This window comes from Sebastes umbrosus, chromosome 9, assembly GCF_015220745.1.
Source record: "Sebastes umbrosus isolate fSebUmb1 chromosome 9, fSebUmb1.pri, whole genome shotgun sequence".
Classification (NCBI taxonomy): domain Eukaryota; kingdom Metazoa; phylum Chordata; class Actinopteri; order Perciformes; family Sebastidae; genus Sebastes; species Sebastes umbrosus.
In genome coordinates, this window is record NC_051277.1 from 20,857,497 (window position 1) to 20,926,810 (window position 69,314).

The 69,314-nt window shown below is 39.7% G+C and overlaps 3 protein-coding genes across 3 annotated transcripts; 2 read left to right on the top strand and 1 right to left on the bottom strand.

Moving 5' to 3' along the window:
• The first annotated feature begins 13,766 nt into the window (after positions 1 to 13,766).
• Positions 13,767 to 22,279, top strand: zdhhc15b (zinc finger DHHC-type palmitoyltransferase 15b). The gene is made up of 11 exons (XM_037780293.1): positions 13,767 to 13,940; positions 15,737 to 15,763; positions 15,884 to 15,978; positions 16,089 to 16,209; positions 16,544 to 16,613; positions 16,924 to 16,956; positions 17,042 to 17,162; positions 17,341 to 17,473; positions 17,604 to 17,730; positions 18,082 to 18,200; positions 18,923 to 22,279. The coding sequence occupies exons 1-11, from the start codon at positions 13,796 to 13,798 to the stop codon at positions 18,964 to 18,966; spliced, it is 1,035 nt and encodes a 344-aa protein (XP_037636221.1). The 5' UTR covers positions 13,767 to 13,795; the 3' UTR covers positions 18,967 to 22,279.
• On the bottom strand, positions 22,199 to 29,425 carry uprt (uracil phosphoribosyltransferase (FUR1) homolog (S. cerevisiae)). Its single transcript, XM_037780294.1, has 7 exons — positions 28,855 to 29,425; positions 26,969 to 27,011; positions 26,815 to 26,884; positions 26,544 to 26,606; positions 24,466 to 24,627; positions 23,753 to 23,851; positions 22,199 to 22,614 (listed from the first exon to the last, which is right to left on the bottom strand). Exons 1-7 carry the CDS (start codon positions 29,094 to 29,096, stop codon positions 22,508 to 22,510), a joined length of 786 nt encoding a protein of 261 aa, XP_037636222.1. The 5' UTR covers positions 29,097 to 29,425; the 3' UTR covers positions 22,199 to 22,507.
• Positions 29,426 to 31,358: 1,933 nt separating this feature from the next.
• abcb7 (ATP-binding cassette, sub-family B (MDR/TAP), member 7) lies at positions 31,359 to 58,282 on the top strand. Its single transcript, XM_037780356.1, has 16 exons — positions 31,359 to 31,561; positions 34,498 to 34,581; positions 34,665 to 34,742; positions 36,551 to 36,670; positions 40,279 to 40,411; positions 42,926 to 43,194; positions 43,887 to 43,975; positions 44,180 to 44,267; positions 47,165 to 47,339; positions 47,874 to 48,031; positions 50,293 to 50,456; positions 50,616 to 50,745; positions 51,179 to 51,350; positions 53,826 to 53,929; positions 54,605 to 54,712; positions 56,799 to 58,282. The coding sequence occupies exons 1-16, from the start codon at positions 31,409 to 31,411 to the stop codon at positions 57,015 to 57,017; spliced, it is 2,244 nt and encodes a 747-aa protein (XP_037636284.1). The 5' UTR covers positions 31,359 to 31,408; the 3' UTR covers positions 57,018 to 58,282.
• The last annotated feature ends 11,032 nt before the right edge of the window (positions 58,283 to 69,314 follow it).

Consider the following 69,314-nt stretch of genomic DNA (forward strand, 5'->3'; position numbering starts at 1 on the left):
AGAGGGTGTACTTGTATCAGGTGGGTCCAGTGGCTCAGTAGGTATTTGTGTAAGTGTTTGTGGTTCGTTGGTCAGTCTTTTCCTGGTTCAGACACTGATTGTTTCCTCGTGCCCTTTTGGTGCTGCATCTGTAGATCCCCTGTTGAATGACATTTGCTTTTTGAATGACATTTCCTCATGAGGGATTTAATTATGAAAAGATTTCCATTTTAATCTCTCCAGCCATGTGATAATGTCTCCCAATCAATCATAGCACATTTGAATTTGCGTAATAAAAGGTGATTTGTGAGGACACCTCTGTGCCTCTGCATCAGGGAGATCTCTGCTATCTCAACCCCCTGGTGGCTATTTATGGCAGATTTTAGTCCTTGTAACCATTTATGCAAGCAGACGTAAAAGCATAGCTGAAATAGCTGACATTTTCCTTAAGTCTTGTTTGATTACGTGAGAAAGGTTCTAATGAGAGACATCAGGCTTGTTTTCCAGTCCTTCTTGTGCATGTCGAACACTCAGCCCAGGACCCATCAGGCCCGCTCTCCCAGCCGGTCTTTGATGCCAGCGCAGAGCAATCAGACTAATTGGCCATGGCAACACTGATGAAACATTTCAGAAGGAGAGAAGGAGAAAAACACAGGCTTGGAAAACTGAATCAATATCATTAATCACAGGCAGGAATCTGCTATTAATGGTGTCTGTTTTCTATTAGGGGCCGAACACAGACGTTAGCCATGCACAGGGATGGGGATGGGGATTATCTGGCCTGTGCCGTGACCCCAGCTGTCCTCGGCACGACCAGACACAAAAGTTCACAGCAGAATGTTCAGCAGAGTTCACATTTGTCATCCCCCTGAAAACAAAGCACAACAACACAGCCACATCTCTATCTGTCAAGGTTACAGTGGATGGTATAACACACACTTGCAGGTGCAACTGCAAAACTGAGGACGTCAGTAAGAGAACTTGCATAACAGGGATAATAATATCATAGCTGTATTATATGTATCAGGAGGAGGAGGAGCAGGTGTGTGTGTGTCCTTATATGCTTTAGACACAGCAGAAGTCTTTGAAGGGCAGACGATATGAGTGTCTGTCAGATTAAAACAGGCGTAATCATCCTTCCTTTGAGCAAGGCTGTCTGGGCAGCTGTGAGTGTTGCTCTTCTGTCTTTCTTTGTCAACCAGGTCATTATAAGTTGTGATATTTAGTCGCAACACTAAGTTGCACTTCACTTAAACCTGCAATACTATCTTTGGCCACTAGGGGGCACCAGAAACAAGTTTAAATACCAACACTGACTTATTATTATCTTTTAGTTGATATGGCAACAGTTGTCTATTTAAACATCCAGCAAATCGTAGAAACATTAGCATTCATTTGGAGCTCTGTTTTTGGTCCCCACTAATGCCTGTGGGAAATATCGCTGCAATAATTATGTTTTTCTGTGGCCGGGAGTCGTGTTCATGCGTTTCAGGCAGGAAAAGATTCTTTGTAACAGAGGTCAACGTGTCACAGGTGTCACAGGTGTCACAGGATCTGTTTACTGATTGGCTGCGGGTACTCTCTGGCCGCACTTCGCCGATAAAAGTTAAACTTTTCCCAACTTTAATTTGGCCGCACTTCGCCGCTGAATCAAACAGCCACAGCCAGCTGAGCTCATGATCGCCCGCTGCAGCTTTTCATAGACATTACACGGTGTGAATTCGGCATTAGCTACTAAATGCTCCACTATGTTCACCAGCTAGTTGCTAACTTTGTCTGTTTGATGTTGGTTCTGGGCAGGTAGTGAAGAGGGTGTTTATCATTGAAAACAGCCTCCTGCTGCGGCCGTAAACTATGCTATTACAGGGTGAGAGTGAACCAAAACAGTAAAGTTGCGGAGCGGAAAACCGCTGAAAGGCGCTAAAAAGCTTTGTAGAGCTGAGGGGAACTACAGACTCACTGTGGTTCTGTCACTATGAGCAACCCCTTTCACATACAAGAATTCATATGATCCATTGCAAACATAAAAAATATTGATCATAGCAGCTTTAATATCATTTTACTACACTCACATTAAAAGTAATGATTTATGATTAGATACGATTCTAAATGAATAAGTACCAGGTCTTGTATTAGAGCATGGCAAGGTTATGGAAAAAGCAAGCCTCATGAACATGAAAGATCCACTGAGAACTGGTCTGAGCCAGGTAACATGAAACATGAAAGGCCCTTCACAAGCTGGTTGGGACTTTATGAGAGCCCTACAGACCAGTAAGGCACCCTGGCCTCCAGTGACACATACGGACCGTAGCGGCTGTCCCATCAGTGGCCGCCCATCCGCCAGAAACAGACATTCCTCAAAGCCCCTGCTTAACCAAAGAGAACTGTGAGAGAACTACCTCAAGTGGAAAGTTTGTTATGCTAATGTGTTGAGGGACTGCAGGGAGAAGTGTCAAGCGTGAAGGGTGTATGGCTGCGGAGGCTAAATAGTTCGGCTGCCGTCCCAGCTCACAGCTTCAGCGCTGGTGCACTGAGGCAGTGCGTGCCTGTTACTTGCCAGAGGGCGGGGAGAGGGAGTGGGGTACACAGGAGCAGTATGAACTGTACCCCTCCTCCTTCTCAGTCGCTTTCTCTTTCCCCTCTCTCCTCCCTTTGCAACCCCTGACTTTGATGTAGCGCTGCTGGTTATGCCATATTTTTCTTGGCTATTGAATCCGAATGGAAAATACAATGTAACAAAGTCTGCGTTGCTGCCCAAGTGCATAGATTTAACTTTTTATGTGACTTTAAAAGATGGAGGAACTATTTGGAGGTGACACTGGCACTCTAATTCCCCCCTAATCCCTAACTCAACACAGAGCTCTTTTGCGAATGAGAAGTCTCTTCCACACTCTATTTAACGCCGGAGCTTGCCTTTGTATGGAGGCAGTGACATCATCACTACAAGACGTGTCCATTATCAGCCACCTGATGACATGTGGGCAAGTTGAATTTGTTGTCATGGAGACGGAAACACTGCTGTATATACAACGCATATCTCTGTCTGCGGGGCAACAGCATCCGCCGGCAGTGTGATTCTACATTAGTACGACTCTCGTGGCGTGAATTTTGCACAAATGCGTATATTCTATTATTCTATAACTGATGACAAAAATCTGCTGAAGATTAGCTGAAGCAAAACAACAAGTAGTACCATTCTTATTCGCCTGAATTCGATCCAAGCCAGAAGTACAACAGTCGCTCATAATATTAAGAGAAACATGTTTCTACTCGTTATGTTACTGTTTCCCATCAATGAATCACACACACACATTAACAAGTATTTGTGTTTGCACTCTTTCGACAGTGATTACTTATGTTGTCAAATTTATAATAAGGCTCAGGAATGGCATGCCATAGTAGGCGTTGGGGTCATTGTAGGTGTAGTCTGTGGGAGTAAATGTATCTGTGTGCACCGGGAACATCGCAGACTGGATGAGGATTTACAGTCAGGACTCTGACTAAGGTTCTGTTTGGACCCACGAGAGTCTCTTTCCAGGCAGCTGTCGGTCTGGCCGGTGGCTCCTGACAGCAGTGGGACTGTAACACTGGAACCAATGCAGGGGAGACAAAGTCAGCTGCCAGGGTTTACATGACATTGCCAATGGAAAGATGGAGCGTTTAAAATACATCAGTGGAAAGACCTTCAATGAAACCAGCTTTCTCCCTACTGATAAAAGAAGCTAAAGCTCTTTGCACGTACTGTACTGACAAATATCGGATGAACTACCTTGCTCATTAATTTATAGCTTTCCTGTGGTGATGTTATTCAAAGTGATGGAAGGTTTTCATTCAGAATAATTTAAAATTCATTATAACATTCAACAGTCTTACTTAATAAACCCCTTTGCCTTAACATATTTTTACACCGAATGTCAGTCATTCAGTCCACCACTTTGATCCAGACTGAAATATATCAACAACTGTTGGATGGATTGTCGTGATATTTTGTACACATATTCATGGTCCCCAGAGGATGAATCCTTCGACTTTGGTGATCCTCTGAGTTTTCCTCTAGCGCCACCATGAGGTTGAATGTTTTTTTTTTCTAGTGAAATTTCTTGACAACTTTTGGTTAGATTGCCATGATATCTGGGACAGACATTCATGTTCCCCACTGGATTTAAATTATATTAACTTTGGTGATTCCGTTAATGTTCCCATAGCGCCACCATCAGAAAATCTCAATTTGTCCATTACTTTGGTTTATGACCTTATTGGACCAAATACCTGCTAAACCAATTCCCATCAGCCTTTGTGTTTAGTGCACAGACTATAGATTAGAAGTCGACTTGGTCACCGTGACGTCTCCCCTTTCGTTTGTGGACTACCGTTTGGAAGCCTCGAGTTCGTCATTTGAGTGTCGCCATCTTGGTTTTTGACTGTCGCCATCGTTTTTTTTGCAACCAGTAGTGACACAAGAGGGTGAAGCTAAGTACAACTGAATGCTGAAGAAGACATTTTTAGATGACCAAAATGTTACAATTGCATTCATTTCATGAACTGAAAACACACTGAAAGGGTTAAAGATGTAACACTAAAACACGGACAACTCCCAGACCGGACAACGCCGTGGTAGCGACCTGTCAATCACAAGCTAGCCATACCCTAAAGCATACCCTGCTTTATGGTCTATTTGACTCTAAATGGGACCAAATGAACTAAATGAACATCATGCTGTATTGAAGAAGACTTGAAACTAGAGATTGAGACCATAAACTCATGTTTACAATGTTTGTAGAAGAAGTTGGATCATTTTCTCATAGACTTCTATACAATCAGACTTTTTGCAACCAGAGGAGTCGCCCCCTGCTGGCTGTTAGAGAGAATGCAAGTTTAAGGCACTTTTCAAACCCGGAGGTTGCCCATTGGTTTAATGCTAATTAGCAAATGTTAGCATGCAAACTCACTAACCTAAGAAGGTGAACATGGTAAACATTATACCTGCTAAACATCAGAACGTGTGCATTGTCACTGTGAGCATGTTAGCATGTTGACGTTTAGCTCAACGCACCGCTGTGCCAGAGCCACTAGTATGGCTGTCTTGTTTAATTTCACCACCTCTTTCTATTTGTGACAGACCCTACTTGAATCTACCTGAATGCACTCTTTGTTTCCAGGGGGAAAAAAGTCACAAAATTCAGAAACGGCACAAAATGGAACAATAATTGCTGTTTATAATGGCAACAGACAGGTTTTCGTTGGTATTCATTTCTATCATCACAACTGATTACACAGTGAGAACCCTCGGGCGCGATGCGGAGTCGTACAAATTGGGAGGAAATTTCTTAACAGTATGAGTAACAACTTGCAAGACACATGGTTTATGTATTATTTTCTATTTTTATAAGCAGTGTCAGCTAATGAAGTGTTCCTGCTGGCATGGGCAGAGATTTGAATGGATTTTTTCGGCTGCCTGTCTGTCTATGTGTCTGTCTGTGATTCTGTCTGCACTTCAAAGGCATGTATGTATCAGATACAGCGCCCGGTCCAGGTTTCTTGGGGGTGCAGACAAGGTCAACAACATGTGCTATGACTACCAACCAGCCCCCTGCGGCTCCAGACTGCATCTGTTACATTCCTCGCAAAACAGAACAAAACACGGTCACCCCGTTTGTTTTGGTAACCCCGAGCATGAAAACACATTAGTGCCTACATCAGGGGCTTTAAATGCGAAGGTTGAGTTTCTTTAATGTGGTTTACAACTCTGTGCCACCTTTGGCTGCCTTCTCTCACACTGCTGGGCCTGCAATTACTAACTCAATAAGCCCCTTTCCACACCCATACACTTTCTATTTGCTTCTTATACCTGGATCTTTCTTTGTCAGCACCCCCCACAGTCCTGTATCTTCTTAATCTCTTCTACCTATGCTTTGTTTACCCTCCTGTCTGCTCCTCGCTCTCATTTCTCCTCAGCCATCTCGTCTTTTTCCTCCATCTCCTCCCACATTCATCTCTCTCTCTCTCTGTTCTATTTATTCCACTCTCGCCGTCTGTCTCTCTGCCCCTGTGTGTTAGATCGGAGCATGGAAACAGATTCCCTTAAGTACCTGCTCTGGAATCTCCTCCGCGATGATAACTCCAGACCCTTTCCATGCAGAACTGGGAAAATAGTCAACCCAAACTCACATTTTCAGACGGGGGGAAAGAAAAAAAAAAACAAGCCATTAAAGTGTTTTTGCAACCTTTTGAAATGTAAATTATTGTCACTGATGGGGTCACCTCTTTGCTCGACGCCTTCGTCAGAATATTTATGAGCATGTAATCTTGGAAAGCATTCATTTGTGTGTGGTTCAAATGGGGGTGCTCATAAATTACTGTAAGCTACCATAGCAGGAGACAGATGAGCTGTTGTCGCCCAGATTTTCTTTATGCCACATTACTGCTCTGTCGGAGCTCGGCTCTTTGCGTAAACTGGCTCTGATAGAGTAGCGCACATCTGGTACCAGATTGCTGAGTTAACCTCTGTCCTCTCACCAACCAGGGCCATGTCCTCAGGTGAGTGTGAGACGACCATCAAAGGAAGGATAGGTAGAAAATAAGATGATTATTGCCACCTGGACTTTTCATTATGGCCGTTCATACAGTAGGCAATAAGTCTTGAAAGTGTATGTATGCTTAAATAGTTCCATATGATTAATCCTGAGAGCGACTGACTGATACATGGCGGCCATTCTGTGTGTGTACATAGGCACAGAGGATGAGTGACGGACACCCATGGTGGAAGAAGACTGATTTGGTCCCATGTGAACCTGACGTGGTTGCGTCAGTCCGACTGGATCATCAGAACCCAATGAGGCCTTCCACTGTCTACTCCCTGCTGCACCATCAGTGAGTAATCTGTTTTCTGAGGCGGTATGGGGAAAAAGGGATGTCCACATATTCGTGTTCTGGTTATTGCTGTTCTCACCGCCTGATCTGTCTCGACAGAGTTTGATACAAGAAATTCATATCCTGCAGCAAAACATCCAAAGGGGGGTGGGGCGGTTTGCACTCGTCAGTAAGATTTTCCTTGTGTGTGGTATTGTGTATGTTGTGACTGTGTCTCATGGAAAGATCAGCGTCCTTGGGGGGACGCTGGAGGCTGGCGTACAATACAAGGCAAACAGCATCTAAACCTGTGAGATGATAGACTTTCCAGCTGCCCTCTGTGTCCAGTTGCTGCGCTCTTTCTTTTCCCCCCAGCCTCTGTTTGTATCTCACCAATAGTACTTAACAACCACTTCCTTTTCACTCCTCCAAATAACACATATTGATACAACCAATCATATTTATGGAAAGTCAGCCTGAGGTGATGAAAACTAGTCTAAGTGAAAGCACTGCCTTTTGTTCTCAGTATCTCCGAGGAGAAAGGGGTTATCTCCAGATCAGATTTTCCATGAGGTGTTTCAGTGGCGAGGAGGTGGTTAAGTTTAGACAGAGCACAGGCGGTGTTTTAGCTTTCAAACGGGCTCTTGAAAGCGACAAAGCTGCTACAATTGCCCTTTGATGTTCCACTCCAAATATTATCATGTGGTTAGACACAATGTATTATTTTATCACTTGGCAAAAGGCAATTAATCTGTTTGATGACAAGCGCAGAGATCGAGAACAATGATCCTGATGAAATACGTTTTCAGTTTAGATCCTGTCAGCATCAAGGCAATGAAAAGAGCTCCATGGCAGCGTGTGATACAGAAATCGCCCATGAGTGCGTGACAAGCACACAGCGTAACGAAATGCCTTTATTAAAACGCGTGTAGCCCTGGCCATTGAAATTTCCATGATTGTTGAAGACACACAGGTCTCCACCCTTGAGCAGATTTATTTTCACACATGCTGGGTGAGGTGTCTGCAATTCCTCCCCGCCCTGTCATTGTTTGTTCTGCTGTTAAGTGTGAATATGAGCAGAGGCCAGGCAGAAATACAGCCTCGTTTAAGGGCTTCTCCTGCTCCGCTGAGTGCCGTTTGCTGATGTCACACTAGCCCAACAGCTTTCCAGACGTCTGTGGTCCGCCGTGTCCATCAGTGAGAACCAGACCTTGAGGCTCTGCAGTCGTCCTCAGAGTCAGAACATTTGGCTGTATGACGTAAAAAAGGCATGCATTATTCTCCCTGATTCCAACATGACTTATTCATACTTGCATAATGCACCAAAACAAGTTTCTAGACAGCTCTCAGGGTAACACATCAGTGTTAATAGGTTAATGGTAGAATGCATTAAGTCTTTTTCTGCGTTGTGTTAAGCTAAATTGCAAATGACGTGTGTGGCCATGTTCTGTGAAGTCATAGCTGTGTTTTCTTGTACTGGTCTGTCTCTGTAATTACTCCTGTACTCACGTCTGATTTTTGCACACATACCTTTTGTCTAAATGTGGGCAACTCAGAACAGCAGCGACTGTTTGATCACCTGGACGCACACCAATGACAATACGTCGAGATGAATGCAGACTTTCCAATATGCGCTCCATATTGACTTCAAACGGATGCACACATGATGAATTCCCCCTCCAGACACTGAAGCATGCAGGGAATGAAATTTGAAATCCTATCAAAACTCAACACTACATCATCTTTCTGTGTTGCAAAAACAACAACAAACATACAGTCTGCGAAACAAATAATACCTCCGTTCGTCTTCCACACACACACACCTCCCAAATGAATCACCCTCCCAAGTGCTTAGCATCATCAGCATTCCCTGAACCAGCCGTGACTGCAGAGCACAACCGCATGACATGAGAGTCTCAGGGGTCAAATGAAATGCACACGCTAAGTGCCACTTCATCTTCAAGGCATAACAGCGAGCAGCAGCTCAACAGCAAACTTAAATAACACCGCTTTGTGTCGGCCATTGTGCTCCTCCCGCCTGCTAATATGCCTACATGGTGGTACATTGTGAACCGAAGTCCTTGCGCACTTTCCTGCCGCCACGCATGACTTCTCCCCAAACGGGCTCTCTTCCAGCCCCTACTGTCTGTTTATGTAGACTACCACCGGGGCGGCGTGGAATGCACCTCCGCCACGCTCCGCTCACGCACACCTCCGAGACGAGGAGTCTGCCTCAACCTGCTGATATGAGCTGTTTGTGTTTTACTTTTTACACGGGGGTAAATGTTTTGATTAAAAGGCCGTTACTATTTTGCTAGTCACAATGGCTTTGTAGTGGAGGGGTTTTGCTGCCGTGCTGACGGATGGACGGCCGCTCCCTGCCTCCAGTGAGCGGTTGAATGAGAGAGGAGCTGTCATCGCCCAGCTGCCGACACTGTTGCCTGAAGAGAGAGGAAGACCGAGGGGGGGTCAAAGAGAGCAGGAATTGGATGGAGAGCCAGCGACAGACGACGTGTTGAAGTGGGAGAAGATGTCAGGGAAAGGAGCGGGCCTAGAGACTGAGAGGAGAGAACATGTGTGATGGAAGAGAGGAGGTCAGTATTGGGTGCAGCTCACCTCACACCCCTATCCCAGAAGGCGCTGCAGAGAGGGAGTCTGCATTACGTAAAGGGGGGAGAGCAGGTGGTACCGCGAAGCACACAAAGCCTCTACGACGCCTGCGATCAACAGTCCTGCTGGGCTGTTAGAATCCACGGTTAAATGCTCCAGTGAGTCTAGGGTCCCATGTAAAAAAGTGAGAAGTTTCACAGCATTCAGTAATGGGGAGACTATTACACTGGTTGTTACGCATTGTGTCGGACGGCCACGTCAGAGGATGACGGCATGTCATAAATCCTCAGAACAAAAGGAAGCAGCATCTCTCTGAAGGGATGGAGGAGGAATTAATGGGGTATATTAAAGATGAGAGTCGCACACTCATAAACAGATCAGTGCTGATAGTGACATCAGCTGCGTTGGTGTTCCCGCTGTTTCTTTTAATTTTTGTCAAACAAAGACAACTGTGAGCCATAAAACACATGTTCAAACAGGTCTAATTACCAGTCTAATTGGACACCTTGATGTTGACACAAACTCTCAATTCTCAATCTGCTTTGATGCAGATTTCATAACTTGCATAGTGGGATGAGCGCTGCTAATGCGTTTACACACATTTAACTGTAAGATTATTTATGTTCAAACTTGAGATTCTCTAAAGGGCAATGGTAAAAGGTGTGTGTGTGTGTGTGTGTATTGTAAAGTTGCTCGGATGATATCTGTGGCTGCAAGTTATTGGTCTCACAGTGCCTCCCATTGGTGACTGCTGCAAAGTGCATGTGGTGTTGATGTTGTTTTACCCCAAAATGTGTTAAAGTTCATTTAAACTGAACACAGACATAAAGTAAGGCATTAAATGGCATACTTAAGTGCTTGTAATTCCCCCCTGTAGTGAGCATAGTGTTTGAAAACAAAGTGTAATCTGATTCTTGGTTTGCCACTATATTGAATTCCTTTAACACACTATTGGGAGCCTATAACAGCAGAGACGATAATAAAATGAAAATGTTTTATTTTACTATTTAGATATTTGTTTTCATGTCTTTAAAAGTAGTGTGACAGAGTTGTGGAGTCGGATGATAGTTTGGGATCACAAACCAGTTCCCCTGAACCCACAGTGAGACAAGACGACCTAACTTTGGCTGCAGTTTCTCTGCCTCCAGACCAAAGACTGTATATATAGATGGACGACTTGTCTTCTCTTCCACCCACTGGATAGACAGACACAACAAGTAACCATAATATCTCTATAACTACATTTATGATCAAATTGACACATGTTCTATTACACAGACTCATGATTGTTATGGAAAGTTAAAGTTACATCTCCTCTCTCGTACAATTCAGAGCCTCCGGCTGCGTGACTACTTCACTCAGAGCAGCAGTCAATCACAGCTGTCAATCATGACGTTTCACCCTCTTTTTATAGCATCGAAAAACTAATTAAAACCAAATTTATCACAAAATAAACACTTGAACATATGTGTACATCAGTGGGATAAGAACTACCTAAAATTACAGAAAACATTTTTGAGAAACATTAATATGACGTGTACTTTGACTTTTTAGTTTGGTCCATGTCCCATCTGCTAACATGGAGGGGACAGGCTTTATGACCTATACTGCAGCCAACCACCAGGGGGCGATCCAGATGTTTTGGCTTCACTTTTGTGGAGCTGTCATGTCGTCCATCTTTACGGTATATACACTTAGACAGTCTATGCTCCAGAGCAGTTCTCCTCCCTCAAATTCAGACTCAATTGTGAGTTGTGTGACCTTTAGGTTTTCGGATTGCTCCTCTGTTTTGGGGTGATTGCAAAAGCCTGGCAGAGACTTTCAACTAGTGAAAGGAGAATAATCTGCTGCTCAGCCTCAGTTAGATGAAGAAGCTGTTAGTAAATTTCCAACAGAGCGAGAGAACTGACATCTGTATCCAGAGTGAGCAGCTAGTTCTCAACCTCAAATGGCACTGAGCAGAAGCAACGCCAACTCTTCGTCTTGATGAGTTTCAGACTTTTCAGCATTACATGTAATCAATCGTTCCTTGAGCATTATATTAGCTTTGGTATTCAGGGGAGGCAGACAGAATTAACAGAGTAGTGTAAAGGCTGGCTGTCCTGAACCTGACAACCTGGAGAAAGTAACACACAATCCTTTTTACCTCCTACATTGAAACACCTCATACCTCAAACATGTGACAGGAAGCCAAATATCAATCACATCTCCCAGAACGTTCTGATATTCTGATAACCTTTAAATGTGAAAATATTGCACTTGTAGATATTTCCACATATTCTTTCTCATAAATAGATGCTAAACAACTCTCTCACTGCATTTGTTGTTACATGCGTGCATTTGGTGCCACTTATACTATTACTTTTGTTTTACACGTCTTTACTGGAATCCAGATTATTCCCATAATATAAACAACATGTGCAATTACTGTGTTTGTAAGCACACATTTGCGCTTTTCTTTCTTTAAATTAATTTTCCTCTTATGCATCTTGTTACTGCTTGTTGCTGCAATGCATAAAACGACCCCCCATTCATTATCATTAAAGTTTAATTTAATCCAGTCAAATGTGTATAAATTGTGGATGGTAGAGATGAAAGTAACTCAATGCAGAATTATCACATTAAAATCAAATAAGAAATGATCCAAGGTGATGTAATTCACAGAGCATCTTAATGGAGAAGGTGAACATCAGTCGTTATGTTAAAAATAAATGAACTGCAGCAGCATTCATAGCTCATACTCAAAGAATGTTGATCCAATTTTGCTCTTGGGAGGGCAAAACAATTAGGTGATTTCTTGTGTGTGTGTGTGCGTGCGTGCGTGTGTGTGTGGCCTGCAGATATTTTGACAAGAACCCAACGGGTTGTATAACCTACAAATGAAGCACGCAGGAGTAAACAAGAGCACTTAATTGAAAAATGTACTGTTAAAGTTAAATCAATTCCTCATTCAGGTCCAGCTGAGGACCTGTGTTTTGTGTCATCCCCAATCTCTCTCTCCCCTCATTTCTTGTCAGCTCTCTGTTGTCCTCTATCTAATAAACTAGATGTAGTGGCATAAACCGTCCTCACCACTTCTAGCAGGATGTAAAGGTTTCTGACTCCCGTAGACTACCATGTCCAACTTCCACTTGCCCTCTGCAGACACTCACTCCTTGGTCAGCTTCAATGATGAGGCTCGTATTGTGAGTGAAAAGAAGTTTATTCCACGAAAATGAAAATAAACAAAAATATATCCATGATGAAATATCAAAAACTAACCAATTCCGCTGAAAATAGCTGAAATACAGTCTACAATCTGCGGTCAGAAAAATTGTTGCTCCCCATCCTGCTCCATTGAAGCCTAACTTGCACTAATCCCACTTAAAGGGACACACAAATTGTCCAATAGCAGGACAGACTAGAGAAGCACGTCTTAATAGGGCGAAACACACATCAGAGTCTAAATGGATCAAAACCCATTCTACAACATGACTAAATATCTTAATTCTAATGCATATCAAACATTAATAACACAATGTAATTTTGCTATGAGAATCAAATACAAAAAAATGTAAATGATACAACATGGCTCTTACACTAGAAAACAAAGTGGTAAGAGTTGTGGTTTGTTCATGCTCCTGTGTGTTGGACCATGTAGGACTCATGTGAAAACGCTGCACTTGGCTGGCTGGAGTGTTGCTGGTAGAGCAAGTTGTCCATTAATTGTGGATGTAGGTGTTGTGGGTTCAATCCCCAGCTCCTCCTGGCCACATGGCAAAGTATTCCTGAGCAAGTCACTGAACCCTAAATTACTCCCAATGTACAGCAAAAAAAAGTTTTGATATTATAAAGTAGTAATTTTACGTGTTATTTTCTTCTTTTCTTGTAAAGTTATGACTTTATTCTATTAATATCATGACTTTTTCTTGTAAAGTTATGACTTTATTCTCGTAATATTATGACTTTTTTTCTCGTAAAGTTATCACTTTATTCTCGTAAAATTACGTCTTTTTTTCTCCTAATATTATGACTTTATTCTGGAAATCTCTGATTTTTTCCCCCCTCAATGTAGCCCTAGTACTCCGTAGTACATTTGCACTTGGGCCCTCACTGCATCACTCACTTATATACTATATATATATATATATATAGACTATATACTTAGATTATAAACTGTGTTGCCTTCATCACAATGCTCAAATGTTTTGCTCCAGACAGATTTTTTTTGCCTGAAGTGTCTCTTTTGACAGTAAAGGTTAACCCCTGCTTTAGACAATCAAACTGACTGAGGATGCTGCTCTGGCTCCTTCAGTGCGGTGAATCGCTCGCCGATCTCACTGATGGGATAAATCCCAGGCCTGGTAGTGGAGCGCCGATGAGAGCAGAGAGGTTAGATGTGAACATGGCTCTCTCCAGAGGTTTGAGATGCTGTCAGAGGGTTTTCTCCTGGATACCTGTTCTTATCATCACCTCCGTGGTGCTGTGGTCCTACTACGCCTACGTCTTTGAGCTGTGTCTCTGTGAGTATGAGGAACTAGAGGCTGTGTGTTGTGATTTTCGCAGATTGCCGCACAGCAGTGTTGACAACATGAACCTGATAACAGACAGCAGCTAGGCGGAAGTGGATCAGGGTGTGTGTGCTTTTAATAGCTTAACGTGACATTTAGCTTTAAATACACCTAGTTAAATGTCTCATTGTCATTATTGGTTAGTGTTAACTCTGTGTTCAAACACAGACTGGCTGCTGTTGTTCCTCCTAGCTGCAACCTGTCAGTCTACTGAAGCTAGTCAGTGTTAGCAGGTCATGTTGTTCCTCTTTTCTACAGTCTGACATAGATTTACTGCATCGTTCATTATTTTAATTATAAATATATCGGTAACTAAATTGCCAAGGGTATTATATAATCCATTATGCTTCAGTTCTGATGGACATGAGTTCAGTACCAGGCATGACACTGAAGGCAGATTCACACTTCCTAAGGTGAAAACTAACATGTTGAGAAAGTGTTAGCTGTTGTTCCTCTTTTGCATAGTCTTAGATAGATTTACTGCATCGTTGCTTAATTTTTTGTTGTTGTTGTAATTATCATTATAATTTTGAACTTATTTATCTTTCATTATTATTATTATCATTATTATTATTATCATTATTATTATTATTATTATTATTATCATTATTATTATTATTATTATTATTATCATTATTATTATTATTGTTATTATTATTATTATTATTATTATTATTATTATTATTATTATTATTATCTTTTTCTATTTCTTTTATTTCTAACGTTTATCTCTTTATTTATTTATTTTCTTTCTATGTCTGTATTGTACCCTTTATGCTGCATTATATCCCTTTTATTTCTAACATCCATCACGAGGAAAAGTAAAAGACAGATTTAATGCCTTGTTGCTTAATTTATTTATTTTTTAATTATCATTATAATTTTGAACTTATTTATCTTTTTTATTATTATTATTATTATTATTATCATTATTATCATTATTGTTATTATTATTATTATTATTATTGTTATCTTTTTCTATTTCTTTTATTTCTAACGTTTATCTCTATATTTATCTCTTTATTTATTTATTTTCTTTCTATGTCTGTATTGTACCCTTTATGCTGCATTATATCCCCTTTTTATTTCTAACATCCATCACGATGAAAAGTAAAAGACAGATTTACTGCCTTGTTGCTTAATTTCACAGGAAATATATCAGTAACTAAATTGCCCTGGGTATTATATAAACAATTATGCTTCAGTTCAGATGGACATGAGTTCAGTATCAGGCATGCCACTGAAGGCAGATTCACACTTCCGAAGGTGAAAACTAACATGTTGAAAAGTACTGTAGTGTACAGAGCCATGGTGACATGGTGAACACTCTGCCTGGGTATATCATTCAAGAAAAAACATCTCCTTGCTGAACAGCTCTTTGTGTCTGCTGATATTTAGCTAACATCAAATCATAAAAAGTTTAATGTTGGATAAATACAAAGTCCTGTTAATATTTATGGTAAAAGAAGTTGTTGCTTGTTCTGTTTTTGTATGTTTTTGTATTTTGACATAATATGCTATGGTCCAACCACTAATGAATCATATTTACCTCTATACTCTGTGAATAGTATTAACTTGAACCTAGGTCCTGTGTTGTGTGTTGAGTTGTGTCTTGAATATTGCTGTGTTTTGTTGCTGTCACTTTTGATGTTGTGGTCATTGTTTGTAAAGATTGTAAAGTGACAGTTAGCTACACTGTCTAGCACCCGGCTTGTGTTTTTTATAATGCCATATTCCTGTTTTTACAGTTACACTCATCAGCACACTGGAAAAAGGTGAGTTACCCTCACATTTTTTGTGCTTTTGCACAAGCAGGGTGCGCTTCTATACAATACATTACGTTTATTTTATGGGTGTTTTGTAAATAATTGTGCCTATTGTTTTTGTGCTTTCAGTGGTATATCTACTGGTGTTTCATGTTTGCTTTGTGATGTTCTCCTGGACATACTGGAAGTCCATATTTACCCCCCCTGCATCACCATGCAAAAAGGTAATCCTGAACTGTTTATAGATGACAGGGTGAACATCATGTTGCTGATCTATTGTACTATACATACTATACTGTAATACAGATTTGATGTTTGTTGTGTGTCGCTCTAGTTTCAGCTGTCATACTCGGACAAGCAAAGATACGAGTTTGAAGAGAGGCCAGATGCTCAGAAACAAATCCTGGTTGAGATTGCAAAGAAGCTGCCTATCTTTAGTCGAGCTCAATCTGGAGGTAAATTGTCCTGTCAAGTAATTTATATTTTACTCACTGCAATGATATCATTTCATATGGAATTATTCACTTATTTGCCACCGGAGTAACAAGGCAGGTTCATTAACCACAGTCCGTCATCTCGCACATAATCTGTGTGCGTTGAAAAGAAGAAGGCTAGGACAATTAGCTTTGTGTGTGTGTGCTCCTGAGCATCCCCATCCAGAGTAATCAGCCAATGCATCTCTTTCATTAGTGCTGATTGCTAAGACTAAGATCTAGGCTACAGGAAGTAAGTGAAGGGTAAGCTCAGCTCAAATGTCTTTCGTTCACCTGGCCATCCTGTTGTCTCTAGCTATCAGGTTCTGCGACCGCTGCCAGGTACTGAAGCCTGACCGCTGTCACCACTGCTCGGTTTGTGAAACGTAAGTCACTCTTTCCTCCTAAATCCATTCATCTAGAGAGATTGCCCTAGGCAAGGAGATCCTTGTTGGCCTGGGACTGTTGTGATAATTAGAAGGTGTTGTTTTGCTGGCACACTATCTCTCCGAGAGAATATCCTAATGATCAATCAGAGCAGAGGTTTACCACAAGGAATCAGAGTGCTGTCAGAAGATGAGAAGGTTGTTTTGAAAGTTGGAGTTTTATGATATCATGAGTGGTATTAACTGCTTTAACATAACTGCCATACTGTCAAAATGAAATGCAGAAACAAAATGTGTTTTTCTTTTAAAGATGTGTCCTGAAGATGGACCATCACTGTCCCTGGTAAGTAGTAACTAAGCCTGTATTTCCCTGTTTGGAGGAATTTATGCAGAAATTTTGCTCTGACACCAGAATGTCTTTTTTTCAGGGTGAACAACTGTGTGGGCTTTGCCAACTACAAGTTTTTCCTGCTTTTTCTCTCCTACTCCATGGTGTACTGTGTATTCATTGGAGCAACAGTCTTTCAGTATTTCCTCAAATTCTGGGTGGTGAGTGTCGTCTAAATTATCACTCATGCTCAACATCATAATGGAGTTATATAACATTAGTTGCACATAGTCGGCACTATTCCTCGAGAACAGAGAGCTAAACCCAGTGGCGTGAGTTATACCCTTTTAAAGCCCAACATTTTCTCAAGTTTCTCGTTCTCCTGTTTCTCTCTCCCAGGGGGACTTGCCAAATGGGCCCGCAAAGTTCCATGTCCTCTTCCTCATGTTTGTGGCGCTCATGTTCTTCGTCAGTCTCATGTTCCTCTTCGGCTACCACTGTTGGTTGGTGGCCAAGAACCGATCCACTTTAGGTGAGGATTTACATATTTATCGGATAACCCCTTATATTCTGCTCATGAAGCTGCTCTCTCATGTATGTCCTTTTTAAGAGTTGATTTGCAGAATTGAAAACATATTCTGATTGTTTTTTTCTTTTTCTAGAGGCCTTCTCGGCTCCAGTTTTTGTCGGTGGTCCAGACAGAAATGGCTTCAATGTCGGCATACGCAGAAACCTGCAGCAGGTATTTGGGGAAGATCGGAGGCTGTGGTTCATCCCTGTTTTCTCAAGGTGAGTTTGTTGTCAAGAGGCAGCAAGTTAAAGATGCATAATGATAATGATTAAAGTTTCGAATTTGCTATACAAAAGAAATTTGGTTTGCAGTATACACAGAATTAAAATACTGAACCAGAGGAAAAATGGCATACAACATATATATATATATATATGATAAGCTACAGGGGATATGGATAGTTGATAGAATGGACCATATTGAGTTGAATATAGAATTGTTTTACATGTAGCGGCGTCAAAGCTAATGAACAAAATGTAGAATGAGGGACCGGATCAGTGGATGGAATGAGGTAATGGCCACGGTTCCTTAACTAGCTCCCATTTTCTTTTGTGCGCTGGACACGTCAGCCAAGGGAATGGCCACTACTTCCCCTTGAAGAATCGTAATTCTGAGTCCCACAACCCCTTATTAGCTAATGAGGACATGTGGGAGGAGTCGGATGACGGCTCTGAGGAGGGAAGCTTGGGTGAGTCACTTTCCTTTTGGTTCATATGCATATTTACACTTCCACATGTTCTTTGTCGTTCCTAGAATACAAACGGCTTTTAAATATCTTAAAACTGATATCAGTAACCTTCTGCATTGTGTGTAAATGTATTTTTTTAATTCAAGTTTAAAAAAAAAAAAAAAGACGGCATTTGCAACAATGTCACTTGATGAACTAGATCAATATTTCTCCGTAGCAAAGTCTGAAGAATGTGTCTAACCTCAGTAAATGTGCTATTTGTAGTGTTTCACTACAATAAATATACCGCCTAATCCATAAAAAATATGGATTGATAAACTACTATGGGTTTGATTGGTACAACCAGAAAAATGAATTTGAATATGTGCTCTGAATTTGTTGTTTTTAAATTGTTTTCGTTTTGCCGCTCAGTGCTTCAATAGACACTGGAGTTGTTTTTGCAAGCAAATGCTTTTCCCAAGTACCAAAAAAGGATCCAGGATGTGATTGTGACAGTGAAACAAACCAAAAACACAAATGTGTTTAAATTCAAATTCAATAATCTGGAGGTACCAATCTCCCATTGTACAACAGTCTGCTGTGTTTGGATTCTAACCTTACTATTCTGCTACCACCTGGTGGTGATATGCAACACAATGTTAACTACCGTATGAACTGCATCAGTTTCAACACACACTAATAAAATAATGCATGCTGAAATTTCTTTTTTTCTTTCGTTCCAGTTGAGGACCATGATCCGTCTGTTACCATAGAGATGGAGGAATAGTAAGTTAATGTAAAGACAATCTACACTGGAACAGAGGATGTAGATTTAATATCGCACACACTGTGTACCACGAGGCAAACGCATTCCAAACCATGTGGATGTTCAGACACAAAAAATTCTGAAGGGGGCCAAACGTGTGGATTAAAACCTGCATTTGGATTGTCATTGCCACTTTAACCTGTGTGTTTTACAGAATGATGAATACAGGAACTCAATGGACAACCAGTAGCATCACCTCTCCTCTCATGGACGACAGTATCAGTTTGATTCGGATAAAAAAAACTTGTCAAATATTACCTCGCATACAAAACAACTGCTATTAATACCATGGCTCGTATTTATTTCCCTCTGGTTGTTCATCTCAAGGCACTGGCCTCTGTGGGATTATACATTACTGTTAATTGGGAAGCTTCTGTCTGGCACTGTACTACTTTATAGGCCTCTGTTTCATTGTTGGGCTGTGAGTTTACGGTGTTGCACCTTCGAGCTCGATCTGTGTAGGCTGGTATCTAAATTGACACCCATAATGCTCCAGAGGTATCTTGTAGTGATTCAGTCGTCGGGCCTCTACCAGTTTGGGTCTTGCAGCATATTAACATAAGATTTTACTTTATTCAATGAACATAAGCATATTATAATACCTGACTTAACCTCCGCCTTATTAACATATTTATTCTTGTGTTTTGGGAGTCCATTTCTCCTAAGAATGTATCCAGCAAAAATAGATGTGAATAGACTGTGCCAACATTTTGGGCACTTATTTATGAAAGAACTTCTCATATTGTGCTTTAATAGAGTACTTCAGCATTAATATGGAGTTAAAATGCCATTACCAATGTCTGATCAGACTAGTGACGGTAATAAAAACAGAACTAACATATATTTGTAGCTTTGGTTCACAGCTACAGCTCGATATGTATGAGAATTAATCCTGGAATCTCAACAAGAGTATTATGGCAAACTTCGAGGTATACTATGCAGGAATTTCCTAAAAAAACAATGTATAGACTCACACAAAAATAATCCTTCTCAATAATTACTGGTGACTAGAAGTGTGTGGTGGTGTCTGTATCTGCAGAGACCCTGCCCTCTGCCTGTATTTTCTCTTTTCTTTTTCTTTTTTGCTGTGTTCAGACCATTTCTGGGCGTCAGCCTTTGGGCAGTTGGTGTGTAGCCCCCAGTCAATAACAGCATACAGGTGAGGCTGTGACTTTATAGAAAGGTAGTGACCAGGTTACATCTGTCTCCGTCTCTCTCCTCTGCTAGGGATGTCATGGTGAGGAAATGTTCTCACCGGTTATTAATTTGTGACAACACCGGTGTTACCTCATTAACATTATTAGGTTCCCTATTAGCATTGGTTTTGAATCCGAAATATTGCCAAATTAGGCGCTTTTGCTTTTCGCTTTGACACCAAATCCTCCGCCATCATCTTGTCTGTCAACTCTCGTTCTGTGTGTGTGAAATCTGACTTCTGCTACTCTGTGCTGCAGCTCTGTACAGAGCAGAGTCTTTTGCTTTTAGTTTGTAGTGTCCGTCGTCCGACTATGTATTGATGACACGGCGCTGATGCGCGAAAATGAACTAAATAAACTAAATGGGTTTTATTTCTATAAAAAAAACACGAAGCAAAACGACGGTAGGCAAGTCATGTAATTGGTGTATGCCCGAACACTGAGTAAACACTGGTGACAGACTATCGCAGCAAGCCTACTCTCTCTGTGTCATGGATGTGTAAAGAGCTGCAGGTTTGTGTGTCTGTTTGACCGAGGGTGGGGTTGTGCCACACACACACATGCAGAGCAGAGAGGCCACAGCGGACATGATGAAGCGTGCGCTTTGGCTGCATTCACATAAATTGCGGCACCTTCCTGCAGGGTTGTGCGGAGGTGTGGATGTGTTTATTTGTGCTTTGGAACGTAACCGCCATGAAACAATCAGAAAATAACATTTCATTTTTCTGATTCACTGCTTTTTCTCGTTAACGCCGCTCCCTCTCTTCATTCACTCTCTAGCTCCTCTCTCTTGCTCGTTGAGCTGGGGAGGAGGGGCCAACAAATGTTGTGTGTTCAAACAGTAAGCGAGAATTGCTGCATAGTATACCTTTTAAATATAACGTTTAGCACATATCCTGAATATACTGTATATCATGATATCATTAAATTATTTATATTTAAAACAAATGCAGTAATCAGTTTGATTTTAAGGTCTGGGATGAGCATAGGAGACATACTGTGATAGACGTAGTTTTAAAAATATACTTGTCACGACCTATCAGCCATCCCTAGGCTAGCACGATAACACTTCTGTGTGGATGCAAAGCGAAATTAGTTTTCATCATAGCCACAATACCACTCATGGAGAGGACATAGGCTCCTCTACTGTATGTCTGTTTTCACTTTTGATCTTTTTAAACTTGCAGATAACTGTACATATACGTATATATTATGACTGATCCTCATCCACTGGTTGGTACAGGTCAGCAATCTTCTGCAATATGATAGTCTACGTTTTTTTTCTACCTGTGTTTATGCATTTTGAAATTTTGAATACCAGTGAAACAGATTCTCCTCATCGAGACTGTTTGGTTTATGGATGTGTGTATTTAGCCAGTGTGCTTAGTTTAAAACCATATCTGTAACTGAGTACACCCATTTATTTAGTCAAGGAAAAAGTTAGGCCTTTATCAAACCTTGATGCTCTTTGATCTTCACACGTTAACTTGCTTCATCAGATCTGCTTTTCTACTATGTTGGAAAAGACAAATCAAATGCTGCTCATGTCTAAGAAATACATAAGTCATTTATTGATTCAACCTGTCGTTTTCATCTGAGGTATGAGTCGGTGTTTGAAAGCATGTATAAACCATTAGGAAAGATGTGGATGTTGAGTGTTTCATGTAGTCTCGTCTATTTATTGTTATAATCTTCAGCTTTTTTTCTTGTGTATTGAGTTTACTGATTCATTACTGCTGCAGGCGGTGTCTGTATATTTTGCTCCATCAAGTGAAACTTCAAATAAACTATTGAAGCAATGTGCTTTTATCAAATAGTAGGATATTTATAACATGAGAAGATGACAAATTATTCCCATTACGCAGACAGGAGTTCAACATTGCTAGAGCACATACAGTATGGTCCCTTTTGAATTGTCTTTGGAGTATGTGATTGTGGCGCTTCCCTTTTTCAACACCTCTGAACCACCAAAAGTACTGATACTGTTACGTTTGCTGTTGTCTTTTAACAAATATAAATTCTTTATTTTCCATCAGTTGTTGTAACATGCAAAATAAAATGATCCAAGTTGAACTGTTTATATGGTTTGGGATTGTCTTCTTTCTTTATCGCGAGTATACACAGCAAAAAAAAACAACACAATAATTAATACAATCGATCAGATTAATCATTTTGTGTCAGTTTAGGAACTTTTAAAATAAAGAAATGGTATTTGGCACAACACGGAGAACATGATACATTTAAATGAACAAGACAAAATATACTCAAAACAATTTGCAGGTCATGTTCCTCAGGTGGTCCTCCGTTTAGTCGGTGCCAAAGTACCTCTGTCCGAAATGTGTCGGAGCCACCTGGTGCACCTCCGTGGTTAAGATGGTGATTTCTGGGAACTCCTGGATTATAGATTTGGCTCCTGGGAGAAAAAGTAAAACGTATTACACTTGATGAAGTATTCAAAGGTAAACTAAGATATCCAGCAACACGGCTGCTGTTAAGATGGAGTAAAAAATAGTGGTTAAAAGTGATACAAAAGCAACCTGAGAAACTAATACCCAAAATCAAACTTATTTTCTATGATTCGGTTGTCGTGCCATTCATCTGTCCGCAGAGGATGAATCTTGTCTTTTCATTAAATGTTGCACTGCTTTGCCAAATGTTTTCAACTTGCCCAACACAGAAGTTCTTGACAGGCTACCTAAAAAAAGCTAGTGACCAAATGGAGCCTAACTACTGTTGAGGCTGATAAATTAAAGTGAAAACAGACAAAAGCAGTTGAGCCTACAGTAGGTCTACTTTATGATGTTGGGAGTAAAGATGCAAAAGAACAAAAACAATTGCTGAAAACCAGTTGATCCTGAACCACAGCTTGCAGTACGGTAAACACACACAGATAATTAACATGTCTCTACTAAAGCTAAATGAAATACAAAGGTCACCTATTTTAAGCCTTTTGTCAAATGCAAATGTACAATAAGCCAAAAACCATTTTTAAAGACAGATTTGCAGTCAGTGTGTAAACATCATGGACTAAACATGAATTCATATTTATTTAGAAATGGAAATAATCGTAATGGACGTTGTGCTAATTCCTTAGGCATGGTACATTATCCTTTCACCATTAGAGTGGTGAAAATGTTATGTTAACATGCTCTTCAGATTTCAATATGTCCTGTGTTAAAGTGGATGTTTTGGCTCATTGATGGCACTAGAAGAAAGGTCAAGGGGTTAAAAAAAACCCATTAGAAATACTTCTCTGGAAAAACCACGAATATCCCCAATAAATGTCACGGCAATCTGGCGACTAGATAGAGAGAAATCTACTCCAGGACAACGCTGTTTCTTGTCCAATTTAAAGATAATCTGCTGCCTTGTTCACTCTTTTAAAACTTGTTGGTTGAATTAAACAGCATTGTGGTTCCCAGCAGTATATTGTATGAAGACAATGACAGAGGAGGAAATAGGAGTGGAGAGACTAAAGTGTGTGATCTGGTGTGTAAACAGAAGTAAATTGGTGATGAGCTGCAGTGAACCGGCTGTGTGGTGGTATATACCGTGAGGCGTGGAGAAAAGGCTGAGGAGCATGATATGTCTGGGCTGGACTCCGTGCTCTATCAGCACCTTCACCGCCTCGATGACGGTGTTCCCAGTACCTGCGGACATAGACAAATTTAAGGTTCAACGTTTGTTTCGCATTCAAATGTTCATAATGTCACTTTATTTACAGAATCCTTGTGTTAATGTTAGCATCTGAAAAATGTACTGAGCTGTGTGCTGATCGATAGTCTGGGCACTTGGCAGGCTTTCATTTCTGACCCAGTTAGCAGGCATCAGTGTTACCATATGTTCCATCACTGTGACATGATAAAACATACCGTCAGCCTGGCTCGGTCCCCATCATATTTTTTCAAAAAAACTGAGAGCAGAAAATGCCACGTTGTGACATTGGGAAACCAGGGCTATTAGGATACTATTTTTGTTGGCCCTCATTATGCTATTCAGCAGCTTGGTGGCCATCTCCCAGGCAGTGTATAATTTCCCCCATGAGAGCTATAATTATCAGAACAGTGTGAATGGGCCGGTATGATGTGGAAACGCAGACTTGGCGCTGAAGGTCAATTCAAGGGAGGTTTCTCAAAATGAAAAATACATGAAACCGTTTTTGCATTTGCACAAAAATGGACATGTCTTGACATTTGCGTGCTATTGAGGGCGGTAAACTGGAGTCATCAGTAAGATAAACTGTGCTCAGCCCTGCGTTACTTACTGAGGATGGGGTACATGAGCAGCACTTTTCTTCTGTAAATATCTGGAGGGAACTTGGCGTAGTAGACCTTGGCTTTCTGTGTCTCCTCATCGCTCTGGATGAGGATCTTGCCGATGCGGATGGAGCGGCAGCAGTCCCGGAGACCCTGCTCCATGGCCTCGCCTGTGGGGAGACACAAAACACAACAGGGATTAAAATGTTGTTTATTCGAATACATTCGTTGCTTGGAGCCGGTTGTGGTGGCAGTTTCTGTTAAAACAAGACACAAACCAACGTAACAACTTGTCTTTCAGTGAATTTAATAAAAAGGGATACATTAATAACTAAAGCATCTGCAGATGGACTCACGAGCACAGCCACCTGTTGTGGACTGTGGCAAGTGAGCCCCGAATACAAAGAGTAGTCAGTATTTATACATTTAAAGCATAACACGAAGATAAGTGCAAAGAAGAAAGGAAGAGAAGGATAGAAAGTGTATCAATGCGTCAGCACACAGCAGACAACAGAGCATCACAAGACATAACAAGTATTTCAGCAATCTGTTGTTTGCAGTTACAGAGAACTAAAATGTCAGGTCACTGTCCTATGGTGACGAAGTTGAACATGTGAGGCCCTGAGATTATCTAAAGGTACAGTGTTAAACTGCAGATATGAAAATTGCCATTACACGGTGTGCCAGCATTACTTTTTTCATCAATGCTGATTTACAATAGCCTTGCACCAACACGTGATGTGTGTGTGAATCCTTGCAATGAGACGCAGAGAAGCCCATGTCCAACAAAAACTTGAAGGCCTTCTTTTTACGCAGCCTATATTAGGGATAGGAATATGGCTGCAACTAACAATTATCTCCATTGTCGATTAATCTCTTGATCATTTTCTTGATTAATCGATTAGTTGTTCGGTCTAGAAAATGTCAGAAAATGGTGAAAATGTCAATTAGTGTTTCTCAAATGTCTTTTTTTGTCCACAGCTCAAAAATATTTAGTTTACTGTCATAATGGAGTAAAGAAACCAGAAAATATTCACATTAAAGAAGCTGGAACCAGATCATTTTGACCTCTTTTTCTTAAAAAATCACTCAAACCAATTAATCGATTATCAAAATAGTTGGTTATTAATTTAATAGTTGACAACTAATCGAATCGTTGCAGCTTTAAAATGCGCCTTTAAAACATAATCAAAATATCCATACTTGGTGCCAAATATGCATACAGTGCTGTCAATTAAAATAAAACAAAAAACAATGTATCAATTTTCCCTCCACATTTACGTAATACATTAGTGACGGCACTCAAGTGCAACGCACATCGGCCACATTGTGTAGCATTGCTTCACTTAACATCCATAGAACACACTGGACGTACCACGCAGAATAAAATATTAAATGTACAGTAGCCTGGAGGTGCCGATATGGAGAGCAAACGCGATAAAATGGATTTTCTGGGATGCTGTTGTGTCGCTGAAAAACAGGACAGCATTGTGTATACTGATACGCTGATAAGCGTCAACCCACGAGGACGAGTGTCAAGACGCCACTGTTGTATGGATTAGATAGAAATCGACAGGTGCAGCAGGTGATTTGACTGGCGTCATACACGGCTCTTGTGCGTTGCCTTTAAGATGTTGTATTTGAGCCATACTGTGTCCAACAGGCCGAAGTTTCACATTTCCTGCCCTAGCATTTCTGTCATAAAAGGATGATACAGGGTTTCCAATAACTGCATTAGGTTTTGCATTTGACAGCGATAAGAGTCTCATTAAATCTGACGGAGAAAGAAAGTGAGAGTCGCTGACTGCGATGCCTTCAGAATTGCCCCATGTAACATTATTCTATTGTATTATAAAGTATTAAAATGATCAATAACTTCTCACTGAGACAAAAGACCTGACTACTGATAAAAAGGCGACTGATCCAGAGCACACAATAGCCCGACCTGATGAATATGCGCAGAACAGAATGTACAGCATGAGTGCACAGTCGGCACAAATCACATATGCATGGATGGAAGACACGATACATGCCCTTACAAAGGAGACTCTAATTTGGCTGGTGTGCTATGGCGGGTTTAACTTACCACTCCTCATTATGCTGACTCCACAGTTGCCTCTTTCAAACTTGACACCTTCATACTTGTACCCTGCGGGGAAAAATGAAGTAGGAACATTCACAAATGTAGCTGCTCTGAACGAGCCCTCTAGACATATACACTGGAGGTAAGACACTGGATGGAAGCCCTGCACTTAGTTTAGCATTTTCTTTATTATAATCGTTGAGCTCGAGCTCAGATTCTGTGTCCAACCTTTAAACTAAATGTTGACTCGGTTATTAGAGAAAGAGATGCTCACCTGTTGGCGTGGTCACAGTGCACTCTGAGTAGGGGAGCTGATTTAATCCCTCCTCAACTACTAGTCTGATCTGTCGTTGGAGAAATAAAAAAGCTTACAGCTTGTAGTTTATCAACATACACGAACAGTATGGAGTATTGAGTCATGATATTACCAATCGATCAGCACAAAACACAAAGTCTCCTCTGCTGGTTGACCTGAAAATATGAATATAAACATTTGGTTAGTTCAGAATGTACTTCTCACATGGATGCACCAAACCCACTTTAATTCTCCTGTTATGATACATAAATGTATGGTATTGGTGCTGATCCAATTCCAGAGATCTCTTCCAACTTAATATCTTTGATTGGGATCATTCCTCTATGTGTAAGGTAAGGTCAAATGAGGCTGAAACTTCTTAACAATAAGTGGAGATGTTACGACACTAATATTCTTTTGATGCTTGTGCAAAATTTTAATTATATTGTTCTAGAGGGTCTTCTTAAAGTGTGTAGTTGAAATTATGATTTATTATGACAGTGACTAGGAAACAGTATTTGACAGGAGAGACTTCAGAGACTATGTCCAAAGCACACTGGAGCACACAGATTTAAGGCGGAGATTTAAAATCGGAGATTTCCAGAATAAAGTCATAATTCTACGAGAAAAAATTCGTAATATCACGAGAATAAAGTCTTAATATTAAGAGAATAAAGTCATAACTTTGCGGGAAAAAAAGGAAATAATTCGTAAAATTACTACTTTATATTTATACTACTACTATAATATTGTCTTTATTCTCATAATACAACTTTTTTTCTCTTAAACATATGACTTTATTCTCATAATATTACAACTTTTTTCTCATAAACTTGTGACTTTATTCTCGTAATATTTTGACATTATTCTCATAATATTACAACTTTTTTCTCATAAACTTGTGACTTTGTTCTCGTAATATTATGACTTTATTATCATAGTATTACAACTTTTTTCTCATGAACTTTTGACTTAGTTCTCGTAATATTATGACTTTATTCTCATATTACAACTTTTTTCTCATAAACTTGTGACTTTGTTCTCGTAATATTATGACTTTATTCTCATAATATTACAACTTTTTTTCTAATATAGTTGTGACTTTATTCTCGTAATATTATGACTTTATTCTCATAATACTACAACTTTTTTCTCTTAAACTTGTGACTTTATTTTCATATTACAACTTTTTTTCTCATAAACTTGTGACTTTATTCTCATGTTATTCTCATAATATTACAACTTTCTTCTCATAAACTTGTGACTTTATTCTCAAAATATTACAACTTTTTTTCTCATAAACTTGTTACTTTATTCTCGTAATATTATGATTTTATTCTCATATTACTACTTTTTTCTCATGAAGCTTTGATTTTTTTCTCATAGTATTACAACTTTTTTCTCATTAACTTGTGACTTTATTCTCAAAATATTACAACTATTTTTTTCTCATAAACTTGTTACTTTATTCTTGTAATATGATTTTATTCTCATAATATTACTACTTTTTTTTCTCATGAACCTTTGAATTTTTTTTCATAGTATTGCAACTTTTTCTCATAAACTTCTGACTTTATTCTCGTAATATTATGACTTTAATCTCATATTACTACTTTTTTCTCATGAACCTTTGACTTTTTTCTCATAGTATTACAACTTTTTTCTCATAAACTTGTGACTTTATTCTCAAAATATTACAACTATTTTTTTCTCATAAACTTGTTACTTTATTCTCGTAATATTATGATTTTATTCTCATAATATTACAATTTTTTTTCTCATGAACTTTTGACTTTTTTTCTCGTTATATTGTATATTTACTGTATAGGATTCTAGTTGTGATACACCTTGAATGTTGCCCTTTTCCTATAATTAAGTACTTAAATCTAATATTTTAATGAATATATATATATATATATATATATATATATATATATATATATATATACTGTAATCTGTACCACAATCATCAGATTTATTGTATTCCATATGGCCAAGATAAATGAGTATTTGACTCACTTGTCTCTGATTATGGTCTGTAATTCACGGATCTGGTCGTTCAGAGGGAGCAGTTTGAGCTGAGGTCCCAGGTGTTGCTGGCTGTCAGTCTCTAAGGAGGCATCAGAGCTGGACAACACTGCAGGCACACCGCTGCTGCTGCTGCTGCTGCTGCTGCTGTTGTTATTAGCAAACCGTACTTGCTTCATTGGGTGCTCCTGGCCACTATTGACATTATTCAGCTGCTGATTGTGGCATGGCATCCTGAGTGCGAGGGTTTCTGTCTTAATAATACTGTGCTAAATAAACCAGACAGCCTTTTCTTTGACCCAGTTTTTATGCTAGTCTGACAAAAACAACGTGCTTTAGCCTCGACTAGCTGTTTTAAAGTGAGATTATCAGAGTCTACAATCTACAGCGGAGATACTGCTAATTAACACCACATTCACAAACCTTTAGATACTCTATAAAGTCGTATTAAAGTCAAACTATCGGCTGATATGTTGTTAAAATGTAGAGTCAAGTGGAGCTGCTACTATGCTAAACTAGCTCTGCTTTGACAGCAGTTGAAGAAGACCGGATATGACGTATACAGCGTGTTGACTAACCGCCAAGGCTAATGGAAGGAGGTTGGGACAAGTTGTTTTTTAATTATTTTTTTTTTATTATTTCAAAATGACAGTAAACATAGTAACAGCAGGAAACATTAAAAACATTTACATACAAAAGAAGAATAGCGAAAATAAAAAACAAAGAGCTGTGACAAACATAAAAGGACAACCGAAATGAAACAAAACCAAAATAAAATAATAATAAAAAAAAAAAACACACAATAAAAATAAATAAATAAGTAGATGATAATAAAAAAGACCACGCGAGAGTATGACAATAATTTCACTTAAAAACATTAAAGATATTGCATACATTCATTGTTTTCATTTCTTTTTTGTTTTGTGAGGAATAAATTGTTGACATATACAATTCCATTTCTTTCATAAATACAAAGAAATTAGCCTTTTTTTTTTAGTAAATTTACACTTGTGTATGTGGAACTTCCCGAGAATTAAAATTAAATTAATAATAAAAAAATACAACACTGTCTTTGTCACCGTAATCATAGCAACCAAATATAATATTTCTATAGTAAAGTGCAAAATCTGAGAAAATGTTAAGAAGTATAAAATTCTTGACATCTTTCCACAATTCACATCTAAATGTACAGGACTAGAATAAATGAGAGCAAGTTTCAGGATGTGATTCGCAGAAGGAACAATTTACATCTATGTCACTCTTTAACTTTTGTAAGAAATGTTTCACTGGATAGAATCAGTGGATCAACTTAAATGACACCTCTTTTTTCTAACCCTATAATAGGGCTGGGACGATATGCCTATCTCCCGATTTGATACTATCACGATACATGGGTGCCGATTTGATATGTATTGCGATTCGATATTAAGATTTATTGCGATTTTTGTTAACTTTTTTAGCACTAGACCATGGGGAAAAGTCTAATCATACACTCTAGGGACTTTCACTTTGGAAAATATCTAGATTGATACAGTAAAAATGTTTGATTTTCAGCATGTATGTAGTCAGAGATGTCCTGAAGTCAACAGGACCAGGATAAATGAGAGCAAGTTTCAGGATGTGATTTTTACATCTATGTCACTCTTTAACTTTTGTAAGAAATGTTTCACTGGATAGAATCTGTGGATAAATGACACCTCTTTTATCTTATTTGTTAGAAGGAACTTTTGCGGTAAGGACCAAACTTTCTTCCAGTCAATATCACTAACAAAATTACTCCAATAAAATGTTGCTGCCGTAGTAGAAACCATGCTGTCCTGAAACAAGGCTCTTATCCTGGAGTTCACACCTCTATTAACCCTCCTGTTGTCTTCCCATCGACCATTTAACTTTTGTCTTCCAGGGTCGAAACTGACCTGGTCTGGTTTGACTGTTTTTAAAGCATGCATTATAAATTATCACCCAATTCTGTATTACACCTTTTTGGCCAACGTCATTCCAACTCATTACCACAAGTTTTACACTTTTTTGAGAATTCATGGTCAATAAACCTAATTTATATGAAATTAAACATCATTTTTTTAGGAGAAAATGCAGAAATTATTAATTATTTGGACTATACTCAAAATTGGAGGAATAATGTTGATGGATTATCACAGACCGGTATATGTCAAAGTTTAGTCAGAATATTACAAAAAATGTTTAATGACAGTGTGACACATTGCACATGAACACCACAGGGGCTATAATTTTGGATAAAGTACCCATACTGCAACAAAAGTAGTGGTCATTATTATTATTTTTTGCAAAGACCATATAAGGGAACCATCCATGTAATTTCGGGGCAATTAGGTAAAAGACATCCATATTTATGATATAATGAAGTTTGAAAACGGGTTGACCCGAAGACAACAGGGAGGTTAAAAGAAAAACAGACTTCTACTGCGCATGTGCAATACCGCCCTGAGAAATGACGTGATGATGACGCGTTACCCAGCCTCCTTTCCATAGGCCTTCACTAACCGCCTTCCTGCTTTCGGCAAACATGGCGCCGATGTTGGCACCGCCGCTGAAATGCTGCTTTCACTTCCAAAGACGCAAACTAGCGCTTCTCCTTCGACAGACGAGCTCGTATCACGTTTGGAATAAAAGCCGCGGTGAAAAAGGGACGGATTATAAACGTCAAAGTACATATCTGGTGAGTGAGGAGACAAGGAGACAAGGAGAGAGGAGAGAGGACGCAGTGTGTTGTTGGTGTGTGACAGTCAGTCAGCACGCAGAGGGCAGATGTATGGAAAGTGTTTCTAACTAACTTTCAGTGGAGTTATAGTTGGCCAGTTTGTTTTGCAAGAGTGGTTGATGTCATGTCAGTATAATGTTAGCCAACCAGCTGTTAACTAAGCGTTAAAACGACAGCTAACTAACTAACTAGCTGGCTAACTGGCTAATACAGTAGTTGCTGTGGTAACCTTATATTGATCACCATGGTGAATGGTTTACGTCATATTAGGGACTTTGCCCCCTTAGGTTTGGCTGTATGCTAAGTGACATTATAGTCTAACTGTCACTAGTTACCAAGCTAATGTTGTAGCCTGTCAGTCTCAGTCACGTGTTAATGTGCAGACAGTAAATGTTAGATAAGACTGTGTGTTTGTGCCACCCTGGGGACCTAACTGATGTAACATGTTATCACTGTTAACAGTCTTGTTATTGATTGTTTGACAACTTTTACTTTTCAGGAACAAGTCAGCTGCTTCTTTTATATGTACAACTTGCTAAAAAGGGATTCAAGATTCAAGCCCTTCATTGTGTTTGTCTAGTACAACGAAATTAGATTGTGACAATCCCATAGGTGCTAATGAAAAGGTAATACAATAAAAAAAGAGATAGTGCAATAGAAAAGATAATACAATATAAAAATATAATATGTATATTGATGAGATGACAGTTTTGCCAGATTAAAGTTAGGCCAGATTATTGCCCAAATTGTCCATCAGATAATTACAAAATGATTGCACAGCATCATATAATGTAGTCTGATGTAACAGCCCAGCAATACTTCCTATTTTCAACAAGCCTATAATGTTCAGTTTTTGTTGGTTAAACTATTGGTTTACCTTTATATTCATTTTGAAGACTAGGTTTGGGGGGGCTGTTGTTTGTTTTTTTGGACAACCACCAGTTGTTAACTAATAGCTATATCATTTTAGTCCAGTTTGAGCATTTATGATGTAAGCTCAGTTTATGTTTATGTTTATTTATTTTGCACAATTTAAAACTATACAACATAACAAAAAAAAAAAGAAGAATATACAGTGCAGGAAGAGGCAAAAAAACCCACTGGGCTTATCTGAAGCCTCCACCTAGAGACAAGATTAATATAAATAAATAAGATGACTACATAATAGTGATAACAAACAATTAGGACAAGATATATATAATAACAACAATAACAATACAGTAAATATATCAACAAAGACAAGTGTGTGTGTGTGTGTGTGTGTGTGCGCGCTGCGTGGAAGTGTATGGTTAGTGTTTGTGAGGAGGATATTGATTTAAATATCTATAAAGACTTCTGCGCAATCGTAACCAAACAACATTGTGAGTGGGAAAAAATAAAAAACATAAAAACAGATACATGGACAACATGGGGAAAAGCAATTACAAGACAGCAATTAAATGACCCTTTAAGCGACTTTTGAAACATTTGACAGATGAACAGTTTATTGATAGATGTGAAAAGTTACTCCATAATTTGGTTCCCCTAAATCTTATTGAAAATGTACCTCTACTAGTGAGGAATTTAGGAGGTTCACAAACAAATCACACATTTACAATTAATGTATGAAATAATCTGTATGACATTGGTATACATAAATAAATATGTAAGATTACTGTCTCATAACAAATTATGCTTTTCTCTAATGAGTACAAACAGCACAGTATTTGTTTATATAATGTGCTTGGCCATCATAGATAAGAGGATGCGTGTCCTCAAGGAGATAAACTTATCTAATACTTATCTGGTATTGTAATACTCATATCACCAATAAAGATATGTCTTTGTATAAATGTTAGGGATGCACCGGTGCTGGATAGCAAATTCGGCCGATACTGACTTGTATAGCTGGATCGGGTATCAATGACAATGGGTCAGATCTATTTAATTCAGTTCTATGTTTGTATACTATATACAATATACTGTATACCAGAAATTTAATTTCCGTTTAAGTTTTGACCAATTTTTTGCTGCATTAAAAAGGTTTACACTTTTTATTTTTTATATTTTTTTAGTGCACATAAATTTAGTTCACAGTAAATTTATATCTATGTATTTATTTGTTACATTTTGTTTTACAAATTAGGAAAGCAATGTTTAAGTCAAGCCTAATGTTGCCTTACACACAAAAGAATGATCCCAGTCACTTCCACACAGTGAGGCATATAGCTTATTATCAAACACTGGTATCAGATCGGTACTCGGTATCGGCTGATACCCAAAGCCCAGGTATCGGTATCGGGACTGAAAAAATCAGATCGGTGCATCCCTAATAAATGTAGGTCCAACACCAGCTGAGTGTATTTAGCTCAATATGTCTATCTTGCATTATCAGGCACTCAGCCTCTGTAGGCGTGTTAGTAGATCCCTCTTAAACATTGAGTGACTGGGTTTGAATTGAGTTTCACAGGCTCAGGTGATGTAAATGAAAATATTTCTGAAACTCAGAAAGGTTCTGAGCTTGTATTGCTTCAGTTGATAAGCAATACAAGCTTATCACTAATACTGTATTAGTGACACATATTTATTGTGCAAAACAGCTATTGACTCCTCATCTGATCTTAAATATTTGTTCAGAATGTCCCCAACCTTTGTGTAACCTTTAAACCCTGATTTTGGTGACTTAGTACTGTGAGCATTTTGGTGAAAACACATGGGGAAGAAAATGTTTAGTGCTTGATTGTTTGTTTGTATTGGAATTAAAAGTGTTTGCAGTTTATTTGACCTTTTTTGTGGTTAATTTGTTCTCTTACTCCGTATTGTGTTTCAGAGTGTCTCTGAATATTAAAACATCCATAAAAATGAATCAGCAGAAATCAGTCAAATAAGACTCGTGTGTTTCTCATATGTTTCAGCTGAGTTCCCCTCCACACCTACAAACAGCAACATGGAGTACACACAGGAGCGACAACAGTCGGCGGATGCTGGACGCAGTAAAAGTAAGTATGTTTGAAATAATCGTGAATCATGTCTGTTATGAAAATGAAAAGTAGAATAACAATACATGATGTTTTCTTCACAGCATTTGCAGATTACAGACAAAAGAACATGTTGGCATGGAAATGCAGGAGGAAAGCTAAATGCAGATCCAAAAAATGTGGTGAGTACAGTTCCCTCTTTTAGTCTGTGATCATTGAAACCTTTTGTGCTGCTACTTTTAATGACCAATTTTGCCTATGCACACTAAACAAAGATCACATGTGAATTGAAAATAATGCAGTGGACAGTATTGATTCATCTGAAAACGTTTTTCATTAACTGATTCTTAGGGTTATGAATTTTAAAAAATGCTGACAAATATCTTTTCCAAGTTACCAACGCTAAAAGGGATGTCTTTGCTGATGTGTCCTTCAGCCATGTGGGGTTGTTTTTTGTGCCAGTGGAGTCGTATAAGATTTCTAAGACTCCCTTTATACTCTTTCAAATTCTGTACAAAAGTATTCCTTACTCACATAACTGACTGATAACGGTCTAATTGCTGGGGTCAATTTTGGAATCTAAAAATTGGGTTATGGTCCAGAAACGTTTGAAAAAACATTGATTAATTGACTTGTTATTTAAGCACTACAATCTCTTTGTCTTCACATGATCAATGTATGGAACTTTTTTTTACATGCCAAAAGAGACATGGATTGTACCAAAACTTTGTATTATTTCTACTATTATTATTATTATTATTATTATTATTAGTGGTAGTAGTAGTTTGTTTATCATACCTCCACACTGGCCGTTGCAGGAGGCATTATGTTTTCCGGTTGTCTGTCCGTACTATTCTCGAGAACCCAATATCTCAGGAACGCCTTGGTGGTCAAAGGTCAAAAGCCAAGGTCACTGTGACCTCATGTCCGTCCCATTCTCGTGAACGTGATATCGCAGGAATACCATGAGTGAATTTCTTCAAATTTGGCACAAACGTTCACCTGGACTCAAAGATGAACTGATTTGATTTTGGTGGTCAAAGGTCACTGTGACATTCATAAAACACGTCTTTTGGCCAAAACTCAAGAATTCATATGTTAATTATGCTAATTTCACACAAATGTCTAATAGGATAAAATGATGAAGTGATGACATTTTGGGCAGACATGCATTGACTGGTGGAGACCTACAACTGTGAGGTGGTAGTTCTAGTTTTCTATATGTGTTTAGTATATAAATGAACAGTCTTTACTCGTGTTCTGTGCAAATTCTGAAAGCTGAGTCAGAATTTAACTGTAATAAAGTTTTATTATACGTTAACTAGTCTCCTTCACGTGTGTATATATAGTACAGGGACCTCAGTAGTGCATTCAACTGTTAATGTTAATCCTCTCTTTGCAATGTCACATACTGCTTCATTGTATTTGATTAAAGGCAGGTGTTGGGCACAATTTCCCTGTAATTTGCTCGGAGGCTCTGCCATACAGCAGCGCTGTAACATGGTGCCACCATATTGAGTGGATTAGAGGAATTACTGCATATTCTTTGGCCTGCGGAGAGTCCCTGTGGCAGGTGTGCCGTGGAGCGTGTGTAAACAGCCATGTTGGCACCGGTGGGCTCTCAAACTCAGCTGGGATGACAGCCCAGGTGTCTCCTGGGAATTGTAGTGTCAGACTGGACCCCCAGGTCCACCTGGAGACTCTGCTGTTGTTGCTGCTCCCAGATCTCCCAACAGACTCCCACTGACATTTGATGTTCCAAGTGTCTGCCCAGAGAGCCATCTTGAGGTTATTATGATTGTCTCACTGAAATCAGAAGGCAAGTTAGTTGCCAATATTGGCAAACATAAAGTAGGTTAGGAAGTTAACGTTGTAGTATAGTAGTGTAGTAAATTCTATTTTGCTCATTCGACTGTATCTTACAGGACAGACTCAAACTAAAGGTATTATGATCTAAGAAAAGGTTTTGCTTTTGTTTTCTTCTCCACAGCTAAATGAGGTGAATTCAGCCCAGATCCTGTCTGCAATGCTGTCGTACGTGTGGCCAAAGAATAGACCAGACCTTCGGGCCCGTGTTGCCATCTCTCTGGGCCTGCTCGCTGGAGCCAAGGTAGGTTTACTGACAATGTCATGGGTACTAAAGAGGAGTTAATTCCTATTTACTTCTCTTTGTTATTTTTTGTTGCTAATTGGATCTACATACCCCACAACTGAAGATATTTTTATTCAAAGTCCAGCCACCTAACATTGAGGAAGAGGCTCCAGTCCTTTTTTCATTTTTGGTGACACTGAGTCTTACTTCCGCTTTCAGCTTTGTTGATTCCTTCCACCCTAAATCTGTCTAACAATAGCTAATGCTCTTCCTGATTACATTAGGACCCGTTTTCTCTCAAATAAAACTTAGTCAAGCTGTAAGACTGAAACAAGATGTTTTTAAAAGATATACTCAGTTAAAAGCTTGTTGTTTCACAGGTTCAGCTTAAATGTTCTTCTCTCTTCTTTATTAGAAGTACATCATAATATTTAAATAGCGTTTAATAGAGAATATATCCATTTTAAAACCGCTAAGATAAGAGAAAAACAGCAAATATTGTATCTCACAACATGATCAGAAAGTGATTAAGAAAAAATAGAGATAATAAAAATAATAACAACCCCCCAAAAATGTTGCTATTGTTCTTTAAGACATCATCAGGAACAAATATTGCTCACAGCTGACTGTGTCTATGCCACTGATGATTTCCCTGATGCTTGTGACAGTGTTATAGGTAAAAAAAAACAATGTGGACTTCTCTGTGTGAAATGATTGTGGGCAGTGCTGCCATTAGCTAAGTTGATGCCATGTTGGCCATCACTAGCTTTGTGGTAACTTGAATAACGTACTCCCCACATTCTCCAGCTTTCACTCATCATCCATTTCCACAGTTTTAAAGTCCTTCTTGCATGCTGCTTCTCATTTTAATTTGTCCCTGATTTGCAGGAAAGTGCAAAAGTGATGCATCATAGAGAAATGGAAACTATTGAAAATAGTGATGAATAGTAATTATTCCTCAGATAAAAGGTACAGAGATCCAGAGATGGGCCCTTACATTGAAGCAGCCGAGCCTTTTCATAGTGAATCAGTAAAATACAGTGGAAGAGAGAAGTGACAATTCAAGGTTACTGCTGACGTCAAATAAACCCACAAGATTATTAAATGTCAGATCATCTTTTGAAGTTACTACAAAGAACATTTAACTGGTAATGAAACAGTTTCAATTTAATACTGATGCCTCTATATGACCTACATAAACAAACGAGACCATCAGCGAGAAGATTGGTTATTTCTATATAGTTATTCTTAATGCCTGTCATTGGGTCCGATCCCTTGCGACATCAGACCAAACGATTTACGGCATGCAGGTTCACCAGAAAGTCCTTCAGCTCAAACTCCAGTGGCATGTCATTGTAGTTTGCCGGGTTTGCATTCTGGTAAGATGCTCTGAAGTCCAACAGCTGAGAGTTGGCTGCTCACACAGCATTGCATTCATGACCTACAGCAATGGTGGAAAATAAACAAACAATGACAATTTGTAAAAGTAAAAAAAGATTAAAGCCTCACTATTTTGCAGTTATACAGTTTAAGACATATAACACAATTTTGAATATTTCATTGTCTTTTATTGACATAAAGAATAGTGGATGGTACATTTGAGGTATCCACTAGTCACACCAGGACATAAATCAGTCATCTGGTCTCTATTTTCAACACCTTTTGTCTTATTTCTAAGCGCACTGTTTGAAACTCACCGTTCAAAGTTACTATTGGAATATATCTCATGTCAATAAGTGTAAACTGCCAATTTATTCAGGTTAGTTGAGATTTGTGATCACTGCACAGAATAGCCAGCGTTTCTAGCTGAAGAGAAACCAGCAGGGTTGAACATTTCATTAGTCTGTTGTCATCGCTGCCACATGATGGTTTCTGAAGTGCTGTACTGTACTAGCTGTGACTCTTTCAGGATCAACCATCACCCTTAATCGTGGCTGAGACTCTGTTACACTGTCACTGACTCTGTACACTGTAATATCCTTTTAGTGCTGGCTGATGCCAAAAAAACAGCCAAGCATTGGTCTATTTTAAAAAAAGATTTGCAATCAAAAATATCTCCGTACTAAATCAAATACCGTCTCTCATTTGATGACCAAGACATATAGGTTCACCACAGGTTGTTACACTGCGTAAAAAAACCTGGGTAAAACTAAAAATGACAGACTTTTAAAATAACTTTTAAATAATTAATTGCCAGCTTCAATCAGTGCATGATGTATTTCCTCTTCCTTTTGTTGATGGTCTCTAATTTACACCCTGGAAAACAATCACAAAATCACAGCTCCTAAATAAGCATGTACCACTGCCGCTCAGCAGGTCTGAGTGTGCGTGCGAAGGAGGAGAGAACACACACAACATGCAATCCAATCTCCTCCTCCTATTTTCCTGCTTGGCTGGAGCTAGCCTCGTTTTCTGCAGTCTGTCTGTTTGAACCAAAACCACCAGCAGTGTGGAGGCAATTTTTAAATCAGCTGAATAATTATGTGGTTACAGTGCATCACACCCCTGCACTCCACTATATCAGTGACATTTTCATCTCAAATAACTGATTATATAGAAGCTCTTGTTTCCGTCGAACTCAAATGAAGCCCTCTCGGCCTGTGGGTCATACTATAAGCTTAGGCTAATTCTTGATAGCCTGAAGCCTCTTCTCTCCTCTACTTGACACAATATCTCTATTATGGGATGACATATCGCCAGGTACAGATTGACATGGCGTTGATTTAATCTCCAGTTGGCCATTAATGGATTAAAAGAGCACATCCAGTCTTATCATGTATTAGTGGTAAAATTGAGGACGTTTTGGCCTCGTGATAATAGGCTCAGGCTATTTTTCACGTGTGTCATGTTCTGTTGTCCTGGTAGCAAAGATATTGTCTTTCCTTGAGGGGGGTTAGAGGACTTCTATTGTCTGAGTATAATACCCAAGTGTATAAAGCGAGAACCGTGGGGATGTAGCTTTTGCGGTATAAAATGGTGCATTATCCTTTTACATTAGCAGGGTCGAGGCGGGTTTATTTTTTATACTCTATTTTAATATAATTACTACTACTTTTATTTTATCAAAATTATATCATGCAGAATTTGACAGGAGTAAAGGAACAAAAAGAAAAGTATAACAGAAAAGCCCTCCCCCCTGTTAGAGGTTGAGAGGTTCAAATAAAATGGATTTCAAATGAAAATACTCTGCTGTGTTCTCTGGCTGTCCTAATGCGCGGCGGACCGCCTTGCCTGAGTCACACAGCTGTCCCTGTGCTTTTAATTAGCCCTAATAACCATTTCAATTCCATTAGCAGGAAGCACCAGCTACCTCAGCAGCACCAGCACAACCAGTCAGGAAGAATACGCACTCACACAGCACACCATACATGCATATAGATTTGTGAATGCACCTGTATGTTGGATTTACTGCCTAACAATCGTGGAAATCATCTTTCTAAGCACATACATACCTAAATGCATTCATATGCACACAGAGAGGTACTACAGAGGACAAGAATAATGTCACAGGACTATATTGAGCATATGTCTGTCTAATTGGCTATATGAAACTATTTACCCCTCTCTTTTTTTTTTTTTTCTCCTCCCCTCTGAATGTTTCCTTCCCCCTTCTCTGCCTCTCCCAGATGACCAATGTGACGGTGCCCTTCATGTTTAAGTATGCAGTGGACGAGCTTAACCAGATGTCGGGACACATGCTGCACCTGAATGACGCGCCAAGCACCGTGGCTACCATGGCAACGGCCATGCTGATTGGCTGTGAGTCCCCGACTTGCATTGCGCTGGCAGGTGCCGCGCTCATCAGAGGGGGGACTGTGGGACTGCCTATTATCTACCGGCTGACCTTTCCCAACACATTCATATCAATGCCGCCCCGCAACCCTCCCGCTCCCCCTCACATTATTTACATTACGTGCTCCGTTCCGCGTCTTGAGTTCACTTCTGTCAGTCCACTCGGCCCTCTCATGAGCGCCAACGACTTTGCAGTGTGATACCTGTGTGCTCCCAATGCAAACAGAGCTGGATACATTTTCTAAAGCAGCGGGGTAGAAATTGCTAATGTCTTTTACAAAGTGGTTAGATATTTTTTTGTGTTATGCAAAGGCCAAGGATGTTTCTTTTACTTCATCCTTTGAGAGCACTACTTTTTTCTCTCTTTGTCCAAATGGCACCTGTGAATACAAGAGGGGTCAGATTGGTGAAATGTAGTGCGAATGTGAAGTTCCTTCCTGCTTAGAGTATATTTTTTCTCAGAGTTGCTGATGAAGAGCAAAAATAAATAAATATAGTGAACCTGACACCCACTGCAAGTCACTCTGGCCTTGAGTGAGATCAGCTTGGATGCAATGTACACTTAGCCCTGTAGCCACTTATTTTAATGAGCCCACTTAGGTCTTGCACACTAATGCTGCCTGTCGAATAATTGGAGCACATGAACAGGACTCCAGACAGGACGAATTAAGATGACGAGGAAGAATGAAGGGGATGCTCTTAAAGAAAGGAATTGTATTTTTTTGTTCCCTCTTTGCGACACTCGAGGCCCGGTACTCGGAGCCCGCGGTGACGGGTGTAATTTGGCTGAAAAGGTTGCACAGTGCTCATCCTACCTTGTCAGATGTGGACACGTTCATTAGGTGAGCATTCCTATTTAACGCCACATTACAGCCCCGTGAAGACCGGCAGACAGAGCGATTATTACCCTGACTTTGGTCTCGACGGACAAGTCGTGTATTCACACAAGTCGGTGAAATCGCCACAAGAAGGCCACATGCCATTCAAACACACACACTATTAATTTGTGACAGTCATGCCAGCCATCTGCTTGTATAACAGTTTTTGAATAAGGGATCAAATAATTGACTTCCTTGGAATTAGATTGCTGATTTTATTGAACTGAAACTCTTACAGAACTGCTTTGGTTTTTGCTGCACATCAGGTAGCTTCCAGGTCCCATATTGTAAAAAGTGACATTTTCATTGCTTTTATATTATAAAAGTTTAAGTTCTATATACTGTAAATACTGTGCAAGTATCAAAACGATTAATCCACAGAGAAATACACACAGCCCTTATTTAGAAACTGAGCGCTTGAAACAAGCCGTCAGGATTTCTGTCCATGAAAATGAGCATGATCTGTCCCCTTTAAAAACTCCTAAAATATGCAATAATAAAAAAAAAATACCTTAAAGGTATAATGTGTAGGACTTGGCTGCATCTAGTGGTGTGATTGCAGATTGCAACCAACTGATTATCACTCCGCTCACTCGTCCCTTTCCAAGACTGTTTTAACGTGAGCCGCCGAGTGCAATACCATGGTAACGCCGTTCGCCTCGCTCAGAAGCCATCCTTACCATCAGACACTACCATATAACACTACTTTAGGAGCAACAGAAGTCAGACGGCGGCTGGCAGTACCACAGTTTTGCACGTTTCACAAGCATTGGTGTTTGGTTTGTCCGTTCTGTGCTACTGTGGAAACATGGCGGACTCCGTGAAGAGAACCCGCTCCCTATGTAGATATGAAGGGCTCATTCTAAGCTAATGAAAACACAACGATTAGTTTCAGGTGATTATACACTAATGAGAACATAGTTATAAATATTATATTCCATTTCCGCAAATAAATCCCCTGAAAACGTTTCACACTGTTCCTTTAAAGAAAGGCCATGTTGCTTGCATCATACTGATCAGCCAGACAAAAGTCTAGACTCAGACAGTGGTGAAATCAGTCAACTCAACTCAGTCACATCTTTCTATGACACTCTTATTAATACCGCCTCCCCCTCTTCTAGTGTTCTGCTCACACATGTAGCCTGCTCCCTGCCACACACACAATGAAACACACTTGTGTACACTCACATACCCCCCCCCTCCTCTCAGTCTGCAGTGTGCTGGCCTGCCATGGTAGTGAGGCTTCAGACAGCATCCTGCTCTGTAATTACAGCGGCTGCTGCTGTAGCCCTGCAGTACTTTGCAGACCAGAGATGATATGGAAAAACCTGCCCCGGCCACCTCTCACAAGCCTTCACTTTAGAGCAGTTGACAAGCCTCTACCCTCTCTATCCTCAGCTGTCTCAATACTGCATTACAGTACATCTTACGAGACAGGAAAGGCTGGGGTCGCATTCTTGTTTTGCTGCCTCATATCACGTTAGAGCTACATAACAGTCCTCAGTGTTTTAGGATGATGCTGATAGCGCCCAGCCCCTCTGTTTGAACCTCCCAGCTTTTCACAGCAGGTGTGCTAAACTCTCCGTCTCCTCCGCTATCCCAGATGGCGCGTCCCGGGCTTGTGCAGCCCTCTTCAACGAGCTGAGGAACACTGTGTTCGGCAAGGTGGCCCAGAGCTCCATCCGACGCATCGCCAAGAACGTCTTCCTCCACCTGCACAATCTGGATCTGAGTTTCCATCTCAGCCGCCAGACGGGAGCGCTGTCCAAGGCCATCGACCGCGGCACACGGGGCATCTCATTTGTCCTCAGTGCAATCGTCTTCAATCTAGGTCCCACGATCTTCGAGATGGGCCTCGTCAGTGCCATTTTGGTGAGTCTCACGGTGACATCCACGCACACAGATAATAATGTCAATCATAAGCTTCGGCATTATTGAAAGATGCTACCAGGAGCACTGCTTACAAATTTTCTGTCTTTTATTTCTTGTTGCTGTTACTGATTCAGCTCTTAATGTTAGCACAGGACCTTCCATCACCTTGACACTCTTCACAGCAGATTGTCCGGAAATTAATTTCGGGGATATTGTCTCATTTACATTCTAAATGGAATATGAATCCCCATGAACTTTTGGTGTCAACACAGAGCCCATTAGCGTCGATGATGAATCCCAAAGCTTTGTAGCAGCTTAATGTCCTCCTGTGGAGTATGCCCTGAACAGATGCCCCCCTCCTTGGCCACCACTGAAAGAACGGCTTGTCTATAGCTTGGTGCTATTATTCCTCTCTGGACCATAATGTCTGCTTGCCTGTAATGAGGGCAGACTCCATTGCCCAAATAGCTAACGCATTAGCACGATTACTTCTTGTAGTTTCCCCTCCATTTGTAACACTCAATTTCATAGTGGAATGGTCAAAAACAGTGCGTTCTCCGAACGCCTTGTGACGCCATCGTCTGAGTCCGGCGGTCTGAAGTGGTCGCTTGACTTTTTAATCACGAAAACTGTCGAGTCACAGCTTGTAAAGGATGCTTTGTTTTTGTCTGTGCTTTTTTTCTCTTCTGCAGTATTACAAGTGTGGAGGACATTTTGCAGCAGTGTCCTTGGGTACCTTATCAGCATACACCCTCTTCACCATTCTCATCACTCAGTGGAGGTAACAATGAGGATGTTTGTACTAGTCCTGTGTCTGGCTCTACTTCAATTCGTTATTTTATTGTTAATGTTTGTTATTGCCTCGAAAAAGATTCAGTAAATAGTTCTGTGGCTCTCTGTGCTGACGGTAAAAACATTCACTCGTAGGCTGAAATGTGTACTTAAGAAAGTGCTTATGTCATTGTGCACATGTCTCTGCACACAGGACTCAGTTCCGGATAGAAATGAACAAAGCAGACAATGAAGCCGGAAATGCAGCTATTGATTCCCTCCTTAACTATGAGACTGTGAAGGTAAGACCCCCCCCACACACTCTTCTTTCAGCTCCTCCTCATCCCCACCACCCTCCCTTCATCAATCCTTCCCTTTTATCTCCTCCTTGGTCGTCTTTTTCTTCTATTCACTTAAGCCAGACGTAAACAAATATTTACTCGTCTGTGATAATAGTGTTTCACTGGATTGCCACTGTCAGAATTTGCCTTTTAATCAAAGACAAGCTCTCTCTAACTCTCTCTCCATCTTTCTGTCTCTCTTTTCTCGGACTCCAACCACTTTCACGCACAAACTCCTTATCATAGCAAGTACAAGATAAAAGTCAAGTTTACCTTTCTGAGTGAGAGGAGTGGAATTTATGGCTTAAAGGACTGAGGGTGGAAAGTCCAATCTCTACTATAGGTTTACTTGAAGGTTATCATATCTCTCCAGTTATTATAGAGCAGTGTCACATCAACGTGGAACCTGTTGTGAGATTTCAAATGTTCATATGCTGTAATATGATTCTTGTCATCTACAAGTTGATTAATCTACAATAAGATGCTGATTTAGCATTCACACTATTGTTCTCCCACAAATTAAATAATAAGTAGCTACTAGGCCTGTCACAATAACTACTTTTATTGAACGATATATTGTCCCAGAAAGAATTGTGATAGACGTCATTTTAAGACCATTTTATGCCACAGATATAATGATAATATAATAGCATAATAATGCAAGTGCACCCTTTCAAAGAGCAATGAACTTTTAATTCTTAAGAATAATCAACCATTGGAATTGGAATGTGAAAATATTAAAATATTCTAAATAAATAAAACCACACCGCCAAAACAATAAATAAAATATACTCTCGGGCTCTGTTAACAAAAATGTGCAATGTCTTCGCAATGTCCAAGTCTTATAATGAGAATAATAAGGGCAAACCCTGCTTTTTATTTTGGCTAAAATGTTGGTGACATTCTTATGTAAACAAACACGCATGTAAACACAACGGGCAATATTGAGGTCAGTAAAAACGATCAAGGTCATGTCCACGTAATGTACGACAATTCGATAATGTTTATTATCGGGTAGAGCTGCAACGATTAATCAATTAGTTGTCATATATGAAATTAATCGGCAACTATTTTGATAATCGATTAATCGGTTTGAGTCATTTTTAAATATACATTTTAAAAAAGTCTCTGGTTCCAGCTTCTTAAATGTGAATATGTGAATTTCTTTACTCCTCTTTGACAGTAAACTTAATATCTTTGAGTTGTGGACAAAACAAGACATTTGAGCACGTCATCTTGGGCTTTTGGAAACACTGATTGCCATTTTTCCGGCATTTTCTGACATTTTATAAACCAAGCAACTAATCGATTAATGGAGAAAATAATCGTCAGATGAATCGACAATGAAAATAATCGTTATTTGCAGCCCTATTATCGCGACAGGCCTAGTTACTACAAACAATGAGATATTTAGGACTGGACATTCAGGACTATTTTCCTGGTTTAGTCAATGACCCAAATAGTGTCTCTGTTATAGTTTTGGACTGGAAGTGTGTGCCACAGTAGGCTGTATTTTGAATAGAAATGACTGCTGAGAGCCAGGGTAGTTTATGGGTGAGTGTGCTCTCAGGCACCTGACTGATGTGATGTGATGCGGATGTAAACATTGCTTTATACTTTTCTCAGTGGCATGGTTATCCTGTCATCTTTTGCTGTTTTAAGCCTCTTTCTAGGTACCCTCATTGTGCATAGGACACATACAAACATAATCACCACCCAGTTTTCGGGTGCTTTGTTAGGCTGTTCTATATATATATTTTTGTACCCATGTTATTTTCTTTGCTGTATTATTTTGCGTCCTGTTTTTCTTAACGTTTTGTTCTGTGTTATTTTGTGTCATCTATGCCAATGCGGCCGGATTTAGCATCACTCTGAGCTGTGAGTGTGCATATGTAATTAGATCTCCGCCCACTCAGAAATCCGTTCCACTTTCACAAAGGGCTGGATGGGAACCTGAACGCGGTGCCTTGCACTGCTTCTGTTTGTCCTCCATGTGCTACTTTCTTCCCTCTCTCTCTCTGATTTCCTGCATTTCCCTATATGCAAATCAGTGGCAAGTCGGTAGCAGCACAGCACCACTGCCGTTAGCGAGAGAAGCAAATCGCCCACTTAACCAGAGCAGAGGAACAATAGTGCAAACTAAACAAACAGCAATATTAGGTAATTGGCAGCAGAGTTGAGGAGGGTCGCTGTTATGATCATGGCGTAGTTTTATGTGCTGAATTTAAGAGATGTGCTAGTGGCTGATTCATGAGGGTTTTTTTTTTCCTCTAAATGATAGCTGTATGTCTTAATCAAAATTAGTGCTGCTTGTGTGGTGTAACACTTAAAGAGCTATCTGTGCTGTGGTGGTAGGTGTCTGTGTAAGTGCCAATGATGAATACTCTGCAGCGATTCTTGTTTAAATTGCGAGTGATGTTTAGGCTTTCCTCACAATTATAATTGCCTAATATTTTATAAACTGTTATTTTGCCATAATCCCTATCCTCTGCCAAAGCTGCTACGCTGAGCAGGCTTTGGATTTTGTTCTACCACCCTCCACATCCTTTAAGATCAGTGGGGTGGAGATGATGATACAGAGACATGAAAAAGTGCTTTAGAGGCCAACTGAGACCCAGACTACGCCCAGAGCGGTCACCGAGAACAAATGCAGCCTTGAGGCAAGCTGCTCTAAAGTGTCTATCTGCCCGACACTGCTCTCCATGCTTCCTTAAACTTTAACCTTAACCATATTTCGTGTCTCTCTCGCTCTCTTTCTCTCTCTCTCAACTTTTCCTTTTGTGAATCCTTTTTGCTGTCTCCGTGCCCTGTGCTCCCTCCTCTCCTCACACTCTGCATGTTTCTCATCTCGGCTGCAGTACTTCAACAATGAGAAGTACGAAGCTGAAAAGTACGACAGCTACCTGAAGATCTATGAGTCATCCTCTTTAAAAACCACGTCCACGCTCGCCGTGCTCAACTTTGGCCAGAGTGCCATCTTCAGTGTCGGCCTCGCTACCATCATGGTGCTGGCCAGCAAGGGCATTGCGGCAGGTGAGTGTGTGTGTGTGTGTGTGTGTGTGTGTGTGTGTGTGTGTCCAATTTTTGGAAAATCAATCTCTCAAGATCTATAAACCATGAAAAAAAATGATAAAGGTGCAAAATAAATCACCTGATCTGATTTTATCTCTTTATGCCCATGATCTGTGTCCACAGCACAATAGAAAGAAATGTGCTTTTGGAAATAAAAAAACCTTAAAAAAAACCACCTCAAAACAAAATCAGATGGACAGAAAAATGACAAGTAAAACTCAGGCTGAACTGGATAATAGAAACTAAATGAGAACAAAGCACAGCAAGCATGGAAAAGTGGCATGAATAGGAAATAAAACAGCCTTGATGCAGAAAATGAAATCACAGCGGGTGGAGATAGATTCAGACTGTAACATGCTTTGTCTACTTTCACAACTTGAAAGAAGAAATGGCTCGAGTGTTATTTTTTCAGATCTTGTACCCAAAGACACATACATGATACAATAGAGCTGGATTATTTGCATGTCTGTAAGTCCTTCTGTTGCTGTGGTGTAGGTACGATGACCGTGGGAGACCTGGTGATGGTGAACGGCCTGCTCTTCCAGCTCTCCCTCCCCCTCAACTTCCTGGGCACAGTGTACAGAGAGACCCGGCAGGCCCTAATAGACATGAACACTCTTTTCACCCTGCTCAGCATCGACACCAAGATCAAGGTAACCTGTCGGCCTGACATGCACTTCTCCGCATTGCAGTCGTAAATTGCAAAATGTGTGTTTTTAAAATTATTTCTTCCTATAACAAGAGAGAGCAGTAGCGAATACAGAGTTCAATATTAAATCTGAAAAACTCGATTTAAGCCGAGACTTTTTCTCCAACAGCAGCACATAACGTGTTAAAAAGAAAAGTGGTAAAAAGATGTTAACGCAGGACTGAGTTATTCTTGGCCGCATGACATACCTAACCTATCCACATGTGCTGTAAAAAATGATAGGTTGTAGTCAAACATAGTAATTACATGCTTGATGTGACTCAGATGCTTCCTCGTCTATTGCCACTTGTAAAGCATGACATTACTCGCTGGTCGGGATGTTAATGCAAATTGCAGCAGACCTATTTATTGGTAATTTATTCAGAGCATTAACTAGTTGTGATCAGTAGCCTTTTTAATTGGTGCACACAAAATTCTGACTGATTTTGTAGTGTGTAAAAAAGCTGCTTTTGGCCCTGTTTACCAACATTAACAGTTTTTCTTTGTCTCAATTGTGAAGTTCAAAGATGTTTTTGAAACCGTTTTATTTGAGTAGTTTTGTTTTGCGTTCCAGAGGGATATGATCTGAACAAAATGATCACTGACTTAAAATAATGATGTGATGAGTTTTGTTTTTGTTCTGTTTGTGCAGATCTTCTGCTCGTGCAGATCTTCTGCTCAATCATTGATAGTGCTTATTCCCCCACTGTTTAGAAGACCTAATGATGCACACCTATTTGAACCTCCTGTGGTTCATTTTTGCCTCCATTTCATTCATATTTTTGAAAACTAAAGCCACCCATTTGTGCACGGAGTCTTGCCCTAAAGAGCTGTGCTCTTCAACGTCCCTATTTCCACTGCCCACTAGGGCGGCAACTGACGATTAAATTCAGTTTTGATCAATCTACCAATTATTTTCCTGATTAATCAATTAATCGTTTTGTCTATGAAATATAGAAAATAGTGAAAACAATGCTAATCATAATTTCAAAGAACCCAAGGTGATGCATTCAAATTGCTTGTTTTATACAGACAATAGTCCAAAACCCAAAGATATTCACTATACTATGATATATGACAAATAAAAACACCAAATCCTTACATTTGAGAAGCTGAAACCAACACATTTTTGGCATTTTTTTCATACAGAAATGACAAATGATTATTAAAATAGTTGCTAAAATATCAGTTCTAGTGCCAAGAAACATGTGCTGCCCTTTATACGGGGTTGTGACACTACATAGTGTTATCAGTGTTGAATTGTCAATTTGTGAACTCGCCTTAAAAACACACAGAAATACAAAGTCATATTCAAAAGTACATCCTTTCTTTAACTTTAAACATGGCTAAAACTGTTACGATTTTCGACATGTTGGTCCTCTTCAATGTCATAGCTATCAGTTGTTTTTGTGAGACAATTCAGACATTTCATTGCATTTATCTTTTTTTTTTTAACACAACATGACAGCCCATCTTGCGTCAGAAGAGCACATTTAAGTGCAAATGTGCGCTTGCTGCCTAACAATATGAATGCCATTCCCGTCTCAGGCTCGTAATTATAGTGGGAGAAATGAATCTGTCCAGTTATTTTTCACTCATCAGTAATACTCCTCTCCATTGTGATTCCCTGTGGAATGGCACTGCCCAGCAGGCCATTACTGTCTGAATGCTTTCTCTTTTTTGTGGAACACACTGGCCTATTATGTAGATGTAAAATAATTTAAAACACCCCCTTACTTGAAACTGCTCCACTAAATAAAAAAATAAATGATTTTGGCTTTTTTCCCATGTTGGGGGTGTGTGAAATTATCATTTGTTTATACTAATGGACTGTGCGTTATTTGTGCTAACTGGCTGAGGTGGATTGTGGGTGATTATGTTGTTATTAGAGAGTATAGAAACGGAGCAGAGCAGGCTTTTACTCTCAGGGCAAGGACGGTGCTTTATTCACTGCTGACCTTGGCTGCATCTCAGCTCTATGGCTCAGCTCAGTATGTACCGAAAGTTTTTCACGCCTATTGATCCTCCAGTTACCGTGAAGGGCAGCGTCTGAAGATTCAGTTGAAACGACCTCTGGAATTTGCTGTGAATGTCTCTGCTTTATGCAGCACATGTTGGCTCTGAGCTCCTTTACAAGGTGTTGGAGTAACGTTGCATCATGCCGTGTGCCAGTGGCTGTTCTGTCTCCGTTTCGTCTGTCTCAACCCTCTGATGGTTTTTCTCTAGGAGAAGGATCTCGCCCCGGTATTAGCCATCACACCGCAGGAGGCCACAATCCGCTTCGAGGACGTCTATTTCGAATACCTGGAGGGCCAGAAAGTCTTAAACGGAGTGTCCTTCGAAGTGCCTGCTGGGAAGAAGGTGGCTATAGTTGGTGGCAGCGGGTCAGGGTAGGTCACCTTTCATAGAAGTGTCAAACCTTCAGCCAGGTGTGTGTGATCTCATTTGTATGTGCAGACAGTGTTATCATCAGATATCATCAGTAGACTGTGGGGGGTGCAGCTCACAGATGGAATGATGCTGACGATTGGTTCCACGTCTGGTTTCAGGAAGAGCACCATTGTGCGGCTGTTGTTCCGCTTCTTTGAGCCCCAGCGGGGGAACGTCTACATAGCGGGGCAGAATATCCGAGACATCAGCCTTGACAGCCTGAGGAAGTCTTTGGGGGTCGTACCTCAGGTATGACACGCACCCACACAATAAAATAAACAATAAAAAGTCATTTTATCGACACCACGTAGATTTGTTTTTCACTATTTGGAATAAAACAAAATGTGTGTTTTGACATTTTCAATAGTAAATGTAATATATTTGAGTTATTACTGATGATTATATACAACAAGGGGGCAGCATAGAACAAAGTAACATTAGTAGTTAACAACAGCATTAGAAATGAGCTGAATTCAGTCAGGTTTTCACTGCAGTGAGCTCAGAGGCTGATCTGAACAGATGGTACATGAACAGTATTTTTGTCATTTGCGTTCGTTCTCTTTCTCCCTCCTACCCTCGTCTTTGTATCTGCAGTCCTCTCTTTCTGTCTCTGCTGCAATAAAAATATTCTCTGAAGCCTCATTTTTTTTCCTCTTAACTGTGTTGTTGTTGTTGTCGTCAGGATGCCGTTCTGTTCCACAACACCATCTTCTACAACATGCAGTACGGGAACATCAACGCCACACCAGAGGAGGTGTACCAAGTGGCACGTCTAGCAGGCATCCATGATGCTATCCTCAGGATGCCCCACGGCTATGACACCCAGGTTGGGGAGCGGGGCCTCAAGCTGTCAGGTTTGCTGCACCATTATGACTTCTGTTTAAATATGGTCTCTCCTCTGCAGAAACAAGTAAAAGAGCTGTGTGTTTTGTATATTTCCCTGGATGGTATACTAAGTTACAACATATAAAACCCAGAAATTATTCAAATCACATCATCATCACGTTTACTTGTCACCTACACAATCATACACAGTACAACGTGTAGTGAAATTCATGTGTGCCTCGCTACAGGGCAACCAACAAATAGAAAAATAGAGTAGAATAAAAAAAGTAAAATATTTTACAAAGGGGCATTAAACAATATAACAGTATGTTTCAGAGAAATGAAACAATATAGCCGGTGAATACTGTATAACATTATGCAATGTATGGCAGGCAGGTGAATGAATTATAATTAGGTGAAAGCAACTGGTTCAGGAGCCGGGTGGCCTGAGGGAAGAAACTCCTGGAGTGGATTAATCTGTCGATTCTCTTTTTAATATGAATTGTTGAGTCTATAAAACAAAACATGATTAATTTTCAATGATGTACAAAAGAGAGAAAAGCAGAAAATGCTGCACATTTGAGAAGGCGGGACCAGACAATGTTCTGCAGTTTGTTTCTTTCTTTTTTATTAAAATTGTTGCAGATTAATCAACCAATAATTTTAGCTCTAATATAATATTGACATTGTGATATGAGGTATGATTTTTGGTATAGTATTATCAGCGTATGGCTTGAATGTTTAGTTTTTCTGGTGCTTTAGAGAATTCAAATCTGACCTTATATAACTGTTAAACCTACATTATATATTATATGATCATGAAATAGTCCAAAATATTGTGTCATTATTGATCTTCAAGTATTGAGTTTAAATGTTTTATGTGTGATTGTGTTAGTTTTGTACAGCTCAACATTTGAAGGTACATTTTGTAAACATGGTCATTTCTATACAGTTACTAGAGGAAATGAAGCAAAGTACAGGAGCCTAAATCTTCCATACACCATTCTTAGATAGTGGTACTGGGAAGTCAGCATCGCCCGGTTCCCTCGACGAAAAGCCAATAGGATTTTTCCATTGAGTGTTTGGATTATTGCAGAAAATAAGCTCTGTGGCAAACAAACGTTTATGATAGTTACATGTTTTGTTCAGTAAGATAATCTTCACGAATAAACACCACTTTTATATTTTTCGAGGTGTGAATGCAAATGCCAGAAGTAAAAAGCTAACGTTAGGCTATAAACAAACTACACCACGGTCGCATGAGCGTGAATAAACACAATGAGGCTGTGAAGGCGGACGAGTCGGCGTGATGACGTTTAGTAGTCTCATTTAGCCACTTGTTAGCAACCGACTTTTTAAAAGACGTAAAAAGCTTCAAAATTCATCAGTGGGATATTTACTGACGTATTTTATATCGTAGAACAAAACATTAAAGCTTGTGTTAACCACAGAGCTTACTTCAGGCATCTAACTAAAAGCCCATTCAAAAAACGCATTGAGATGAGGGAACTGGAAGTGCTAAAACACTAACTCATTTCCAGGTTTTAGGACTCATTCCTGTAGCACTCTATCCCCCATCTGCTGCCAAGAATATACAGTATATTAGGAAGGCTGTTGCCATGTAGTATGCTTTGAGAAATAAATATGACTGAGAGACTCCAAAATGCTGTGAGGAATTGTTAAGTTTGCACAGCTCTAAATTTATATTAAAATGTTTGCCTAACTGTTGCAGTTCAAAATTACTTTTAAGACTTTATTATGAACTGTTGTTTTGTAAAAGAAGGTGATAATTAAACTTCTTTTAATAATTAAATCTGACCTTATTTTATGAGATTCATTAAGAGACTTCATTTGCAGCTGCACCATTGTTGTTTTGTTGTCCTCTTCTGTGTAGTGTAGTGGGTGAACTTGTTTAATGGCACGTTGCCTTATTTGATCTGCAGCGATAGCACACGACTGTGTAGTATTTGGCTGCTAGCATCACTCTGCAACTCATTTAGCCCACGTTAACACACAGTGTTTAACACACGCAGTGTGTGAGCACTTTCACTCAACATTCAAGATGCAATTACTGGCAGCACAGATTTCTTTATGTGGAGTGACTGAGTGAGTGAGAGAACGGACAAAATAAAGACATGACTAACTTCTCATTAATTTCACTGTACGTGACAGCTGCCAATGAGTTTGTTGGGGGAGGAGGGGGCAGTCTGGGCTGCTGTTCTCCACTGCCAGCAATATTTATATCTGCCGAACGCCGCTTGCTTTCAAGAGGCCACACTCGGCTCATATGTAATAAAGGCCGAGTCAGACACAGTGGGAGAAATCTTTGTGTCCCGCTGATTTTTCCTCACAATTAAATGAAAGTCTGCTTTAGCAGCCCTCCGTTTGAGGTAATTATCTGATGAGAAGGGCCACAGAGAGACCTGCTGTATCCTCACATATTTCAAACCTTTTGGCTTTGGCCCGGTTTGCTTTTATTTATGACATCTGTTGTTTTGTTTCAGGAGGGGAGAAGCAACGTGTCGCCATCGCCCGTGCAATACTGAAGAATCCGCCCATCCTCCTGTATGACGAAGCAACATCCTCCCTCGACTCCATCACAGAAGAGGTGGGCACGCTGACAGACACGGGCGCGCATACCTAACACAGCCACAAATGCCCGTTGTCTGCTGCACGTACAAGTCGACACCTCGCCGTGCCTGCATATACAACATTTAGCAGAACAAACACCCACTCAGTCACCTGCTGTAGGTGCACAATAATTCAGCTCACTCCCGCGTCACGTACCTGCTGTGACATACCCTACACACACACACACACACACACACACACACACACACACACACCACCCCCATGTTCTCCCCTGCCACCTGCCACTGTTTTCTCCTATTTAATCTCCAGCTCAGCTTAAACCCCACAGTCTTTGTAAATGTTACATTTAATGAGAAAGTTCAGCACGCCCTCTCTGAACTTCAGGAAAAAGAGTGGGGCAGTAGATGTGGCTGTTAATTGAGATTTTTCTGCTGCTTCTCATCACGATGGTGTTTTAAAATTATCATATGTAAACAAAGAAAGAAAAGCATATTCAGGTGGATGTCGCTGAGCAACATTCTGTTGACTTAGCTTCTCTTTCAAATCAAAGTTTGGGAGTACATTTCATATATATCTTTTCATTCACGCAACTTTTTCCATTATTGCAAAAACCTATTTATTCTTTTGGCGTAGGGGATACTCTTGTAAATCTGAATAGTGTGATTAAGTTTTTGTCTTTGTGTGCCTCCAGAACATTCTGACTTCAATGAAGGAGATGGTGAAGGACAGGACATCAGTGTTCATCGCCCACAGGCTCTCCACAATCGTAGACGCAGACGAGATTATAGTGCTCAGCGAGGTAAGAACTCATCCACTTATTTCTTACTTGATCTCATACCTTCGCTGATTAACATTTCCAGTTGTAATGTCAGGTTCATGAAAAAGCAAATAATACGATGGTTCAGAGTTTCCGAGTAAAAACATGCGCTGTGTTAATTGCCAGTCCAATTAGCATTTGAAGGGAAGGATGATGACCTGCACTCAGCGTGACCTGCAGCGCACTGGATCTGCCAGAAACAAGAATTTAGCGAGCAGCCTCTCATTTATTTTGAGTTACCTTTCTACAATGTACGTGATGAAAACATGCTTTGTTTGGCTTTTCTCATTAACTTCAACAACAACAGGACACTGTTGGTAAAAGTGAATGTATTATTTTCTCCATAAGGGCTCATTAAAGCAGTCAGACTCGACTGGCTGTTTTGGTCAGATGGCGTGTCTTGTTTGTCTCGGTGACTAATAATGTATGGGCCAGCTTCCCAGACACTGATGAGGCCTCCTCCGGGACTAAACATGTCTTTTAAAGGAGATGGCCATTCAAATGGTTTCAGTTTTAGGTCAGATGTTTAAGTCAGGTTAAAGGTGCCGTGGAGACACAGAGTATATCTTAAAAATGTGGAGACTGTGAATCTTTTTGGTCCTTTGTCACTGTATTGTGCATCAGAGAAATATCCAAAATGCTGCACTACGTAACGAGTTGACACACCGTAAAGCACCAAAAGACACCGTGTGAAGTCAGTTATTATCTGGAAAGTAAGAGTTAACATGAAATGTAACAAAGATGAAGTGACATTTTTCCACCAGTGCTACAGTCAGTCAGATAGGATAAAATGAGGAGAGGTTTCTTTGAACTGCGGCGAGTGAGCATGTGTCGTTCCATGTTTCCAGAGTCAGATGGCAGGGATCAGAGGGTCGTGGCGAGGAGGCATGTTTGCGTGTGATGTCGCCATGCCGTTTGCTGGTGGTGTCACCAGCAGAGGACTGCCTGGGGTGCTCATTAAAATAACGAGCGGAAGCAGTCACGTGCTCATCTTGGGTGCACTAAAGATGATGCCAACACCCCTGCATGCTCATGGGAGGTGGGGGAAGGGGGTGCCTTCGTTTGTGTTTGACTGTGTGGGAGGGATGTGTGTGTTTGTTGCGTGTGGATGCTGCGTGTGTCTGCGAGTTCGTTTTTCTTTTTTTTTTGCTAGAGGAATTGCAACAGTTGTTGGGGAGGCGGCAGGGATTCTAGGGGGGAGCTGACTCTCCGCAGAGAGTGTGGTCAGTGTTGTGTGGTCATGACGAGATGCTAACTATCTATAGGACTCTGTGTTCATGGCCTCTTCATTTTAACGGCATGCATACTTACCAACCTGAGACCTCAAAAATAGGGAGGATTTAGAAATCAAATTGGGGAGTCTGGGGGAGGAAAAATTACGTTTCAGAGACTTTGTTTCCTGCATTCTGGTGACTTGTAAAGAATAAGTACACTGCAACTGCATTATTATGTTAAATAATTCACCCCTCTTACATAAACTTGTGTGAATCTCTGGCATAAACTAACATTCATCAGTTTTCATTCCTTCATTTTTTTGCTCCTGTTTCTTTCTCTTTGTACTCTCCATTTCTCACTCACTCACTGAAGGCACTTGACACAACACGACAACGGCACCACTCTGCTCTGAAACCCATTATTTCCAGTGGCTTGCGCCGCGCCATGGCGGCTTTTTGCTGTTTCGGGCAAAGCCCAACTTTGGGCGCTGCACGCTGTGATGTGCGCTGAAGGCTGAACCCAGCGGCGAGCGCCGAGTTGTCGCGAGCATCTCTCTTCTGCCAGGAAATGACATTAGGTGTAGCTGTATTGTCATCTGGGTGGAAACAGTAGGGCTTATACACACTGTACAGTGCCAAAAACAGGTTGTGATAACGAAAAGTTTAAAAAAATGTATGAAAATTCGTCATAAAATCAGGAGAAATTTGGGAGAATTGTGACCCCTGGAGGCAACTGGGAGAGGACAATGAAAAATGTGACTCTCCCGGTAAAATCAAGGTTTGCAAGTATGACTTCATGTGTGCTGCACAACTTGCATTGGCAAGTTTAGGTCTCATGTTTTTTTCTCTGCCAGGGTAAAGTGGCAGAGCGAGGCGACCACCAATCCCTCCTCAACACCCCCGGCAGCTTGTACGCAGACCTGTGGAACACCCAGAACAGTAAAGCCCTCAACATCAACGCAAGCTCGACCAAGCCGCCGGCCGAGCGCCTGTCCCAGAAGGAGGAGGAGAGGAAAAAGTTGCAGGAGGAGATCGTCAACAGTGTTAAGGGCTGTGGGAACTGCTCCTGTTGAGAGAAGTGGCCTCCTCCACGTCTCTACATCCCCTCACAGACAGCCTACACTGGAATCCCTGGTCCGTGCAGTATTTGGGAGGGAGCGGAGGTAGGGGTACATCCCCACTCTCCACTCAAGCCAAGCCTCCACCCATGTGACTATCCCTCCTCCTCCTCCTCGTATGAATAAAGGCCACTGCTCGCCAAAGTGAAGGAGGAGGAGCAGAACAGGGAGCAAGTGTGTTTAGCGCTGGCTGTTGTCCAGAGATAGAGCTTCTATGCCAGTTGTCTCAGCTGAAGCCAAGCATAAGAGACCTCGTATATCACATACGTGTGTGTAAGACATCTGTTAGTCAACATGGCTGCCCCCCCCCTCCTCCTCATTTTTGACATCAGGTTTATTGACATCTTCCATTGCACTGGAAACAGATGAGAGTACACGTAATGACTTGCATATGCCTTGATGTTGACACAAAATTTGTGTTGATTTAATTTTCTAAATTATTACTCAACCTATAGTTTGCTTTTTTTTTTTACATTAAGGATGTGCACTTATTACAATTTATTCTGCGATTAGATGTACTGAATTACAAGGATTGTTTTGCAGTATGTGTAGGTTTGAATAACACTATTTCATTTAGGCATTCAGTCATAATGCACATTGCCCGTGACATTTTTTTAATGCGCGTTCTAAAAATATAAAATTTGGCAGATAATCAAGTCGTCTTGATTCGACTCGGCATAATATGGATGTTTGGACTCATGAACATGCAAAATAGCTCCCCAGTGAATTAGCAGTATGTCACAGTCACATTCGTGTAAATATAACACTCTGAGAATGACGAGAAGCAACCCTTATAAATCATGAATGGATTTCACCACAATGGGAGCCACATGAAGAGGCAACGACTTGAAAGTCTCCTCTGGGAACATTCGTATCATTTAGCCTTAGTTGACGGGCCTCTTGTAATGAAAAGTTATTCAGAGAGTTTTAACAGTGCTAAGACAGCTTTTTGGATTGTATGACCAGAGACTTCTTCCTGAAGGTTATATGTAAATGTTAATATTTAAATACTGACAGTACACATATGTCCTCATTTTCTGAGGGCTGTTTTGGCTGTGATATGCACATTTTGTTAGGAACCTTTATTATGTTATTGTATCTATAAATAAAATGATTAGTCCTGTACACAATTGTGAAGCCTGTTTCATAGTATTCAGGACTATATTGACTGTGTACACTGCAGATATTATAATAATAAATGTTGGCTTTTGTCTAAATAACAAGGTCTCCATGCTGTTGTTCTCATTAGGGTTGAGTGATTCGATGATATATAGCACAAGTTATACATTTATTAAACCATTTGAACCAAGGAAACTATCTCTTTAGTGTTTGTGGTTGTATTAGTTCCAAAACTAGGGGTTGAGACCCCTCTAAGTGGTCATTAGATAACTCTGAGGGGTCACAAGATTATTAATAAGCGGAACAATTGTCCTTGTATGTAAACGAATAGTTCGACATTCTGAGAAATGCACTTATTCGCTTTCTGGCAGAGAGTTGAAGGAGATGATTGATACCACTCTGATATCTGTCTGGTAAATATGAAGCTACATGCAGCAGCTGGTTAGCTTAGCTTAGCTTAGCTTAGCATAAAGACTGGAAATGGTGAAACAGCGAGCCTGGCTCTGTCCAAAGGGAACAAAATGCATCTACTAGCACCTCTAAAGCTCAGTAATCAACACGTATTATATTGTTAGTTTAATCTGTACGAAAACCGAAGTATAAAAGTGACTTGAATATAATGGACTATTTGGACTATGCTTTTGCTAAATATTTATTCTACTGTAGTGACAGTGGAATAAATATTCTCATCCGACCAGAAAGCAAATAAGTGTATTTCACTAAATGTCCAATTATTCCTGTAAATACCAGGTCATTTTATCTCTTCAGGCCTCTAAAACAACTCAAATTGAACTATCTGCTATCTAAGAAAATAAAAATCATGCAATGCTTACTCCTCACAGAAGTATATGTTAACTTTGACAAGACAAAGGTTGGGAAATACTGTATTACACCATTGTGGGAATGATGGCAATATTGGATCTTCTTCTTTTTTTGCATAAATTCAGATATTTTCTTGTATTTATTTCAATGGATTCACCACTTTGACATTCTGTCTGGTTATTTTATCTATAAAATGTCTCAATTGCATCTATAGAATTTTTTAATATATCGTGATACAATGTATATTCATACAGCAATATACAATGACATATATCTTGATAGATTTTTTTTTATTATTCACAATTGTGTCAGTTTATTTTATGTTTAGAAATGATCATGCTTTCAAATGCAGACCTTATAAACGTATAAATGTTGGTATCAAAATTTGTATCCCTTGATTCATAATCAATGCAAAACTGTGTATAAACTGAGTGTGTAACCCATAAGAGCAGTCAAAGAAATAGTTTTAGATTTTGTATTTAACAGATTATTGATCTGTCTTACCTTGAATACAAGCGTTAAATCTATATGATCACAATAGTGATCCAACACTCTCTACTTGTGTTGATATCTAGTGGACTGAATGACAGTGGATCTCCCTCAAAGACCCCTGAAGCTCGCTGCAGATCCTCCTCTGCGACCAGATACATTAGATGACACTTTCTGTGAGGCCTTTCGGCAAGATTATAATTGAAACCGACAATAACAAAAAACATTCACATAACCTGACAGACCAAGCCCTGCTGCGCCGCCATTCTGCCGAATCTGTGCTTTTTCCGTCCCCAGGACATTAAATGCATTAATATGCATGAAAAGTAGGCCTATCTGTATTATACATTATAATATCAAGCAAAGTGTCCTGCACTTTGTCCTAAATGCAATTTGAAGAGATACAGTACATCATATAAAACCTTAATAAAAAACTACCTACATCACTGAAAAAATAGGATTTTAAGACGGTCAACACTCGAACACTTGAAATATGATTAGAATCCTTCAAAAATCTTATTTGTTTTGGTATTTTTGCGTGACTTTATTTCCAATTTAGAATTTAAAATCATGATATGCTAGTTAAAAATTTCACTCAGTTACCCTAACACATTGGGGACATTACACAAGTCACATGATAACCAGTGGGTAGCATCACTTGAGTCTCCTGGAGGTCATGGGAAGACCTAAAGTTAAGTTCTCTCACTCTATTTTCTGTAGTTTTTTTTATCATATTTATTATGTTGAATCTGTTTATTATCTCACACTGATGGACTTTTGTGTATTGTGTTGTTTTATGTAGTGCATTTATTGTCATGTGGTTGTTTTTTGTCCACCTGCCCTGAGACAAACACGTGCAAATTACGTGCAATTAGTTTGAATTGTGTGCTATCCCTGAAAAAATATACCATAAAATAAAAAATATAGGCTACTTATTGTAAGTGCGACTGAGAATATCAATCTCAATGTACAGTCCTGGTACCTAAATTATATCTTAGATGTTATTATGTTGTTTTTTTCAAAGATAGTGTTGGTAAACCACTTGAAGATGCTAAATGTTCTTATGCTATTAACATTGATGTCATGTGGCTACAGTTCATGTATTTGCTAATGCTGTGCTAAAAACTCTCTCCTGTTACTCATACAAACAATTTAGAAACCTTATATATAAAAATAAATGGCCTGATATTGACCAGTACACAGTGAATAGTTAAACATCTATGTTATTAGATACATTGCGGGAAAAAAGATCAAGTTTAATTTTGTAAAGTTACAACATGCAAATGGCACCGATTTGGTGGAGTGGCTCGCCATAGTGAGGCCTCCACCACCTCTGGAGGAAGTCGCACATTATAGATGAAAGTAGACTTTGATAGAGCCCTGCTTAAAAGGAAAGCAACTGGATGATTACTGGTTGGATGGGTCTCCTTTCATGCGTCAGATGTCCGGGCAGATGAGTTGATGTTAATGGCGTCCTTCTAATCTAACCTAGGAAGAGATTATGAGACTATTCATTAGCGGCTCCAAACAACGTTCAGCTGCCCACTAACAGGTTATTCGCTAATTATTCAGTGGACATAATTCATTAGGATCTGCTCAGGTTCTGTTAGAGAGCCTTGGATATTACACGAGCAGAATTATTTTCGCTTTCTCCTCTTCTTTGCTGAGGCAAAGCTTTGTGTGTGTGTCGGGTACGGTCAAGGACGTCACACTCAAAGTATTGAAGTTACTGAGCAATCCGAGATGGACGTACACAGGGAGGGTGTTTGCTTTCTGGCTATTTATGTTTAGAATACTGAGTCACAAAATCTGTTGTTCAATGACCCTTAATTGTTCTGTATTTGGTGCATGTGATTAGTGCTGTTGTGAGCTGTTTGCCTGCATGTCCTCGGGAGGTAATGAGGAAGCCATCTCCCTGTTTACCATGCAGCATTCTGCAGGCGCAAAAGAAAGACAGCCACACAAAGGCCTTTAATAACGTCCTTAATATGGACCGCAGCAGGAGATTCAGCGCCTAATGCAAACCACGACCTTCTACTGAAGGAGAGATTTTCAAAGAACATGCTGCCGATGCGCAGATAGGATGATATCTCCTTTATAAACGCACTATTTCTGTCCATGCATGGCTATTTCATGTTATCCTGCATGGTGATTCAGTGATGGATTTAATATGTGGGCCTAGATCTTCTTAAAAAAAAAAGCTGTTCAGAGTGCACAGGTGATAAAAGGGGTTCAATCACACACGTCAAATCTGTGGCCTGTTGCTGAAGTCCGCCACGCTTTTTTTTTTTTTTTTTAAATCATGATAACAGGCAGAGCGGGCTGAGACTCAGGGCCATCCCTCTGCACCAGACAGTCAGCTCGCTCCCAACCCACTACAATGGAACTAGTATGTGGCCAAGGGCGTCTACGCCTTGATAAATATGCATCGATGCCTCAGAGAAGATATAGTTATTTCCACCGTTTTGTGTGGGAGTGTAAATTTATGTGCGTAATCCCTGTGTACTATATCAATGCTCCTGGTCAAAATGAGAATGAATATTCACACATGCGTGCACTCGCACACACTCGGCTGATCCTTTTAAAGTCAATAAACACAGATATGGTGATATTACCATCTCTGCACATACACAGTATGCTGCTGCTACTGATGATGATGATGATGCAACCTCAGAGCAGAGCCTGGATGAGCCGGGCCACACATTTGTAATATGTGTGCTTGCTGCAGATACAAAACTGAATTTCAATTTCTTTTATACTCACAGGCAAAAAGGTCTTATTCCATTTTTGAGCAACAAAAACAGCAGAATCTTTTCAACTTTTGATCTTGCAAGGTTAAATGCTTTCTCTTTTTGAAGGTAACTACACAATAACATTTGAAATGTTACATCTCTGCTGCTGATTTGGAAAAGGTTTGAACTCTGTTCCTCGGCTCATTTATTCTATTTTGTACAAAACATTTTGTTTTTTTTGTGTAAGGTGCAACAGGCAGGATTATAAGAGATAGAGACTGAAACATGTAGGAATCTAAGAGGAGATACTAAAAGGGAAAATCCACCCTTAGAATATGAACCCTACAGTTTAGTCATCCACTGATTTTGGACGGCAAAGTCATGATCTCCTTGTCTAAGATGGAGATCTGGTGATGTCATTAGGTGTCACAGGTGAAGTGACACTGAATTAGCGACTGAATCTGTGGACATTTTTACTCTGCTCGCCGTGAATCAGAAAATGTCCCAATAATAATGACTGTGGCTGCTGTCAAAGAATCCCACAGGAGTTGTTCCATTATTCACTGTCTACAGAGCCGCTCTGGGGTCTGTGCCTGGATGACATCATCATCACTACTGTCTGTCTGTATGCTAAGCATTACAGAAATAACTTCTGCTCTCGGAGAGATTGTCTTTTCGAGGGTTCGATTTAAAATCTCCAAAAGAAAGGTCATGTCTAGAACTGTTTTTGAGAATCGAAGAAATGTAGGGGAGAGCGGGGTCAGTTGGGACACTTTTGTTACGACACCAAATAACCTCCAGTACTCACAGACTACTTGAACAGTAATGAAAATAATGTGATCCCTGAACAGATACAGGTGTCTGCTGACAATTTACCAAGTTTCTCAGAGCAAATGTGAAAGGCACAATTTTGTTACAAGGACTACATTTTCCCAAATTTCTGCCTCCTGTCAGTTGGGACACCTTTTTCTGGGCTAAAAAAATATCATTTAAGATTAAAAAAATGCAGTCTAAATTTTGAACACCTTACATTTATAATGTCACTTGTTCACACATTTCTTTGAGAAAAAGAAAATTTTCATAAATTACTGAGGTATGTAATTTGGCAAAAAGGGTTTTTGACTGGCTGCAACTTGAGTGACATTGACTCAGTGACTTCACAGCGGGTCTTATTCAATTAGGAAAAGCCTTTGTTTTGTTTTTGTCTGCTTTTTGTTGATTTGTAACAATGTAGGAACTATAAAAAACACTGTACCAATTGTCCCAGTGAGAGCAGAAACACTTTAGACTCCTTTGCTATAGCTACCAACAAAACTTCAGACAGCAAACACCAGCATCAACTGATAAGCCAGAAAACAAGCTTTCCAACAACATATTTTTGTGGCATAGCTAAAACAGTGTGGTAGAATAAAACAAAAAAAGAGCCGAACGTTTACTTCCTCGCTGTATATTTCAAAACTGTGAATAAAATGTGAGGAATAGTAGAAAGGTCTCCACTTTGAGGGTAAAAGTGAAGAGGATGTGGATGAGTGGCATAGCTGCTTTCTAACTTGCCAAAAAGGTTAACTATCCCAACTGACCCCGCTCTCCCCTACATCCTACTAAGATAATTGGTACATTTGGAAATTTATCATAGGCCTAAATCTTTCTAAAAGCTAGGTATGCCAGGTGATGGTGCCACAAAAATCCCAGAACTTAACCTCTGAATTTGTTGAAGAGAAAACTATAAAAATGGATCAAATGCCTGAGGGCTCTGGTGAGGAGTATACGTGTGTTTGTTCTGGTCGTGCCCCGTCATTCAGTGGTCTTTAAGACTTTTAGACAGATTCACACGAACCAGTGTGAATGCATGTGCATTTCAGGACCGCTTTTTGAATCAAGCTCACCACATCTCAAACAGAGCTGACAAATCAGACCAAATGGCCCCGTCTTAGACTGTTTGGCCAGGCACAGTGATGGTAATACTAAGATGGATGCACGCAGGTTACAACTGTCATAATCTTATTGGAGATTTCACACCGACTGTCAGACCTGGTGAGCGTCAAAGCCGGAGATTTCAGCATTTACATTCTGCCCTCAACTCCTTACAGCCTTTAATTTTACATGAGCTTGAATGCCAGAGTCACCTCCTGTAGATCCATTTAAACTGTGTTACGGAGAATCTGCCCATTTTTCACATTCAATTCAGGTTAGCTTTTCAGATGTTCGGCCTGGAAAACTGTTTACCTTTTGTTGTTATAGTGTAAAACTGTAAATAAACATCTTTACGGACAGAGTACTCAGAAGTCTTACTGCATCTAAAACATTGGACTAAAACTCAACCGAATGGTTATTCATGCCAAAAAAATAATTCAGAGTACCTAAATTAACCAAATAATGTTGAGTATTTGGTCAAATAGTATACTCTGACTCAGCTGTCTGTACTGCAATGAGCCTTTGTTTCAATCTTTGGTTATTGATACAGGACCTAATATCATGAAATATTTAACCAAAAGTATACATTTACTTGTTACACAGCAAAACAAATACAGGCAATCTATTCATTTACTCTGTCATTGATATATCATATGGGAGCTTGTGTTTTACAGAGTAAATAGGAGCAACACCAAAATTCTCAACATGGACAATACAACATATTCACTCCACATCTGTGCAAAAAGGATTTTGACCTGTAAAGCTTCCAGCTGTGATGGACAGCTGTTTGGGCGTCACATTAAAGGTGCTAAATTACAAATTCAGCACATATCTATGATTGAGGGATTGCCTCCAGGCGGCCATCGACATGGGGACGGCTGAGCCAGCGGCTCGCAGCTAACAGCGCTAACAGCATGAACAGTGCAAACAACGGCAACAGTGCTGACACAGCTAACAGTGTTAACCTGGGGGAGAACCGGAGGGTGAGCGTTACGTTTCCGCGACGACATCGTGGGTCAGGACGGTGTTATCAGTGGTAACCGCGGTCAGAGCGCAGTGCAGAGTGGCGGTGATTAGCTAGCCAGAGGGGCACACACTGGGACTCACATGCACTAAATGGGCACGTACGGCCAGCCCGGCTATGTCAACAAAGCACAGAGATATTCAGATTACAACACGAGGGAGAGTGACTTCATTCTCTGCTCAGGTAGACATTACGCCGCTATATCTTTACATATTAATAGTTGTTAGCTGATATATTAATGCTCTGTATATCGTATAGAGCACCTTTAAGATAACTTGTTAGTGATGCTGTTATTCTGAAATACATAAATGCAAACAATGTGTCACTCTCTATTTGTACTTTTTCTAAATTTACATGTTGTTTTTTATTCTATAAATATACTATAAACTCCTGTCAACTGTGAGGTTGTATGTTTTTGAAAGTTTGTAACTGTTTCTTGTTATTTTGTTATGATATTTTTAGGGCTGTCAATCGATTGAAATATTGATATACTAAATTGATATTGATCATGATTGTCCATAGTTAATGGCGATTAATTGTAAATTAATTGCACGTTTTTTATCTGTTCAAAATGTACCTTAAAAGGACATTCATCAAGTATTTAATACTCTTATCAACATGGGAGTGGGCAAATATGCTTGCTTTATGCAAATATATGTATATATTTATTATTGTAAATCAATTAACACCACAAAACAATTACAAATAATGTCCAGAAACCCTCACAGGTACTGCATTCAGCATAAAAAATATGCTCAAATCATAACATGGCAAACTGCAGCCCAACAGGCTACAACAGCTGTCAGTGTGTCAGTGTGCTGATTTGACTATAACTTGCCCCAAACTGCATGTGATTATCATAAAGTGAGCATGTCTTTAAAGGGGAGACTCGTGGGTACCCAGAGATCCCATTTTCATTCACAAATCTTGAGGTCAGAGGTCAAGGGACCCCTTTGAAAATGGCCATGCCAGTTTTTCCTCTCCAAAATTCAGCACATGTTTGGAGCGTTATTTAACCTCCTTCACGACAAGCTAGTATGACATGGTTGGTACCAATGGATTGATTAGGTTTTGTAGTTTCATATGATACCAGTATCTTCACTATAGCCTTAAAACACTGCACATACGAACACTACAATGAAAGATCGATTGCGTTAATGCGTTAAAGAAATTAGTGGGATCATTATCGCGTGAACTTTCAAAGCACTAGTTTTGTTATTATTATAAGACATTAATTTCCTTGAGTGCATTTTGTGTCCAATCAGTTAAAAATGTATTGTAATAATTTTGCACAAACTGGATGAAAAAGTTAATTTAGTAAATGAAAAATACTAATATTGGCCCTTTAAAATGATATTTTTGTACAGCAGCGTTAAGATATTATTTTGTACTGTGTTTCTAACATTCAAATATTTTTATTTTAGTTTCATTTTAAAGAGAATATTTGCTCTATAGCTATATTAATTCATGAGGATAATGATGACATCTTTGAAATACTGTATTATGCCACATTTAGGATAATGAATGACAGAGATGTTAATTTCCTTATGTTTACAGATGATACATTAAGTTAGCTGGATATGAAATGTTATGACAGCCTTTATGATAATTACATCATCTTTGGTGGTCAGTGCTTTATATTATACAGATGATGAATGGATCTTTACATGAGCAAACCATTTAAACCCTTAATTCAAACTTTTCAACAAAAATATTCATTAAATGCAACATGTAAGTTTAAGTGTTAATTTGTGTAGTCGAGCCTATTATTTCATATTACGCTTGTCGCACTGCGGTAGTGATTAGCTCTGTTTACTGCAAAGACATGAAGAAACTCTGTAATTATACCAACATGAAAATGTTCTGCTCTTGTCAGCTTTCAGTTTTGTTATCAACTTGCAGTGCTTAAGAGAAGCTGTAAGTCAATTTGTCTCCTCTGTATAAACACCTGTGATGATGACTGCATTGAAAAGGTATATTAAGATGTGTGGATATCATGTCTGTTATGGAGTCACTATTGAATTCATTAACATAAGTCTTGTACTTTACGTGGAATGTGAAAGCATGGCTCATAAAATCAGTGACTCATCTATTTCCAAGGTAATTTGCTGTGTGTGTGTGTGTGTGTGTGTGTGTGTGAGTGTGTGTGTGAGAGAGAGAGAGAGAGAGAGTTATAGACTGGAGATCAAGAGCACACATGCATGCCAGTGTGCACGTGTATATGTATGTGCGCATGAACACACAGAACAGGTTCAATAACAATGAATACCAATCTGTCTTCACGTGTGATATCAGTAATAATGTGTGTGACCGCGCTGCAGCAGAAGGACAGATTTTGTCTCTGTTTTATTGGAGGCCATTACAGCTCAATCGTGTATTCGCACAACAGGAAATCAACTGTTTAGTTTGAATAAATTGTTTAGTTTAGCGGTTCTGTTTCATTGGGCATTACTGCACATTTAGATTACACACAGACTTTCACATCAGTGAAGACGGAAACCGGAGAGCCTCAAGATGTCTGAATATTTATATCTAAAGATAGACTTCTAGGGCTAATGGAGCTGCAATAATGCTACAACTGAAACAATAATCAATAAGTTGATCAACGAAGAATTAATCTGCAACAATTTAGATAATGTATCAATCTTTTTTTTTAAGAAAAATGCCAAATATTCACTGGTATTAGTTACCCTCTTCTGTGATAGTCAGTGGTGGAAAGTAATTAAGTACTGTACTTGAGTATTTCCATTTTATGCAACTCTTTATCTCAGAGGTAAATATTGTACTTTTTAATCTGCTACTTTATCTGACAGCTTAAGTTACTTGTTACTTTTTTTGATTCAGATTATTAATACAAAATATAAATCATCTATACATGATGGTATATTATTATAGATTAAACCCAGCAGTATATAAAGTCATTAAAATGACCTCCACCTTTGCTGCAACATTAAAGTGCTGAACACATTAATGCATCAGCAACTAAAATTAAATAATATATATTATTCTGAAATGGGACATTTTGCATAATGAAGTATATTTTGATGCTAATACGTTTGTACTTTTACTTCAATAATATTTTGAATGCATGACTTTTACGTACAACACAGTATTTCTACACTGTGGTTTTACTTAAAGGAACAGTGTGTAAAATTTAGGGGGATAATATTCATAACGCCGTTATCATCAGTGTATAATCACCTGAAAATAAGAATATTTGTGTTTTCATCAGCTTAGAATGAGCCCTTCATATCTACATAGGGAGCGGGTCCTCTTCACGGAGTCCGCCTTGTTGCTCTGCCATGTTTCTACAATCAAACCCAACACTCGCCCTGAGAGAGCCTTTCATGTTTTTACATTACCGTACAGTAACGTGAGCCGCAGAATGCTGGTATACCGCCAGCCGCCGTCTGACTTCCATTGCTCCTAAAGTTTATTATGGTAAGGATGGCCTCTGAGCGAGACGAACGGCGTTACCACGGTCTTGCACTCAGTGGCTCACGTTACTATATCTTAGAAAGGGAAGAATGAGCGGAGGGGTACTCAGTTGGTTGCAATCTGCAACCAGACCACTAGATGCTGCCAAATCCTAGACACTGTACTTTTAAGTAAAATATCTTGAGTACTTCTTCCACCTCTGATGATAGTAACCTGAATATCTTTAGGTTATAGACTGCAGGCTGGACAAGCAGCTTAAATATGTCAACTTGGTCTTGTGATGGGAAAGTTAACTGACAGTTTTAGACCAAACCATGAATCGGTTAATAGAGAAAATAATCATCAGATTAATCAATAATGAATAACAAATACCTTATGGCCAATAGAAATGGCCAGAGCCTGAGGTAACATCTTCAGGTGCCTTGTTTTGTCCGACCCACACAATCCAAACATATTCAGTGTATAGCACAGTGATAAACCCAGAAAAGAAGCAAGTCTTCACACTCTAGAGGGTGAAACCAGCTAATTGTCATTTCACTAGATAGACAATTAATCCATTATCAAATCGTTGTTGATTCAATTTTTGTCTGTTGATTAATCGATTACAGTTTTTCTCGATTGTTTACACACATTTTCTGAAAGCATGCCTCATACTCTCAGAACTCTACACACAAATCAAAAAACACACACACAATGGGCAAAACCCCTCAATTC

Coding starts and splice junctions, on each gene's coding strand:
- zdhhc15b (XM_037780293.1), top strand. CDS start 13,796: ATGAGAGCAGAGAGGTTAGATGTGAACATGGCTCTCTCCAGAGGTTTG. Junction 13,941..15,736: donor CGTCTTTGAGCTGTGTCTCT/GTGAGTATGAGG, acceptor CTGTTTTTACAG/TTACACTCATCAGCACACTG. Junction 18,201..18,922: donor CTCTGAGGAGGGAAGCTTGG/GTGAGTCACTTT, acceptor CTTTCGTTCCAG/TTGAGGACCATGATCCGTCT.
- abcb7 (XM_037780356.1), top strand. CDS start 31,409: ATGGCGCCGATGTTGGCACCGCCGCTGAAATGCTGCTTTCACTTCCAA. Junction 34,582..34,664: donor GGATGCTGGACGCAGTAAAA/GTAAGTATGTTT, acceptor TTTTCTTCACAG/CATTTGCAGATTACAGACAA. Junction 50,746..51,178: donor CTTTGGGGGTCGTACCTCAG/GTATGACACGCA, acceptor TGTTGTCGTCAG/GATGCCGTTCTGTTCCACAA.
- uprt (XM_037780294.1), bottom strand. CDS start 29,096: ATGCCATGCCACAATCAGCAGCTGAATAATGTCAATAGTGGCCAGGAG. Junction 26,885..26,968: donor TGTTTTGTGCTGATCGATTG/GTAATATCATGA, acceptor CTCCAACGACAG/ATCAGACTAGTAGTTGAGGA. Junction 23,852..24,465: donor GCTCATGTACCCCATCCTCA/GTAAGTAACGCA, acceptor CTATGTCCGCAG/GTACTGGGAACACCGTCATC.